The sequence below is a fragment of the Amblyomma mixtum genome, chromosome 7 (genome assembly GCF_055824585.1).
Source record: "Amblyomma mixtum isolate Tamu chromosome 7, ASM5582458v1, whole genome shotgun sequence".
NCBI lineage: Eukaryota > Metazoa > Arthropoda > Arachnida > Ixodida > Ixodidae > Amblyomma > Amblyomma mixtum.
Genome location: NC_143018.1, coordinates 104,618,047 through 104,689,300, shown reverse-complemented (window position 1 = coordinate 104,689,300; position 71,254 = coordinate 104,618,047). Strand labels below are relative to the sequence as shown.

Below are 71,254 nucleotides of genomic sequence, written 5' to 3'. Positions count from 1 at the left end.
CCTCAGAGTTGCTACTGTATGCGTTGAAAAAAATGTTCCAAAATGACGGAGCCCTCACAGCATTTTTCTTCATCGGTTCTGCAATTAATGGAGGAGTTCTTCCTCAACCAATGGGCTGAAAGCCTGGCGCCCTGTGTGGCCCGATTTATCACCCCTGGATTTCTTTCCCTACGGATACGCTAAAAAAGTGGTAGGGGCTTAACGTAGCTATACCGAGTAGACGTGCAAAAGCTTGTATTTACTGGTTGGCTCACGGTTTTGCTTTGCTGGGTGATCGGCACGTCTGGCGACGATATCCATCATCATCACCATCAGCCTGACTACTCCCACTGCAGGGCAAAGGCCTCTCCCATATCTTTCCATTTAACCCTGTCTTTTGCCAGTTGCGGCCACCGTATTCCCGCAAACTTCTTAATCTCATCCGCCCACCTAACTTCCTGCCGCCTCCTGCTACGCTTGCCTTCTCTAGGGATCCACTCCGTTACCCTTAAGGACCTGCGGTTCTCTTGCCTTCGCTCTACATGCCCAGCTGCCCAAGCCCATTTCTTCCTCTTGATTTCGACTAGGATGTCATTAACCCGCGTTTCTTCCCTCAACCACTCCACCCGCTTACGATGTCTTAACGTTACACCTCGTACGTTAAACACATTAATTTCCTCTGCACTACATTAGATTCAGGCTAAACTTTGATCGACGTTAAGCTGATCTCACCTGTTCGCGCCGCAGAAGAAAGTTGGCAAAGACGACAATGTGCAATGCACAGCGCGAGTGTATGTTGCAGTTTAACATAGCCTTCCTTGCCTCTGCAACAGACGTTCATGTCCTATATCATTCCCTCCAGGCTTACATCAGTGCACAAAATTAATTTGGTATTCAATGTGCAGAAAATTTGCGTGTTAGATTTCTAATCCAAAACTGTGCTTTTACATATCTCGTTACACTATCGCTCGGACAACATACCACAGGTGGAATCTTTGAGGTATCTAAGCGTTATTTATGATGCCGGTATGTATTGGCGGCTCCACATCAAGACTAACGTTGAGAAAGGTGAGTGTGCACTCGGAAGGCTACTACGTATAAGTAATAGGAAATTAAGCATGCACCGAGACACGCTCCTACTTCTTTCAGAAGCCTATGTCAGACCCATTCTGGAATTTGGCTGCATACTCTTTTCTGGTTCCCTTAAAGGGAAACTGCATAGGTTTTAGAAATCAACGAGCTTAAGAGGGTCGAATGTGTGAAACCTGCAGGTAAAGCATGCGAAGTCGTTTTGGGCTAGCACTTGAAACAGTGAAGTAATCGCCGATTAAAATCCGGACGCCATTCCAGCTTCTCCGCAGCGCACAACGCCAAGTGGGGGGCGCATGATGACGTCAACGAAGGTATGGGTACATTTCCAACGTACAAACGCGTGCTTTGAAGGAAAAAAACCAACGCCACCGAAGGCGAACCCTGCCGAGAGTTGTTTGGCAGCGTCTAACGCGTCAGGGCAGGGTGTGGCTGACGACAGTGGTAATTTGAAATCATACCTTCCATGACGTCACGCTGAGTTTCCCTGCACTTCTCTGGTGCATTGAGGAGAAGCGCAAAATTCAATCGTCGATTACGTCACTATTTTAAATGCTAGTGAAAAAACACTTGGCATGCTTTACCTACAGCATATAAAGATCTGTATCCTTGAATGTCGCGAAATTCTCAAAAAAGTGCTGCAGTTGCCCTTTAAATGCATGCTTCATCCGTTGCTGCTGTTCCTGCGCGTCTGCCTAGTCCTCCCTCAACTAGTTTCCACCGCAGTTTTGTATCTGGATGCTCGTATTCCCGACCTTAACTCTCGTTTTCAGCTATTAACTGTCAGAACTTTCTTTCGGGCATTTGAGTCTGCTCCTGGTGGGGCTACACCTATTTTTGTCTCCCACCCGGCTCTCTTTCTCACTCATCATTGGCCATGGTTGTGCCTCCCTCAAGTTGTTTTTACTGAGAACCTTTTATCGAACATTGGTGTAGAGCTGAGTTTTGTGCTTAGAGTAGATTATGCAACGCCCCCTGTGGATATTGCTTTTGATTACATTTTCCCTCCTAATGTGAAACATCTGCCTTACAGGGCGCTAACTTGGCTGCTCTTTTATCATCTTAATAATTTCCCACACCACACTGACTGTGATTGCTCCAGATGCGTCCGGGGCTAGGGGTTAGTATTAACGCGAAAGCCTTTAATGCCTCATCGTTGTCGACAGAAGGTTGTCAGCAGAAGGTTGTCACGCTTTTTCTAGTCAGACCAGAAAAAAACCTCTGTGCACGATGGGATCCGGACCGCCATCATTCCGTTCCGCAGCCGAGCGTGCTAATGGCTACGCTACTTCCTGCCAACGCATATATAGTTCTCTTTGCCTAGGACGCTATGGAGTGTTTGCAGAAATGCGTCGAATCAGACGGATGCCTCCCAAACGTCCTCCAGTGCCTCCGGCATTTAAGATTCACAAACAAATCTGTACTTAATTAACATCTTAACCACACATAGTGACACAAGCAGCAACACCGCGCTTAAGGCTTTCGCCTAACCGCACTTTAGGTCAACAAAGTGCCCCCATGAATTTTTTTTTTCAGAGTCTCTCTCTTGGAGTTTTTCGGTTCGAGTCCCGGATTATACACCCTTATCTCTTGCGGAGTTTATGGCTCTTAGGCTGGCTGCTTTGAAGGTTTTACAGGTGACCTTCCTCTCACACTGTCTCTCTGTTTTGCTAGCGCAGTAGTCTAAACGGGACGCTCTTTTGAGCCGCTCACTAAAGTCTTTCATTCCTGGATGGGTGAAAGAGGTGTGCTTCCAGGTCACTGCGGTATTTTTCAAAACGATGCACACTCTAAACACAAATACACCTATATGGGTGTAAAAAGGGAGTAAAGTTGTCCTCTAGCGCACACCCTTTGAAGAAGGGTGTGCGCTAGAGGACAACTTTACTCCCTTTTTACTCCTTTCTGTTTACAGTGCAGCAGAGTTCTTTGCAAAATCAGCTCTCAATGCACCTGTCACCTAGCTGTATAGCGTCCCTAATCTCACCCTTTTCGGAATGTCTCGTTTTCAGCATTTTCAGTACATAACCGGCGTGTGCAACGATCCCAAGCTCTCTACCGTTGAATACGAACGTCTCATCTACCCATGGAAGGTCCGTGCGTGTAAATCCAGGCAATATGAGGTAGCAATGACTCTCATGCGGTGCAGGATCCCCCGCTAAAATCTTTACTTACGCAGATGCGGTTTCAGTCCCTCAAACCTTTGCGCGGCTTGTGGAGACGTAGAAACACGTACTGGAGCATTTCCTACTCGCTTGCCGGAGGATCGCACGCCAGAGAAGGACGTATCTAGAATTCCCCACTACTAAGTTGTGACTCACGTTGTCGGTCCCGCTTCTTCTCTCCTTCGGTGCTAGCGCCAGAGGTTTTGCATTGCATCAAGTTTGCGAGTACGTCCACAATTAGATAATAGCTACCGGCAGGTTCCTTTGCTGATGGTATCCAAAATTTCCACCTTTAAAAAGATCTTTCAGCAATTTTCATGAATTGTACTCTCCAATCTTCTCACCCGTTTGTTTTTTTTCATTATTATTATTACTATTATTATTATTTTTATTTTCCACTACAATTTCTCTGATTTCTTACCCAAAGCAAAACCATTAGCTTGGCACCAATTTACCCTCTTCTTTTGGCTCTCCTCACTGAACCCTGGCCATGTAATTAAGCTAACAACAACAACAACCACAACAACCACAACAACCACAACAACCACCACAACAGCACGAAGTGTGATCGGCTTCGGCAGTAGCGCAGTGCCCTCATGCAGTGGCCAGAGAAGCTGATCACCGCGAGTACAAAAAACCGAGTCGCTGCCATATTTATTTTTCTGCATGGGCTCTTGCAATGCTATAGGATTCGCCAAGGTCACCTTCAAGGCCAAGCTTTACACAAACTCTTCAGCTGGTTGGACGTCGTGAAGTAGTGCTTTCGGACTTTAAAGACAGAGCCGGCCATCCTCGAAGAAAGACCTGAAGCAACGTGTAAGAATACCACTTGAAAGTAATCCTAGACAAACGCTTTTATCTGCTGTGACAGAAAGCGATTTGAGCACATCATGTATACATTGTAGGCTGTCCCAAATGGCATTTTTTTTTCGTGGAGCGCCCGAATGAGGCTGAAAACAACTGATACATCGAAATATAAATATTCCGTCAATTAATATATTTGTTACACATAACACTCGAAAGTGCTAAGCCTCTGAGGTCAAGATTTCCCAATCAAACACTACCACTTCTTACAACTGAGTGAGAGAGAGAGGGAGAAAACTTTAATTAGCATAGATTAGTTCGTAGGAGCCGGGTGGTCGGGGCCCCTAGTCCAGGGCTCCGCTGGTGGCAGCTGACTTGCGGACTAGCTGGACGATCCAGGCTTGCTGGTCCAGGTTGTCCCTGGTCAGGGCCTCCTCCCCCGCTACTCGTGTGTCGGGTATGGCACAATTAACGTATTGTCCGGTTTGTCCTGGCATTCACAAGTTGTATGCTAGAGCGTGGGGCTTGCTCCGCACCAAGGACAGTAAGTTGGGTATTGTGTGGGTCTGATCTTGTGTAAAATGGGAAGACTTGGATATGTATTTGTTATTTTCTCCTTCAGTCAATGACATCCGAGGAGGACGGCAGTTTGTGTGGCGGTGAGAAATGTCTTCTTTGTATCGTAAGGTGTTCTAGCCTGTCACCATACGATGCTAGGAGGAGGGTGTGGTAATGATGGGGATCCGCCGGGCCCTCATCCCACCCGGGGATGCACCCGGGAATCTCTCGCACGCGGGAAAGAAATTGAAGCAGCTGGTTGGAAGCAACTTCGCGATACATTAATGCCAAAGAGTTTTCAGAAACAGAGTAATTCTAATTTATTTTAGCTGTCAAGCAGATGCAACGCTAAAGAGAAATCCGCACGCTGTCACAGCAGCATGGCTTTATTCTTTTAACCTCTTCCGGCCCAAACCAAAACTATTCAATATAAAAAAAAAAAAACGTGATACCTACTTGTAGGAGGAGGATGGTTCTCAAAGATCAGAAACTCAACTTTCCGTAGGTTCTTCGTAAGTTTTTTTTTGTGTGCGATTCCAAATGGAATCACTGGGACTTGGTGCGAAATGCTTAGTTTTATAATGTTGTGGCAAATTAAATAAATAACAACTGGTTACTGTCCTTGGTGTGGAGTAGGCCTGACGCTCTGCCATACATTCTGGGAATGCCGCGACAAACCGGACAGAAAGTGAAAAGTGCCATACCCGACACATGGGCAGTGGAAGGAAGCCCTGAACAGCGACAACCTGGACCAGCAAGCCTGGATCATCCAGCTAGTCCGCGTCAGCTGCCGCCAGCGGAGCCCTGGACTAGGGGTCCCGACCAACTGGCTCTTACGAATTAATCTATGCTAATTAAAAGTTTTCTCTCTCTCTGCTCAAGTAGAGGGCCCTACAGTTTCTAATAATGCGCGAGAATGACATGACACAAAGCTTCTACCAGAAAAAGGAATTGAAAATTGATTTTGAAGAAAGGAAATACCGCAGTAACTGTCTCACGTATCTCGGGGGACACCCGACCCGCGCCGTAAGGATGGGATAAGGGAGGCAGTGAAAGAGGAAAGAGAAAAAGAGGTGCCATAGTGGAGGGCTTCTGAATAATGTCGACCACCTGGGAATCTTGAATGTGCACTGACATCGCACCGCACAAGGGCGCCTTTTGTAGCGAAAGCTACATTGGCCACGAACTTGGGATATCGCTGTGGCGGTGCTCCGAGGAAGCACAGAGGCCAACCTTGAGCCGTTGCCTAGCAACCACCGCAGCTGGCGGACGCCGCGTTCTCGCCGCGCTATCTGGCATGATATCACACCGCGCGCCTCGCCGCGGAGCCGCCGCCGCCATTTGGTATGACGTCACACAGCTTGCCTCGTCGATGCGCTCGCCTCCGCTCGCTTCGCCAGCTGCGTCGCATGCCTGATAACATGTCGGAGGATTGAAACAACAACATAGCTAGGCAACCAGACTAACCTGGCAATCAAGATTAACCACGGCTAACCAAGCTAAGCCTTGGCGACAAGTACAAATAAACAGCGCTAAAGCTACGCCTTACCTTTCGCTACGCATATCCACGCATGGCCGAGCTAGGCTACTGCCGCAGAGCCCGTGCGAAGGCACTCCATCGAGCGTACGGCCCCCAGCCGGACGCCGTATGGGTGGACGCTGCCTGCACGGGTGATGAAGCGACAGCAGCTGCGGTGGACTCCTCTTCATCCACCCTCCTCACACTACCTCTCCCTCCAGATACGTCCCCAGAGGCTGCAGAGGAAGCCGCCATTGCACTTGCTATAACCCGCACGGAAGCCCGGTATATTTTAACTGACTCTAAAACTGCGATTCTAAATTTTGCTCGAGGCCGAGTTCATGTCCCTGCTTTTCGCATACTGGACTCGCCCGATGCACCCCCGCCCCGCCAAGTGGAGCTGATACGGGTGCCTGCGCACTCCGGGAATCCCGGAAACGAGGCCGCCAACCTTTTAGCCCGAGGTTCTTTAAACCGGGCTCAGGTGGCCTCGGATCAGGGATTCACGAAGGATCGCATGCACTCATTCAGTGAGCTGACCCAGGCATACAGAGCCTCTCGCCAGCTCTACCCCCCGCCCCACCCCTCCCTAGATAACAGACACGCAACACTCTGGCGCAGATTACAAACACATACTCTCCCCTCGCCCCTTACCCTAACCCACTATCATCCCTCCTTCCCCACTCCTGCTTGCGCCCTATGCCCAGAACCCTTCGCTTCTTCCCTCCACATCCTTTCCCTCTGCCCGGCGGACCCTCCCCCGCGGGACCTAGAGAACCTCAAGACCTGGGAGGACTGGGAGACCCTGCTGCATTCGGAGGACCCGGCCGTGCAGACCATCGCCACCGGCCGTGCTGCCAGTGTTATGGACCTCAGGAACATAAACACTTGAGTGCAGTGGGGTCGTGCGGGGACCCTGGGGCGCGCCCCGAATTCCTTTGTAAATAAAGTTTTCTCTCTCTCTCTCTCCATCGGAACGCTCGGTTATTTTTACGCTGTGTGCGAGCCAGCGCGCCATCTTACGCAAAGTGATTTAATTGGTCAATTTGTTTTTGAGGAAAGGAAATGGAGCAGCATCTGTCCCAAATATCTCGGAGGACTCCTGAACTGCGCCGTAAGGGAAGGGAGGTAGGCAGGAGTGAAAGAAGAAAGTGAGAAAGTGATGGTGTAGTGGTGGTCTCCGGAATAACTTCGACCACCCGGGGATCTTTAACGTGCACTGTCATCGCACAGCACACGAACGCCTTGTGCGTTTCTCCTCCATCGAAACGCGGCCGCCGCGGTCCGGTGGTTGTGGTGGAAAAAATTTATTCAGGGATATTTACGAGAGTGGGGACTGGCTTTAATGGCCTGCCCCTTACAAATTCTAGGACTGGTCCCAAGTCCGGGACCCCTGTGGCTTCCGTGGCAGCTCGGGCCCTAGCGGCGAGGGCTCTTTTGCTCTCTAACGTAGAGGAGCCGAGCAGGCAGCCTCCCAGCTCTCTCGGGTAGGTGAGGGGAAAGGGGGGTAAGCGGGGCTAGAGGGGCACGCCCACACCATGTGGTACACGTTCGAGAACGCGCACCCGCAGTGCGGACACTCCCCGTTAAAAGCCGGTCAAGTTCGAACCCGGTTGAAGACAAGCCCTGTTTTTTTTTACGCCAAACAAAGAAGCAAAAGATAACCCCGGTCGAGGACTAAAATAAGCTTCGATGCTTCCTTGATAAGGCGAGTAGCATGAACACGTTACCAGCAGACGGTACGTTTGCCCTACATTTCAGGAGCTCCTTATGCGCGGAGTTTCGGTTCGGTGCGGAAAAAAAAAACTACAGAGAATGTTTACAATGTCCGCCACTCCTCCGCAAAATAGTAAACATTTTCTGTAGTTTTTTTCGCACAAAATCGAAACTCTGCCCATAAGGAGCTCTTGAAATGTAGGGCAAACGCACCGTCTGCTGATAACGTGTTCGTGCTACTCTCCCTAGCAAGGAAGCATATTTTGCGGAGGAGTGGCCAACATGGATCACATAATCAGAAAATGCGAAGAAGCTCCAGGAAAAAGCAAGTACGGAGATGATAGAGTATGGAATGAAGGGGTAAATAAGCCCAGATTCTAGGGAGCAAAAGGAACTGACCTAACTGGCAGCTGCAGCACCACTTAAATTTCAGCGCATGATAACCTTAGATGCTTATGCGCCACTAAACCGAACACAACACATACAACACTTAAATTTAAGTGTTAGTCTAGTAGTAAATAAACCCCCTACTAGTAAATAAACCCCCTCGGCGCACCATGAAAGGAGCCCTCTGAAAGTGCTGGGTGTAGGCGATGTAAATATTGTAGGTTGGGATAGTGGCTCTGGAGACGCCGTAGGAGGCAGGAGTCTTCAGAGGAGAGGATAGAGGCGCCTATTAACGAGAAGCGTTTCCAGCCGGGTGCGGTTTTGTAGGCTTTGCGTAAGGTCACGTCCGCCTGTTGTACCTCCCTCTTGATGGGATTGTAGTAGGGGAGGCTGTATCTCACTCGGCTGTCTAGCAGGCTTCTAACCAGCTTGAGTGTGTCGTCCTGTCGCATGCCATGACGTTTGTGTGAGATGCGCATGATCATGCGGGCCACTTGTAGAGTGGATACTTTGAGTAGGGCGAGGCTGTGGGTGCAGCGTTGGTTTGACTGTATCCACATCCCCAAGATTCTGATTAATGTTTTTTCTGGTATCGACTGCCCCTCGAGGTATACTTTTAACTTTAAGTCGTCGCTGGTGGGGCTGTTTTTTGTTTTCCTCTCTGAACTCTTAGGAGCTCGGATTTCTCGGTGGAGCATGCTAGCCCTCTTGCTGTGCCGTAGTTGTGTACGCAGGTGGCTGCCTTTTGTAATTTCTCTTCTTTCTCTCCGAGCGAGCCTGGGTTGACCCAGTTGGTGATGTCGTCTGCATACATGGCATGGTGTATGCCGTCGATTGCTTTGAACCGTTTTGCTAAGCCAATCACGGCTACGTTGAAGAGCGTAGGGGAGATGACCGATCCTTGAGGTGTTGAGGTGGAGTAAGGAATTTGTCTGATCTGAGCTGCCCCAGGCCAATCGTTGCCGTTCTGTTTTAGAGGTAGGCTTTGACGTAGCCGTAGACTCTCCTCCCGCAGTTCAGGTCGTTCATGCCCGTAATGATAGCCTCGTGACTGACATTGTCAAAAGCCCCCTTTATGTCCAATGCCATTATTATGTTCTCTCCGCTCTTGTTTACGTTCCCGAGTACCTCTTCTTTGATTTGAAGTAGTACATCTTTGGTCGATAGTTTTGATCTGAAACCGAACATGGTGTGGGGATACAGTTCGTTGTCCTCCATGTACTGTTGTAGTCTCAGCGTCACCACTCGTTCGTAAAGTTTTCCTAGGCACGATGTGAGCGAGATCGGTCTGAGGTTCTCAATTTGTAGTTTCTTGCCCGGTTTAGGAATCATGACTACCTCCGCATGCTTCCACTCCTCGGGGACGGTTTCCGCTTCCTAGCCATAGGACTACACAACACTTTCGATGAATTGAGAGAGGCACAACTAGTCTCCCAACTGCGCAGACTACAACAGACTCCATCTGGCAGGAAGCTCCTAAAGAAACTGGGCCGCGCCGATCAAATTCGAGAGATACAGAGGACAGAAACAATCCCGGACGAATATCGCAAAACAATAAAAGTAACGCCCTTACCCAGGAACATGGATCCCAACCTGCACGAAGCACGCAGAGAGGCAAGGGCTGAATACCTACAAAAGACATCAGCACCCCAAGAAACGACGGTATACGTGGACGCAGCCGCATACACCAGAACAGCGGGGCAGCACAACAGTAATGCGGTAACAGTGACTGACTCGACCCTACGCGAGATCACCAGCGCATCACTAGAAGACTGTAAGATAGTCGAGGCTGAAGAAGCGGCTGTCGCTCTAGCGGCAGCGGAGGGCTATCGATCTAAACGGTCTCTAACAATCCTTACAGATTCACAAACAGCATGCCGCAACTACCTACGCGGCAGAATAGGGCACAGATCGCTCCGCATACTCCGCTCTGGGGGCCATATAAAACAACGACAACCAAACGAAGAACCAATCAGGCATACTATAGTACGGACGCCGGGACACGCGGGAATAACAGGGAAACTAGAGGCGGACAGGATAGCTTGAGGGTACACTTATTACCGAGCATCCAACGTAGGCGACCTCGAGGGGAACGAACCTGTACCCCAAGATTATTCGGCGATTCTAAATTATTACAAGGGCTGCAGAAAGCGGTATCCACCACCGGACAACTCCCTTAGCAGAGAGGACTCTGTCGCGTGGAGGCAGCTACAGACGGGCTCCTACCCGAACCCACACGTACTCAACAAAATGTATCCCACACAATACAATGACAAATGCCCTTGGAGCCAATAACCACTCACGCTGTACCACATAACGTGGGCATGCCAGAGGATAAACGTGGTACCCGTTATAACAAACCCGAGTGTGGAACAATGGGAGGGAGTGCTCTCCAGCGATCGCCGAGTCGACCAAGAAGGTCTGATTCGGCGAGCACAACTGGCAGCAGCTTCCAGCGGAGCCCTGGACTAAGGGCAGCCGACCTTTGTACAAGCAGATGGACGAAGTCATCTGACAGCCGCAGAAGAAAAGCAAATCTAGAGCTTAATACAGTTTTTCACTCACTCACACTCCAGCCGGGTGGCAAATTGAGAGGATAGGAGGCATAGAGCAGGAGGGGATGGCCCCGCTCAGTGAGTCTATTCTCGAGCTAAGGTGTTCGTCCTGACGCTGCCATCAAGGCCCTCGTGGCGGGGTCCCAGGTGATGACGTGGACTTGAGGGAGAGTGTGTACCAGGATGCGTAGCGCCTGTCGTGGTACACGGCCGGTTGTGTACGCTCGACAGGCGGCTTGAGAGTCTGTGAATATGTGAGTGCTGTTGGAGTGAGTGTCTCTTGTTTTTATGGAGAGGGCAATGACGATCGCTTCAGTAGCAATTGGGTCCGGAGCTCGGACAGAGGCTGCCAGAAGTGGAGTGTTGATGGCGTCTATGGCAACACAAGCGAATGTCTGTCGGGGGCGCATAGGAGACGATGTCAATGTAGGCAGCTGTGGAATCGTACCCGTACTGTTTTCGCAGACGCCGGGTTGGGGCTTGTCTCCGGGCCTTTCGGAATTCATGGTGCGTGTGTCTGGGGATAGGGTTTTGGGTAAAGGTGGGTGCGGATGGTGAGGGCTAGCATTCCTGTGAGGGCGAGGGTGGCCCATCCCATTGAGGTAGTGAGTGAGTGCGTGTGTTGGCAAGAGAGGACCGCATCTCGGATTTCATCGAAGGTATTGTGGTTGCCCAGACTCACCAGTAGAGATGTTGACGTGCACATGGGGAGTACTAGAGCGCTTTTAAAAGTGTGCAGATTAGGACCTCAGCCTTGTATTGGTTGGGCTATGTGAGGCGGAGGGGAGAAGGCGGCTGATAGGCGGCTGAATACGGCTTGTAGCGAGGACCTTGACGAGTCAGAGAGTGCCCACTCCGCGCATGCCTTTTCTGTGCTCCGCTATATGCGGCGGATCATGCGGGTGATGTTGAGAACCGAGATGCGGATTGTCTGGAGGGTGCGGGAGGGTTTGCCGTCGTGTTGAACCCAGAGGCCAAGGGCTCGGATTAGAAGGCGTTCCTCAATGGGACGATTCGGCGGCAGGTAGGGCCAGGTGACTTGCAGCTGAATCAGGGCGTAACGGAATCAGGGTGCAGAGGAGTCTGATGTGAAAATACTGGAAGATATCTGTGAAGTTCGCTGAACTTTCTGATGTGTCACCCAGCCTCCATCACAGTGCACGGAGTGAGACTTTGACATGTGCACCTGTCCCCGGTTCAATGGTTACCGAATTCATGAAACCGCTGACGCACGACGGAGACGCGGTGGTTGCTCTATTGTTGCTGGCGGCACCGTCGCCGGAACGCTCGTTCTGTCTCCGTCTTGCCTCCCCACCACAGATACTTTCTAGTGCGCAGCTTTCTACAGTGCAGTGTTTGAATGCCTGCAGCCGTCGTGTTTGAGGCCAGTGGATGTTTTTTTTAACCTTCTCGCGTCCCTGCGGATTACTGTGAGGACGCAGGCGTACACGGAACGGTCACTAAGAACGGTCACACGGTCACTAAGAAGACGCCGGTCACACATAGGCTAAGCAAAAAAAAAAGAGTGGATAGTTTTATGGCAAAAATGGCACAATTCTTACGGCACATTAGCGTGCAGAAACAAATGTGCAGAAAGCCCTGCTTCTAAAATATATGTGCTAGTCCGATGTGATGTGGCACGTATATGATGTGGTGAATTATCCGACTAGTCTTTTGTTATTGGAGCTAGTAACGATATTTGTTTCAGAATGCGTACAATGTGAACAAAACATAATGAAGACTGGGTGACAATGAAGGCGTATGCTCTGCTGTTTCACCTTCCTTTGGACGGAAGAGCCACAACTGCGCATTCTTTACCGCATACGCCTAAATACACTGCTTACTCCTGCCCGTTATTTTCTCTATCGTATCCGACACTGTTCCGTATGCCCCGAACGCTTTGAACCCTGCGCTAATTCAGAACATTCCCATTCTCCTACCCCATTGCCATTCTTCTTGGGGGAAAACACAGCGCACTCCTGAGACACGGACAAAGAAAGGCAAGACGACACAGCGCTGTGTCGTCTTGTCTTTCTTTGTCTGCGTCTTAGGAGTGCGCTGTGTTTTTCCCCCAAGATGAACTACCAACTAGCCCACTCTTCCACCCTCCTATTGCCATTCAGTCCTCTCATTTCCTATACCCTTCTCTCCCAACGTGGCGGGTTGGGCTAGGCTCGGATCAGCTGATGAACCGGTTTGTTTTAGTGACCAAGTCCCAAGACCTCCTCGACGCTTAAAATTGTTCTGAAATAATGCTTCTTCTTTCTGATATGCTAATGATGAAAAATTGCAGTCATGTTGGTTCGCTTTGAATTGAAGGCGTTCCTGGTTTTTGCAGCAGTGAAGCCTCGGTCTTTAGGATTTTGAGGTGCAAGGTTAATAGAGTGTATCTCGTGCTGTTGCAGTTGCAGCCGATTCTTTATTATTCGCTTCCAGGCTATTCTCTCCATTTGCTGAGGTCGATATCCGGCAGGTCGCTGCATTTCACTCCATCCGTCCTGTAATGAATCCGACAAGGTAAGCATTATTGATTTTCGAGCCTAGAGTGCATGCAACATGTGAAAACTGTGACCTGTTCGATTCTGAGCAGAATATAAATTCACTTCTTTACAGGAGTACGCACTAGAAAATGTGGTACTACGTAGTAATGCTAAGTTGCGCAACTTGAAGAGCTCAAAACGTAGTAAGAAAGCTGAAAACTTGAGAGCGCTATGCGCATTGATAAAACGTGTTGCCGATTATATCCTATGGGACACTTGCACATCAATATCACGAGAGATCCATGCCAGCGTTCTGTCTTTTCGCATTTTTATAAAGGAACGTTCACAATGCTTCCATCCCCGATTATACTTAGAATAATACTAGATTTGACTTTATTTCTTTTTTTTTTCGTTGAGAGTGCTTATTGTGCGGGCGGCGCACAAGCTTGCAAATTATGATGCTCGAAAAACATCGAAGTGGCTAGTCGAAAGATGCGCTGGTGCCATATAATAAATGCCTGAGGTCACTTCAACATGGCATGTACACGTGCCGTCAGAAGTAAATGGAAGGCAATATTAACGAAAAAATTTAATCAGAACCTCCTGAATTCATGCATTCTTGAACACATATGTGCAGGCTAATTGTGATTGTGCGAATTGCAGTGTGAACCAACAAACATGGACCATTATGCTTTGGATTTAAAGAAATGAAAATTTTTCCATAAAGTCGCCTTCCATTTACTTTTGACGGCGACTGTACAAAAAAATTGAGGAAAAGAAACGGTTCTGACGAGCCGTGGGATCCTTAGGGTGAAAAAATAAAGCCGGAAGATGTACTATCAGCGTCAAATGAAATGCGAACAAAACACCTGAAACGCGAGCACAAAAAATCAACCATATTAGAGGCTGGAGGTGAAATACAGGCGTGGGCTATTAACATTTCAGAAGAGCGGTCTTTTCGGCTTCGATGGGAAAATCAACTGCTCATGTATTTTGCCTCCCTAGTATAATATCTGCGATTTGTGCTGTTCGCGTTTCAATTGGCTTGTTCGCGTTTCAATTGTTGCTGACAGTACCTCTCACATATACGAATGTCATTGAGCAAACTAGCTAGGCTCGTGAGGAAGAATGATACGAAAACCCAGTGTCGAAGATGCAGAGAATAAAAGGAAGAATCACTGAAGAACATTAGCAAGACGAAGAATGATCAATTTTATAAAGATCGGCAGGCACAGTTATGCTAGACAGTTGCTGCCTTGTGACTTTCGTTCAGTTTTCGCCATTATCACATATCACATCGCACAAACAGTCAAAGGGGCAACAGTACACTCAGCGTAAAGAATTCTAGCATCAAGATATGGCTCGAGCAGTGCGCTGCGCTGTCGATGAACGACTTCCAACAAGCAGCGACGTTACTGGTGACCGAATGCTTACCCATTTTGAAGACGCAGGAAAACATCACGATTCAGGGTGGTGCTGTCCAGTCCACGGACGTTCTCGCACAAAATTTTGGCCATTGTTGTTTCCCTAATTGTATCCAGTTGTTCTGAAAGAGTAGCCACAAATGTGTTGCGTTCTGCTCGATGTGTACCTTACATTATCACTGAATTCGCATTGCATCATTATGCCTTTATCACTTTTTAATAAAAGGCACCGTCAGTACTAATGTTCATGAAATAAAAACGAAAACAGAGTATGAACTTGCTAACGCTACAGTATCGCAATAACGATATTGTTTACTGCCTGTATCTTTATAGATTTCCTGCATATTTAACACATCTTATCGCTTTGGATAGGTTGCTCGGAGCCCAAGGTGTTCTTACGTTGAACTTAAGTTCGCAGGATTCCATACCAACCGCGGCGGCCTCATTTCGGTGGAGACGGAATGCAAAAACGTCCATATGAAGCGCGGCGCCATTTGCACTTTAAAAACATAACAAACATTTGCGCTATACTGCGTTATTCGAGATCTCAGCTATAGCTGTTACGTTTTGCTACGTAACGCCCTCTCTCGTGTTCTTTCCACACCGCGCCGTGAGTGTAGCGCCCTCTTGTATTGGGCTCACAAATGTCTCCTTATCTTCTAAAAGAAAGCTTTTCTGGCTTCGACTGTTCAGAATAAATGGCGCCACTCATTGACAGGGAGAGTGTCCTAATAATAATAATAATAATTGGTTTTTCAGGAAAGGAAATGGCGCAGTATCTGTTCCACATGTCTCGGCGGACACCTGAACCGCGCCGTAAGGGAAGGGAGGAAGTTAGGAGTGAAAGAAGAAAGAGAGAAAGAGGTGCCCCAGTGGAGGTGTTCGGAATAATTTCGACCACCTGGGGTTCTTTGACGTGCACTGGCATCGCACAGCAAACGGGCGCCTCTTGCGTTTTGATGGAGGCTAAACGCAAGAGGCGCCCGTGTGCTGTGTGCTGTCAGTGCACGTTATGATGAAAATTAGTTGAGATTGGTATTCCTGCAATGAGCAGAAGACTAAGTAGCTGTCTCACTTAATAGAACAGTATTTTTATTTTAATACAACAGCTATAGATGCTTTGTAGAAAATAGAAAACTGCTGATATAGATGCTTTGTAGACCGATAAACGAACCATTACGAAACTCTGCTTTCGTAGGGAGCGTCACAGTAATTCTATGCAACGGGCTGGGTTGTAGCTAATAGTTGCAGCTGTGTAATAGCGCCCCACCGCAGCTGCCATATTCCTTGCACTGCCCGTAGCGCCTTCTCAGTTCCATGCTGCCCCATCGCTTTTGCCGCCCTAAGCTGTGCCGGTCCAGCCTCGCTTTGTCGCAACTGCTATTAAAGCGAAAGCTCTATTACTACATGCTTCGCAAGTATGGTTGCCAGTCATCCTGGATATTGCGGGATTGACCTTCGCCTTCATGTGAAGTCCCGAGTCCAGACTGGCCCTTGTCGGGACGGCGATATGTCCCGGACTGGAGTCTGAATAGTTCCGTAGCTCATAATGTGATGCGATGAAAGTGGATCGGGCTTTCGGCCCGATCACAGCTTAAACAGCAAACGCGCTGGGGTCGCTGGGCGCGCTGCAGAAGCATTGGGCAGGCCGTGGTGTGATGCAAGTACCATACGCTGTCGTGGGATGGTGCGCCATCCCATGAACCCATCATCATCATCATCATCATCATCATCATCACCATCACTGCAGCGGCGATACGATGATATTACTCTAGCGCTGTGGCGGGCAGTGCCTACATTTCTGTATCTTTAATTTGCATGGTGACAACTCTGTTCGTTCTGTATTTTGTGAAAAACCTTAAACAGAGATGTTTAGTCACCGAGGTACACTGAAACGCTTTGGCGACGGTGATGGTGTGGAAGCTGACTACGAGCTTAAAAGCTCGGTAAGAGGGACAGCATGAAAGGCTAAACGAGTTTGCACGTTCAACAACGAGTGGTTGGGAGATGCGGCGTTCAAGCCGTGGTCATCCCTTGGAGAAAGCTCTGACATGGCAAGATGCAATGTGTGCCTGTCAGAATTCTAGGCTAAAACTGAAGGCATTGGGGCCATCAGTAGGCACATGCAGTCAAGCAAGCACAAGAGATCTTTTTACGCCAGAGAAGACTCAAAGTATTGGGAACTTTCTCGTCACTAGACATTCCCCTGAAGAGAAGTTGACTACAGCTATACTGAGGTCAACTCTGCATGACGTGGAGTTGTTAACCACCATACTTGTTCAGTTGAGCATCGAGTTGTTCACTACCACCACAGTCCATATCCACGGACAGCACGCTGGAGCTGGCAAGCAAGATCTTCGCAGGCTCGAAGCTGAGCGGTAAGATACACTGTGGCCGCACGAAGTGCGAAAAAATTGTGGAAAATGTTCTCGCTCCACATTCCATCGTGGTGCTCTTAGATGACCTTCATGGCCACAAATCGTTTTCCATTGCTACCGACGCTTCAAACAAAGGCAACATGAAAGGTTTTCCTGTCTTGCTGAGAGATATTTCAAAAGAACGTTGTGTGTCGGAGGAACTGTTTGATTTCTACTCTGGTCATGATGAAACAGCTGACGGCATATTCAGCTGACTGAAGTCCGCACTTGTCAAGAGCTCCCTGAGCACCGAGGTCGTTTCTGCATATCCTGCTGCCAATGCGGCATTTAATTACGGAAAAAAATCATTCGGTGTTCGAGAAGCTGAATGTGTCTAAGCCTCGTCTGATCCAGGCTAACTGCAACTGCCACGTCTTGAACAACATGGCCAAGTTCTTGTGCAGGCTTCTAGAACACGATGCAGAAGGCCTTGTCATTACATTCAACGATGAGTTTTCTTAATCAACAAAGAAGGTGGAAGAACTCAAAAGCTGCTCTGAGTTTATAGACGAGGAAGAGCACAGGAGTCTTCTGAGGCATCTTCAAATTCGTTGGTTGTCGCTATTTCCTGCCCTTGACCAGTCAATTAAAAACTGGAAGGCTGTCCGTGTTCACTCTCTTTCACATGGATAGGACGTGACGAATCCCATAATTTGGAAGCTCATCTCCAACCATGAGAATGCGCTCTGTGGAGAGGATCATAGATCTTCCAGAGTGCTATACATGTACTTCTTGCACTATTTCATGCAACTTGTCCTGATGAACATCAAGAGCTGGTCCACTTATTCTAGTGATGTGTATGACATTATAGATTCTATGAGGACAAGCTTGAGGACTCGAGCAAGCGACAAATTCTATGGCTTCAAAGTACACGAGACTTTAAAGAAACTGACAGCACATGAGCAATGTGTATTCACAACAGACGCAGCAAGAGCGTGCGAGCGAAGTCTTCAGTATCTTGAAAAATAGTTCTCATCTGAGAAGTCCCCACTGATGGACCTTTCAGGAAATTGACCAAACAGAATATGGCTACAGAGAAGCAGGAAACTATAACGATAGCCTAAATGAGATCGCATTAATATCTCCATGCCTGCATATACCGCGGCCCTCTGTGCTTTACAACGACCCGCACCATGGTCAAGAAAGTGGTGCCGGAGTTCTGAATCATCGACTATTTAATTTATTGTTCACATCCAGTGGAAAGTTGGTCACCTGCTTCATGCAAAAGAGAGAGACAGATAGACACTAGCCCTTTAGTTAAAATGCAAATAATTTAGCCGGCGTTTAAAAATCACTGGCATGTTACTCTGCGTGGGGAAGTTTGGGAGATGAAGGCGCAAGTAGAGCGGTGCGGAAAGGGTTAAATAAAAAAAGGGGAAAAGATAAAATTTCGGCTAATAAATGTGTACTACGATGCATCGGCTAGTAGTGACGTTAAATATGAAATGATGAAGTGCATAATCCGACATATGAGCTAACTAAGTTCACGGCTTGAAGAATGGTTGAGGCTAATATGCAAGGCGATATCATAGCTTGTCAATATGTCCAATGTCCTTTAAATATGCAAACAAAAAGTTAATTGCATGAAAATTGCATGGAGAAGCTCTCCACAGTGCCTCTGACAACGGACAGTGTTTTAGGTCCCGTAGGCTATCCAAGACAGCAGAGAGATGCTTCGCGCAAACCTTTCTCAAACTCAGTCAGGTGCACGAATCAACCATTGCTAAAGCGTTACCACCAACAGGAACAGTGGAACGACCGTGAGCATTTCACCTTGCAGTAATGAAAGTTCACGCAAAGCTGCACATTTTCTAATTTTTTCTTTTTATACCTGTGAGACCTGCCCATTGCATACAAAGTGCAGCACATCCATGAAAAGTGACTGCCCAATAAAAACATGTCCACCGCGCTAGATGTTTCATTATGAGCCACTTACCATCGCTGAACGATCCTGACTGGTTTGCGTGCTCGTAGTAGAACCTGTCGGCGTACTTGAGTATGCGGAACTGTTTCCCCACACCGCAGGCAAAGGTGGCCCCAAGCTCTGCTCCTTCGATTCGCACCTCGGATATTCCTCCAGAAAAGAGGTCTATGTCTCGGACATCCCTGCAAGAATCGTAGTAAGAGTGAAACTCACCCACGTGAAAGCCGTCGCTAGGTCGATGTGCAGTGGAGCGGCATTTGGTTTACTGAGACAGCTGTCATTTCCAGGCAGTGCGCCAATAGATTATAATCCCACTTAAAACTTCGGTGTAGAGGGATAGGGGAGATGATTCTGCCGTGCAGTGGGTGTAGTAATGCGGATGATGATGAATATTTAGTATTATGGTACGTGATGATATACTCTTACTGAAGGCCTTCCTGTACGAAAGAGTTATTTCATTAAGCTGACACCGTACGCTCTGTCAGAAAGAGCAATGAGAAAAGTCTAGGGAACACTAGGGCTTAGTTGTGAGTGGTGAAGGCGCCCAGCTATACGGCTCAAAAGCAAGCCCTGTTGCCTGAAGACATTTGACTTAGGATATGTGCGCACGGATATGCGTACATACATCACATGCGCGCTCACCTTTACCAGGGGTAAGCTTGGAAATGGAACCGGGATCGATGCCTTCGCGTCTTCCCTTTGCGAGAGAGAGCGAGAGAGAGAAGCCTTTTAGTGAAAAAGCAGAGAATTTAGCCGGCGTCTAAAAATCGCTGCCATGCTACGCTGCGTGGGGAAGGAAATTTGGGAGATAAAGGTGGAAGGAGAGTGGCGCGGAAAAGGTAAAATGAAAAAAGGGAAAAGATGAAAAGCGGCCATCAAATGCATACTACGATGCATGGGCGAGTAGTGATGTCACATATAAAATGATGAAGTGCAGAGTCCGATATATGAGCTATCAAACTTCACTGCGCGAAGAATGAGTGAGGCTAACGTGCAAGGTGATATCATAGCTTGTCAAGATGTGCAATGTCCTTTAAATATGCAAATAAAAAGTTCATTGCACGCCTCGGTTGCCTAGGGCAAGCTAAGGGACCTAAAACATTGTTCATTGCTAGAGCCATTGGGAAGAGCTTCTCCATGAAATGTTTACAGTACGCACACTTGTCAACATATGCAGGGCACTCAAGCAGTATATGTTCCACGGTTTCGATTGAGCCGCAGTTGTCACAAAGCGGACTCTTCATTTGACCGAAGCGGTGTCACAAGTTGTTTGTAAATGCAGCGTTCAGGCGAAGTCGGTGATGGAGTGTTTCCAGATGGCGAGGAATTGTGGGTGGAATTCTTTGCCTGAGGTGTGTTGGAACTACAGGCAGCAGACAAATGGAGAGTAGCTCCTGGGTACCAAGCCACCGCCCGCTCTGCTTCTCTCTGCGGCTTCGCCGCTATCTGAACCGTGAATACCACCGCCATCGAGGGTCGATTTGGGTCGTAGTGTTAGACGACGGGCTTTCGCCCAACCCCGCTCTTTGTTTGCTTTACTTCAGTGTTCCGATTCTCTCGCTTCGGAATGGTTGTGGTTATAATTGGCGGAAGTGATCATTTGTTGAACTCTACTCATTCCATATATTAGGTGCTTTTTAAATGATGTTCTTCCGCCTGCTTGTGCGATTGCCACTGAATGCGTGTTCTTTCTCTTTTAACCCTTTCACCCTCAATCTTCTTCTACAACCATTGACGTTTTGTTCACTTATTTAGCTTCTATAACATCCATGCAACCGAAAAAGGATAATGCATGGGTGTTGAATAATGGTGCCGTGCCCTGATATGAGGACGCTGGTGCTGAGTGGTTAGAATGGGCTTGAATTAGGCGCACGATCTTTTATCCATGCCTCCTAAGGGACTACTGTTTTCGTTCGACAGAAATGACCTCTTGATTAACACGAGCGTAACTGAATTTGTGGGCAACCATTCGCGCACGCGAAAATTAAGCCTCAAAGCAATTGTTTTTTCAGCTGCTGAAGCATGAATTTTCAAACCCTCCCTTCCAATACATTCTCACGGTTTTGGTACAACTTTTAGCTTTCAACACATCTGAAACTTGGCCCGAAATAGGCAACGGGCGACTTGGGGTCATACAAAACATTCTCGACCGTTGACCGCCCAAAAAAGCTTTTTCTTTCGCTTTGGTACAATGGGAAATATGGTCACTTTCAGCTACCTCTAAGTTGGCAAGTACTGGCAACTGTTCCCAATGCTGCCTCTGTATTCCCGTTGAATGTGAGCAAGGCGAGGTTTCTACTTTTTCTTTTCTGCTCTTTCTTCCAGGCAGTGCATCTTCCCTTCCAGCTATCAATAGCCAGTTTAGTCAGTTTAATGTTTAGTCAGTTAAATGGAGAATTTGCAGGGGGACTTCAGACGTACTATTATATATTAACCATCATCATCATCATCATCATCATCATCATCATCATCATCATCATCAGCCTGATTACGGCCACTGCAGGACAAAGGCCTCTCCTATGTCTCTCCAATTAACCCTGTCCTTCGGAAGTTGCGCCAACGTATTCCTGCAAATTTCTTAAATCTCTTCTGCCCACCTAACTTTCTGCCGCCCCCTGCTACGCTTGCCTTCCCTTGGAATCCAATCTATTACCCTTAAGGACCAGCGGTTATCTTGCCTTCGCATTACATGCCCTGCCCAAGCCCATTTCTTCCTCTTGATTTCTAATAGGATGTCATTAACCCGCGTTTGTTCCCTCACCCACTCTGTCCGCTTCCGATCTCTTAATGTTACACCTATCATTTTGGTTTCCATAGCACGGTGCGTTGTCGTTAACTTAAGCTGAACCCTCTTTGTTAGCCTCCACGTTTCTGCCCCATACGTGAGTACCGGTTAGATACAGCTGTTGTATACTTTTCTCTTGAGGGATATTGGTAAACTACCATTCATGGTCTGAGAGAACCTGCCATATGCGCTCCACCTCATTCTTATTGCAACTAGGTGACTAAGGCCGCCATGTGCCAAACGCAAGAGTCTGCATTGAGGGAACGAAAAGGTTTTGCTGACTGCCTGCTTATCTTAAAAACGTACAAAATGGGAAACGTCATGAAGTGTTTTTTTTTCCTCCCAGGAGTAGTCTAGAGTGTAACGGAATGTGTTCATCATAGAATTGTGGAAATTGGTGTTTTTAGTCTCTCGAGTTTAGGGCACCAGTATAAAAGGAGGTTTGTGGGGACCGCATCTACGCACAGTTCACATGTTTCTCCTCCTCTGTCTGGATAAAGTTGTGTGTAAGGTACGTGTGCCGAATACGAAGATAACGTATCACTTAAATGAAGAGTTCATGATATGTACACGACTTCGATTCTCTCAAGATGTGTTTTACCAATTGCAGCTCATTATTTACTTCATTACATCAAGTAGACTGCCGTGTATCGCAGTTTACAGTGTACTAACTTCATGTAATTTCTACGGGGCATGCTTATTTTCATAACTTCGTTGTAGCGAGCTTGTGAAGTGCACATGCCCACTCTCTCGTTGCCATTAATCAGACCTTACTCTAGCCCCAGAAAACAATTACGCCATATTGTTGTGTTCTGAAGTTTTTATACTGCGTGTTACACCATCAAGTAACGGCATGACTGCTTTTCTGGCATGTAGTGTTGTGAGTATGTTGACGGAATCGACGTAGATAATACTTTCCTCGATTCTGTCATTTATGATTTTTGTACAGCGTTCAGCACAGCATTCAGCAATGCCTAACAAAGCATAACATTTGGCTGTAAATATTGAGGCGCCCTGAAGAGGTCCTGCTATTTTCCCGTTTCCCCTTCTCTAGTGCCCTCCTAACGTAAACTGCAGTTTTCGAATCATTTGTGAAATCTCAACGTAGCAGTCATATTTTCTTCTACTCTGAGATATTCTTGAATGATATGTTCTGATGGTGTTTTTTCTTACGCAACTGTGTAAGAGTGAGATCGTAGGCATTTGTAAAACTAGACCATGAAGTTAGTGAGTCACTTCTCTGGACAATGCTAGGGAACATCTCCAGTATGCCGAGAATCTAGCACATTTCGTTATAGATGAACAACTGATCTGTTTCGGCAGATATTTCACTTTGGGAAGATGAACACAAGTGCGGTTTTTATAATTATAATTTCTAGTGGGGTTCACTTGTTTTTATCGGGGCGTTTAAACAAGGAGAAAAAGATCTGAAGTGATATTTCACAGCTTTAAATAGAATTAAAGCGAGTTTATGGAGAGCGGATTCCTAGCTTCACTTCCGATACACGCTAATCACCATGGCCTGAAAATAATGGTACACTGCAGTTATCGTTCTTGTTGGTACTAAAATAGTTTCGTTGAATTGTGGTCCTCATTAAAGTTGAAAAATATACAAAACTATCAGCATGGCCAAGTAAGCATTGAATATATAAAAAAAGCGTCAAAACATGCACATCCCATGACATGCTTTATCCGTGTAGTGCGCCATATTTCTCACCGTTTTTAACTATAGCGAAAAAGAATGAAAGTAGCAGAAAAGTGTGAAAAGTAGAGCGCATAGAGCTCATGCCAATACCTCCTCCGTGAAAGCCGGGCTTTGCAGCAAATCCGTTTGGTCGGGAAAATTCACGACGGAAAATTTTGAGCAAACTATGATCCATGAACAGTGCTCCCGTAGTGGGGTCGTACGCCTTTTGTTTGGGGAATTGGTCAGTGGGGAACACTTTTGAGTGAATTTTCCTTTTTATTCTAACGATTTATATGAATATAAAGCTTGAGGAAATTAGTCTGCCGATCCTCATTACAGGACTCCAGCGCCGAAAGGGATAAAAACAACTGAGCACTTAGTTCTTTCTTTTTCAAAATGACTCAGCTTTACTCCTAGCTAAGCTGACCGGCTTTGCCGGACACACCAAACGCCAAATCCGGTTGTCCCTTGTCAACCCCTTCTGGACAGATATACTGAGGATTTGACGGATTTGCTCTCTAAAGAGGTGAATGTTCTCTGTAAGCCTGCTTCCTTCCTAGGCGAACTTTGCATTTGGGCTAGATTTGAAAGACTATGCAAAGCTCCACTAAACCTTTGTATTTGCTTCCGCCAGTTCCAGCAAGAGCTGTCTGGTGTACACAGCGTGTGTAAGGTACAGCACAGAACGGCGCTAGCGAACTGAGGGCGAGGTAACGCGTCCGTGCGGCTCGTATGCCTGTATGGCTGCTTGAGACACGACCATTGCCTTAGCTGCAGAATGATGCCTCTCTCTCTTTTGTTCCGATGAGGAACAGGTGCAGCACTTTAGCTCTACTTGTAGTTACCGAGATCGATCGCGGTTTCGGAGGGCCGGGCCAGTAGTTGCTTACTCGTAGACTTTAGCGTACAGTATGGCCGTCTCCTCAGGCATGACTTTTCTCAGGTCACTGAAGTCGGCAATGGTGATGTTTTGGCAGAGGCGGACCCAGTCCACGTAGGGGCGAAGGCCGTGGTCGCGTCCCCTCTGGATATCCACGGCAAAAAGATCATCACCATACTCTTCCCATGGATTGCGGAACAGGTAGTGCGTCACGGCATGGTCACCGAACCTGCGATGAGTGAGAAGTTTAAGTAGCGGTTGAGCTACGAACATGTTTCCAAGCACTCATACGGACATGAGTGGGTTAAGCGATAAGCCTCCTTGTCCGAGGTGCTCGACGATTATACGACGAGGTGCCCTGTGATTATAGAGTGTTCCACCCATTCAACTTGAAAAAAAAAAAAAAAAACAGCGCGACAGGACGAGCAGAAGCGAACAAGATAGCGCCGTTTGCATCTCGGATGCGGTTTCCCTCAGCAACGCAGATTAATATAGTTGACCACTATTACGTGAAAGCTAGGCAGGCTTACGGAAATAGCTGTTTTTGAATATAGGCCAATAGTATCTTACAGATAAAGTATCGCTTGAAACTGTGGTATGCAAAAGTTTCTTGCCTTGCGAAATATGAAAAGAAAACTCCCTATGAAAACTGGGGTTATCTTCTTTAAAAACGCTCTCCGCACAGTGATCGTGGTTTCACGTGCGCCGAGCGAGGAAGCTGAGGCGCTATGTTCGGTCCCAGCGGCGCAGCACGGTTGCTAAATACGGAGCCGTCATAAACTCCATGAGGCCTAAAAAAAAAGGAGAGACTTGTGCACCTTAGCGCACCAGGCAGCCTCCAACTTCTCCATTTTTCCCAGATCTGTTTCTGGCTCATGTAATCGAAATACAAATCCTGTGGCAGAGAACGCGAACATTGATTGATTCGTGTTCGCATCTCCTTGTGGTCAGTATTGATTCAGAGGAAAAGGTGTTCGTACGCTGGATTCAGGCAGGGTAACCTCTGACTCAATCTGTCTGTTATCGGTGGGAGGCAAGCCTTTGCCGAAGACCAAGACCGACATGATAGACATGTCCGCACCGTAGCGTGTTGCCAGACATTCGTGATGCGCGGCAACCCTTGCTGGCACGCCCAGCGATGGCTTTAATGCACGTGCACTTCCTCCGGTGTTGGGCCTGCGGTTGAGCTGCAAATAAAATTTTTCAATGTGGATACTGGGCCACCACGATACAGAATCTTCCTGCAGGTTCTCTGCAAAACCAGACTTCGTTGTTATAAATTTCAGTCTTTCATCCTCATGTCCGCCTCTTAACATGGGCTGGGGGGCATGCGTGTTAAATAAAAAAAAGAGAGGGCCAATTTTAACGCCTGGTTACGTGCTCTCAGGTTTTCAGTGAAATGTTCCTCGACTATGATATGCGTTGACCGCTCTTTGGCTCGTTCCGCTTAAGCTGGTGTTCTTTGTAGCTTTCACCCTCATTCACTCTACTGTCGCCTCTGGACCGGCTGCATCCACCTACTGTCTGGTGAATGTGCGCCTTCGTAAAGACAAGAGACAACAGTCGTCCCTGTTGTTACATGCCGCGTCTTGTTCTATACCACAGTTGGCTCAACTACCAGCGCCCCAATTTGCCAGTCAGCTTCGTAGTTCTTCTCAGAGCATGGCCATCGCCAGGAAGAAACACTCCTTAATATCCCTCCGTGCGGTGAGTTTGAAACTCTTCAGGCTGCAAGACAGAGAGAGCAGGTTCAACCGCTGTACCGTAGTGTATTATTGCCCTTTTCAGCATGCTGCGGATGGCTTCTGTGGTCTCAGTCATCTTAGTTAAAGGTGGTAGTGGTGAACTTAACTCACTGAAGAGGTCTGTGGTCCCCGAACTGGGAGGAACCCTTAGCCTAGGACTCCTACAGCTTTAGCTGTTTGTTACGTCCGCTGAAGCCGCTTTTGTCCTCTAGGTCTTAGCTAAACACAGCGGCCTGCATGCGTTGCCAAGCGCATGCAGTGTGATACAGTGTTTCGTGTCCTTCTCATGTGCCCAGTTATACATCAGCATTGCGTTGGTCATTGCTGAATGCTTACCGGTAAGAATAAATTATTCTTTCCAGGCAATGAAGGCATCGACGCAGTGTGCGATCGGGCGTGAAAGCAGAATGCAAATTAACTATTCAGTTGAGCAAAAACTGGTTAGGAAGAAATGGTGCACGCCTTAGAGGCAGATTGCCTATCTTTCCATGTGATTTACCTGTTGAATGGTTTCATTGGCTGGAGGACAGATCCGCGAAGCACGCTGTCTATGGGTCTGAAGGTGGCATTCATCGGAAGAAAGTAGGCGTCCTTCAGCTCGAGCATGGTGTGGTTTACACCTTCCTTGTCAATCCTGAAAAAGAGGGGCATCAGATTTCAGATTATTCAGAGCAGTGCGGAATGTTCGCCGTAATGTTGGTGTACAGTAGCGAGCAAAAAATATTAGCACAGATCTTTGGCGACCAGAATTGGGATATCTCATCACGCGGCGCTGCGGTTCGCAGACCTGCCTATCGGGCCGTTTCCATGTTTGCAGCCTAGGGGCGGACGGCAGGAAGTAAGCTTTATTAAGCGTGCACCGCCCGAGCGTCGAAGTGTCCACACTACGTGACTGCGCATGCGGCATTTATTTTGGCTCGGTTATCATGAGCAAAGATGACTTCTTTTTATTACTGTTTTTTTTTTATGCTCGCGATGGTTTCTCAAAAGGAGCTCGCGGGAACAATAGAAGATAGCGCTGCTTTTAACCAGTAATTTTGGTGGTCCGTGACAGTCCCCCCTGATACTGTAGAATGGGAACGGCCTGGCACTCTCGTTATCAGCCTCTTCGCCACCCGCAGCGCCATGCGCTGCCATTCCGGCGCTCCGGTGTTCCGTCATGTGTGCTAATCTTTTTTACTCGCGACTGTACTTCCGTGTTTTAACATAGGCCTTTACATTTTTCTGCTACAAGTTAACTTCTGTTTTTATTATGCTTAGTTGTGCCGAAGCGTAACTGTGATTTATTTCAAGGTTTAACTCTATTCTTGATAAATGCTCTTTGCGTGGTGTCACTACGGGCCCAGCAACGGGTACTTTTGATGTGTAAAACGTTTTTCTGTTCAATACATGACAGCTCATCTCAGCTTTGCTTGTCCGAGTTTTTCTTTTTGGAACAACACTTCGAACACCGCGACCGCGGTGGCTCAGTGGTCATGGCGCTCGGCTGCTGACCCGAAAGACGCGGGTTCGATCCCGGCAGCGGCGGTCGCATTTCGATGGAGGTGAAATTGTAGAGGCCCGTGTACTGCGCGATGCCTGTGCACGTTGAAGAACCCCAGGTGGTTGAAATTTCCGGAGACCTTCACTATGGCATCGATTATAGCCCGAGTTGCTTTCGGACGTTAAACCCCCCTAATCCCTAAACCAATACTTCACACAGTGGGTTTGGAAATGTTTAGACGAAGCGCTATGATCATGCACCAACAAGCCCAAAAAGCCACGCTTTTGAAGACGAAGCGTCGGTTGAGTCCCGAAGTGGGGGAAGGAAATACAGGGTGTGAGTTAAGCTTACAAATACAACCACAGGCTGAAAAATGTTAAATCTGATACATGCGCGTAAATTAAATGTGTACTGCTATGCTTGTTATTGGCAGCTTGTGTACAAGCGGTGTGTGGCAAGGTCGGCATACTAGTGCGGTTTGGCTTTCGATGAGGTGCCTCGCCACTGGCAGTATTTGCTTTTTAAGTTCTGTAGAGGCGTCGAGAACGACTGCACCTTAAAATATGTCAATGATTATTAGCCCTGAATGTTTATGTGTATTAGCTGTACGTACAAACAGACAGTATTTCATGTATACGAATGTATTATCGCAACTGGCATGCGTTTTTGTAGGGACCCTCGGCATAAGCGCCAGGCTTTGTCTTCGGGAAGTCGGGGTCACGGGGAAAACAGTTGTTGACCGTAGGAGGAACGTCGAGAACGTCGGGTTCACCGACACAGCTGTTCAGCGCAGAGATAGGTGTCCGTCAAGATGTTCGCTTACTTGCAAACAACGGGGGCCCACGCACATCGGCTAGCTGGATATGGAACAACAGCTGATTAAGCCTGTACGCGTGAAGCCGAGGAATTGTGCACTCGTCTGCAGATGACTAGAAGACTGTGCCGTCCGCAAGTGAGGCGGGACGCCCAATGAGAATTCTGAAAGCAAACCTTTGCTATGAGCAAACACGGCCACCCGGAGGCCGCCAAAAGGTCGTGGGCTCAGCGTGGCCGGAGCGAGGCGTTGGAGGTCCGGTGGCAGAGTGCCGAGCATTACCTCACATTGGATTACTTGGTAGTTTGGTTGGTTTATGGGGCTTAACGTCCCAAAGTGACAGAAGCTATGAGGGACGCCGTAGCGAAGGACTCCGCATAATTTGGACCACCTGGGGTTCTTTAACGTGCCCTCACATCGCACAGTATACTGTCCTCTAGTATTCTTCCTTCATTAAAATGCGACTGCCGTGGCCGGGATCGAACCTTTGTCTTTCGGGTCGGCAGCCGAACGCCATGATCACTCAGTGACCACGGCGTCGGATTCCTGGAGAGTGATGCAATTCATCGCCTGCGGAGCTACGAAGCTGCGGAAGCAGATGCCGTTAGCACGCTACTGGAGCGTATCGAACCATGATTTTATGACTAATGCCATCCTGGAGAACCACCGGGAAAAAATGCTGCTCTTCCGAACGAAGGGTATACTGCCAAACCATATAACGTAGGAGCATTTGAGCTGACAGTGCATCGAAGTAGCGACACGGGACGTTTTTTGTTTCAAAACTTCTCAGAATGCTACCTAAAAGGTAACAAACATCCAGGGCAAATGATAAATAGCTTGGTTACTGTTGAGTGTTGGTTTTTAGACACACAAAAATAGAAGTTCTATTCTAAGAAGGGGATTCGAACAGCCGTCTTACATTGCTGTCTTACACGGTGCTTGCGGGGAACCACCCAACTCTCATCATCCTGGTCATCATGTTTCAGAACCGTGCGCAGCCGACGGAAGGATGGATATATCCATCCTTCCGTCGGCGGCGGGTTCCTGGTCCACGTCGCCCACCTGTACCCCAGCCTGCCAGACCCGAACTGATCTCGCCATTGCTCCCCCGCCCCATACACCGCCCCGACCACATGACACGACGAACTGGAACCGATGCAATGACCAGACCTGCCGACCCCATCGACCCGAGACACCGCCCACAAGTGAAGACAGTGTCCCCCTGCCCATGCCGTTCGGCGCGCACAGGGGCCTAGGCCGTCGGCTCCTGGCGACTTGCGGCCCCGAAGCTTCGTGGACCAGAACTGATTTGATCATCGGTTTCAATGGGGTGGGCTGCACTTCACCACTTTGTCATTACTCTTCTACAACCCTCTAAAGCCCATCACCATTTCGCATGTCTCTGTCAACGACCGGGACGATCACTCGATGGCCCCGGAGTGTCACGAAGAAGACGAAGCTGGAAGTGGTGTGGGACGGAGCGCTTGCGCTACGCCGGCGGTCATTAAATCATTGTTCATTGCGTCCCATTCTTCGCCTGGCTGCCATGTAACAACATGTATGCTGTACATAGGGTATAAAATTAGGTTTCAAGGCGCCCGCGTGCATTTCCTAAATGATGCTTAAAGAAGTGTGCAAAGGCTTTGGCCCCATGCGCCTGTACACCTCGTCCGTGTTTTTATTAGATGGCTCACGAATAAACTTAATGAAGGCGTCGTGTGGTAAAAGATTTCTTCCACAAATGACAAACGCCGCGAGGACTAGCTTAGCCGGCATATTCTCACTGCGTGCCACATTCGTGATGATGGGTGAGCGATGACAACGCCTAAGTTACGGAAGTGGCTGAATTCGCTTGGTAGCTTGAAGCTCTTCAAAACTGTTCTGCCATAACATAGCTAGCTCCAGCCTAAATTCCGGCTGAGATCGGATTTCGGAGTAGAGTTTGTGCTGCTTCATGTCTGGCTTTTATGTCTGGTCTCAGGAATGCGTCAGTACCACACAAGCGATGGTTCCAAAATGCATCGCGAGGAACGCAGGAGTGAAGTGCACCTCCAGTATCCCTGGACTGTGTTGGGATGTGAGTAGCGGAAGTGTCCTGCCGAGAACTCGTTGCTCAGAGTGGCGTCCAGGCTGCCGTCGTACGAGGTGCGGCCGGTCTCCTTGACAGAGAGATCGTACTCGTCCATGGCCTTTGACCCCAGCTGCCCCGGAAGCCACTCGGAGTAGACGATGTGCTGGTAGCGGCCCTCCTGGATGCGCCTGGGAAGAAAATACATGGAATGGGGAGCGTTTCACTCGCGCAAGGTTCGAAAGATGCGGCGCAGATCGCTAGTGACGTCCAGCAACGGGTGGAGTGACCACACACAGAGGATCGTGCCCAAACTTGTGAAATCTGTCTACATATGAATAGGGTATAAACACGCCAGTAAAGCCTAGTTAAATTTGAATAATTCAGAATTCAGTTTCTGAGTGAAGTTGCTCCAATGGTACCTGATTAACGGCTATTTGCTGGCACGAGTGCCCGCTCACGCGTTTATCATGGTTGTATGTTATAGAAAATTTTTCAGTAAAGAGTCAGTGGCAGCTTCATCTGCGCTTTATTTTGTCTGTCGTCTTTTCAGGGCTGTTTTCTTCATCACTGTACGGCCAGTTAACAAGCTGAGGTTGCAGTTTTCCTACACAAGGAGTTCCATATGTCGACCAGACTTAGCTGTGTGCTTGATCTGCATGCCCTATAAGGGCAGATGGGTACAACCGGAGTCGTATGCTATGGCAGAAAAGCGTTGTTAAAATTATTAGGCAGAATAATTTTTTTCACGTTTACAACTAACTGTGAGTAAAGGCTTCTAGCGTCGTCCAGTTAGGAAGGTGCGCATGAGCACTTTGAAAGGTTTCTCGCCAGTTTTGGGCATCTAAAATAAACAAGCTCATTACGTAGATAAATGTTTTTTAGTCTCTTTTTAGGCAAAGGCTATCTCGTCGTCATTTCCGCTAACTCACTAAGGCGGGGCTGAGAAATCATTGCAGTAAATATTTCATTGATCCCTCGTTTTGGTTCCCAGGCGATTGCAAGGCAGTTGCTCTTGCCGTTCATTTTCGGAACAAAAAGAACTGATTTTAATTTTTTTGTCCGATACCCGAAGTAACTGTGAGGTATGGGTACTCTGCCATGCGTTCGTCGTTAACATCGCTGACTACTTTTTATTATACCGTGCCAGCTGGTGCACCATTTAGGGAGAAAGCTGCATACGCGTTTCTGCGCTGCCGTGCCCCAGTTCTAAAAATTGTGTTTCACACATACCAACCCGTCTTGAGATGACAGGTTCACTCTAGCAAGGTCATAGGTGCGCCACTGTAAATACTCCGAGGAGAAAAAAGTGAGAAAAAAACTTGGTGAGGCGGCTATAACCATGACCTGTGAAGTGCCCCTTCCTCCACATAAAAATTGAGGAGAAAGGAAAATTTCGCTTGCGAAGGTTTATTGCCAGGAAGGGTGGAGGAAACCGACTCAGTGAGAGCACGGCACAGAGAAGTCTGGCGAAGTCGCTGAATTGGGACTGCTTTAACTGTACTGTTAATGATATCTTTAAAGCATTCTTGCGGCCAAGCGTTCCAGATACGATGCGTAGCAACCGCTGGATTACAGGAAATTTTTTGACCAGAGGGCGCTCAGGTGCTAGTATTAAAAACTATCCGCTGCGAAGTATTTCTCCGCGTGTCTTCTTTCAAACGGTTTACAGTACATGTATGTTGAACGTCTCTGACAACGCACAAGACAGCCTTCTTGAGGCATTGAATGACTAGGTGCGATTACTGCGCAAGGGTAATTTCTGAGCGTCATGCATTAAAATAAGCCAAGGTACTGGAGCAGAGAGGCAGCGGGTGGTATTATATGTGGTGCCATTAGCCTTGGTCGCGATAAACGGGATGAGCTGACAGGCGTCACGATGTGAGAATTGTGCGTGTTTGTAGAAGTCCTAACGCATCTTCATAGTAAGACTTTAAATTTTAACTGACAGCTCACGAATAAAATTAGTCTATTGCACAGAACTTTCGGCGCTTTTTCAGCCATTGATAAAAGCAAGTAGGTTAGATAAGCATTGAGGTCAAGTGTCTCGCAGTTATAACTAAAATCAGTCAGCGTTTATCGCTACATCATGTTCTACCAGGTAGGGTAGTAAATATGCCACGAAAGTCGCCTGCGTTGGTTAAAAACTTGACGTCAGGCAGTTTGTGCGAGCACCGTGCAGGTTCATTGAGGTGAATTTTAAAACTTGAAGAAAATGTTACTGAGCCTTGAGGAAGGGATCTGGGCTTAGGAAGAAAAACAGAGGTCCCCTCTCACAGAGGACGAGGGTCAAACAAGACAGCATGTTGACCCATTTTGCTAAATTTCAGATAAAACACAGAAGATGACAAAAGTCTCACGTTAAACGTATGCTTTTAATCAGCCAAGTTTTTAAACATAGTCCTGTCTGGTTCCATGCATATACCACTTCGGTTCTTGAGAATATGCTGTATGTTAAAATCAACCTTGGGCATTTTTGCAGGACTGACAACTAGTACACAACTTGCGCTTTCCGTTTGTTGGCTGTCGTGTTTTTCGCGCTGTTCAACACCTAAAGCAATGCAAAACGAACAAGCCGAGGTTGCAGCTTTAGTACATGTGACACGCAAGAACACATGCGGAGCCAAAACACCATCCTGAAGCTAAAGCAGCTGGAAAGATAGGATGCCTCCAGGTACGCATAATTCACTAATAAGGCCGGAGGGGACAGTGGGTCACCTACAAGCAAGAAACACAAATAATGCTTTTGCTTGAATATTTCATTATATACTGAAATCTGTGTACCAAATTGGGTAGTATATGTGCATGGAGTTAAGCAACAGTACTGATACCTCTTTAGGAACTTGGAAAAAAATCACAACAGTGCAGGTAGAGAGAACGTGATTCGACAGTCTTTTGGAATGTACTAATTGTTGACACTGTAGGTTGCAAAAGAATTTAGACGATGCTTAAAGGGCAAGTGCATAGATTTTAGAAATCGACAAGCTTAAAAGGGTCGAATGTGTGAAACCTCCAGGTGAAGCATGCAAAGACCTTTTGGCCTAGCTTTTGAAACGGTGACGTAATCACAATTAAAATTGCGACGGCCTTCAGGCTTCTCCGCAGAGCACAACGCTAAGTGGGGGACGCATGACGACGTCATCGAAGGTATCGGCACATTTCGAAGGCATAAACGCCTGCTTGGAAGGAAAAAAAAAACCAGCGCCACCGAAGGCAAAGCCCGCCGAACGTTGTTTGACAGCTTCCAATTAGGGGTGTGCGAATATTCGAAATTTTCGAATATAATTCGAATATTATATTTTTAGTATTCGTATTCGATTGGAAATCCAAGTATTCGTGTTGTTTCGAATATTTGACCCGACGCGAATATTCGTATCTAGCCGAATATTCTATTGCGAGCACCGGCGTTCATTTCGGTCCGCAAGTGGTATCGACAGAGACATAACAACATGGCGGCGCCCAGAGCAATGCGTAACGTTGGGCCATGCAGTAGCTGACTGAGCTGGTGAGCTTCTTTGTGGCTATACCTTCGAAGCTAGTATAGTCAGAGTTGTGCACGAAATACCTCGCAATACCTGCCGCTTCAGTGCCAAGTGAGAGGGCATTTTCTGTGGCTGGAGAAGCCGTTTCGGCTAGAAGGGAACTTCTTCTGCCTGACCATGTGCAGCAGCCGGTTTTCCTTCACGACAACCTTTTATGTTCATCCCAGCAACGTGCTTTTGTGCTTATGGCAAGCTAGCCTTAATCAATGCTGTGTACTAGCCATCTTCTCTGATATTTACACACTGCTAAGAATAATGTTCGAGACTTTGATACTTTTTGTGCAGCCACACACACCTTTTGTGTTCATTTCATCACTGATAGTTGAACTGTTATGTTCTTGGGTGCTCAAATAATGTTTTGTAGTGGTTAAATGCGTCTGTCTTTGATTATTCGATATTCGATTCGATATTCGGAACCAAGTATTCGTATTCGATTCGTATTCGAGAAATTTGATATTCGCACACCCCTACTTCCAATGATGCACGGCAGGGCATGGCGGACGGCAGCGGTAATTTGAAACCATACCTTCCAAGACGTCACACTAAACTTCTCCGCACTTCTTTGGTGCTTTGAGGAGAAGTGCAAAACTTAATAATCGATTGCGTCACCATTTTAAATGGTAGTGCGAAAAACTTGGCATGCTTTACCTACAGTAAATTTTTCAAATTTTTCAAAAATTTTTCAACAAGTGGCGCAGTTGCCCTTTAAGACCGTAAACGCCATTGCGGGAAAACGAAATTAAGCAACACTATAAATGGTTTTGCCAGAGAAATGCCGTACATTTCCTCCCATCAGCCAAAGAGAGTGCACTCACGGCAAAAAGTGTGACTGCCCACGCACAAAGACGCCAGCGAAATGCGTGCGTGCATAAGTTCGTGCGTTTACAGATGCTGCAAGCTGGACGTGAAGGCGCATAGGTAAAGCTGTGCGAATAAACTGCCGTCGGACCTGCAGAACAAAGGAAGCCACTCTAACATTGTGCCTGCTTTTAAATCGCAGAATATAATTGCGTTTATTATTATCTAATAAGTAATACTGTTCGAATGCGACAAATTCACGAGGCCGTCCTTCAGCACTCTTTCAATGTACAGTCTGGGACAAAAGTCTCTGGACCACGTGCTCCTTAAAAGAAAGCTAATAGCTCTAATTATGGGCGGCGGATGGAGACCACACTTGTGGAGGTGGAAATCATAATCCTGTTCTTTCACCTCCACAAGTGTGGTGGTCAACCAGCGGCTGATAACAGAGCTATCGGCTTCGTTAACGGAACACACGGAGAAGAGACTTTTGTCCCCGACTGTACGTAGAGCCTTTATCAAATTGAAGGGCTCATGTGATTAGCCTCTAAACCGTCCTCACTGTAAGTGCTGACTGTGGAGAGGTAAGGTTCAACTTCAACTGAATTTAAACGATGGCGATGCTTAATAAGCCACACCGCATGACTCGGAAGAAAAAACCTCGGAGTCTATTTTTTACGTGGGGTGTTCATAAAACGGGAAGTGCAGCTACGTGCACCACGTGCTGGTGTGCCCAACTGACCTCCTTGGATGTCGTTCTCTGGTGACCTTATATGCGCAACAGAAGCGCGTTTGGGACTATGGTGTCGTATCTCGTCTTATGCTTGCATGCTGAGGGCGCCCGTACTGTAAGTCATGGGACAGACCCCTACTTTCATGGAAGCCCTTTACCGATCTAGCTTTAATCACTTTGAATTACACATTTCGAGCTAATTGGTTGCTTCGTGTTAATCAGTTCACTGCAGCGCACGCTGAATGGTCGAAGCCAGCCGTCTTTTTTCCGCATGAAATGGCGCTCAGTTTAAAATGATGGCAGCAATGTACGCGCTTATGATTAATTTTCGTCCAGTGCCTTTTTGGTTTTGCGATGACGCTTCATTTGCTTGCAGCCTTTACCAAACTTTTCTGAGCGGTTTTACTGTGGCGTAATATACATTTACGATATTAATATACATTGACGAATAGACGATACATTGTTCCTCGGTAATGCCTCGGTAAGGCTTTCAGATAACCACTACATTAACTTTACACCATTATCATCTACAAGAAGTCATCACGAGCTAAATATGATACCGTATTTTGCGCATGCTAATTTGTTCAAATTAATTTTTTCCCCGTTCAATAGAAGCCTGGAATTCTCTACCTGGTTCCATTCGTTCATGTCCATTTCAAAGTTTTGTAACTGCCATTGAAGACGCATAATAGCTGAATATTCCTACCCTGTCTTTAACAGTTCCTTTCTAGTTTGATATTTCTTTTGTGATTTGAACCTTATTATAGTGCTCACTTTGTACATTTTGCTGTATTTTGATACCTTGTTGCGTATTTTGCATTTTGTGGTTTCCCACTCCTACCATAGCGCATATAATTGCGGTGCAGTATGTATAAATAAATAAAATAAATAAACACTTAAGCTTATACACGTATTCAGCCATCACATTCAGCTGAATGAACAGAAATAGGAAACACGATGTCGCGTTATGGCAGCAGGCTAAGGTCATCACCGGGAAAAATATCGAAAAGTGTCCCGCCGTGAATGTTGTACTACGCTACAGTGAATCAGCTTAGAAATGTCTTCCCCTCAATATGGGGCAATATTTCCAGTACGAAACGCCCTCAACTCACTTGGTCACTTGAAACAGCGTCTCGTCCTCCCAGTGCGGGTTGATGGCCGCCAGTCGGCGAGCGATGCGATTGTGCTCCCGCACCCACAGCGTGTGCATGGACAGTAGGCCCGGGTGCTGGTTGGCGCGTGTGTCCCCTGGGAGTAGGTTGGTTTGGTTTATGGGGTTTAACGTCCCAAAGCGACTCAGGCTATGAGGGATGCCGTAGTGAAGGGCTCCGGAAATTTCGACCACATGGGGTTCTTTAACGTGCACTGACATCGCACAGCACACGGGCCTCTTGAAATTCTCCTCCAAAGAAATTCAACCGCCGCGGCCGGGATCGAACCCGTGTCTTTCGGGTCAGCAGCCGAGCACCATAACCATTGAGCTACCGCAGCGGGTCCCCTGGGAGTAGACGGGACATTACTGCAGTACAGGGAGCGCTGTACGCGCAGAAAAAAAAAAAAACAATCGCTGGCGGTTTATCTTGCTTGGCCAAACACGAAGGATGTGCGCTAGCCTGTCGCCTTTCATTTTACCTTCGTTTCTAGGCTAGGCTTACAATGTCAGGCTTCATAAGGTATAAAACTTTGGGACCACTGAACGCACCTTAAAGGGAGCAACGCGACAGCGGTGTGCTTTGGAACAACTGCGGACGGATGAAAGTTGACGAGGACGACTACGCGAAATGCAGTGCTAGAGTGTGGCAGGTAAACACGAGGCGTGATCGATTGCGGCGATAGCAGTCTGCATTGCCTGTTTTATGGCTTACGGAGATTTAACGTCCCAAAGCGGCTCGTGTTATGGGGGACGCCGTAGTGAACGGCTCCGAAATTTTCGACCACCTGGGGTTCTTTAAAGTGCGCTGACATCGCACAGCACACGGGCCTCTAGAATTTCGCCTCCATCAAAATTAGGCCGCCGCGGCCGGGATTTAACCCGCGTCTCTCGAGTCAGCAGCCGAGCAGCCTGTTTTGTCGTGCTTGATTGCTTAGGTGGGACGTGTTATGGATCGTGCTAATTTGCAAGTGTCACTCTTTTCGTGATGTTTGTACATAGTTCATGTGCATAAAACATAGCAGCACTTTAATAAATACCATGTTAAAAAAGTGGCGATAGCCTATAGTGCCCTCGTGCAGTGGCCAGCGAAGCTGGTCTATTCACGCCACCGCGGGTTCGAAACCCAGTCGCGGCAGTATTTGTTTTATTCTGAAAGTCTAGATGGCTTTAGAAAAACAGTTTTTTCGAGATTGGAAGCTCTAGTGCTGGTGCGCTAAAACATACCAGCCCTGCGTCCGTATTCTGCCTTCCTTGTCGTGAGACATTTTTTGAAAGCCGGCGCTCTCCGGTGTTTGTTTCAAAGCACCGCTTTTAACGGGCGCTGCATGTTGTAATTGGACAGCGAGCTGACTGTTCGAAAGAAAAGTTTTCTGTAGGATATCGGGCACTAAGTGCCTCAATGCGGCATTCTGCATGTTGTGGGCTGTGGATTATGGAAACTTACTTTCGCAGCAGGTTTCAAAATCTTCTGATATACTTAACCGTGATGAAAAAATTATCAAAAACGGCTTCAAATCGGCTGGTTAAATACACGCAGTAGGTCCGATTCCGTTACGTTAAGCATGGGAGAATTGCTTCGGTGGGGTACATACCATAAGTCTAGCGATTACCTCTGGTAAAATGTAGCTAGTGTTTGCTGACGATGGTGCTTATTATGCCCTCTGATATCATCACACGCTCAAACATATTGTCACTCTTGAACCCCATTGGACATACAACATACAAGACATCCTCCACAATGCTCAGTGGAGAAACTTCAGACTGTAGCAATAAAACACCGACAAAGTTGATGACATAGTCTCTTACTGGCCATACAGTCAACTCTAGTGATCCTTGATAGTAATCGCTCAGCGTTTCTGTGTCATGCCTCGGGAGTAGTTGGTTACTCTGGACAACAGAAGGCAAAAATACCGCGGTAAAAATTCCGGAAAAGAATGAGCCCACCCTACGCACCTGCTTGCGCGCAGTAAGCGTTCTGCTCGGGTATGCTGCAGTTGTCCACATAAGGGAAGATGCTGTTGGGTAGGTACTCGACGCCGCCCACCTCTTGGCTCAGCATCAGACCTGTTCGGGATGGGATTAGTGTCGAAAATTAAGCGCTTGCTTCCGAAGCTGCCAGAATAATTTTTTGCCGCGTGGTTTACACATTTAGCTACAAGCGCGTTAACCGCCAGGGTGTTACTGCTACCGCCGTTTGTAAAAATTACACTAGTTACTCAGGACGCTCAGGACTGACTGTCACGTGAGACCGGAAGTTCACGCACCGCCCCGGTATTTTCGCAGGGGTTTTATCATCTGCTCATTGTGTCCGTACACTTGAGAAAGGTCCACGTAAGAAGTCTGCTCGTTCTCCTGGTAGATGGGTCCTGGAAACGGTGAGAAGAAATTTCATATATTATATTTTGAAGATAAAGAAACCAAATCTATTGGCTCAATTGGACAGCATTCACGCAGTGACGGGAGTGCAGTCATATGCTACATGCGATAGGCAGTGCCACAAGTGATCTGATTTGCCACTTATATCGAATCGATGAATGAGAAATGCAAATAACTTCAACCACTTTAAATGTTGCACACATGAGACCACTACTCACAGAGTTGTAAGCTTCATATGTCAACTCGCGTGGTCCCTTGAGCTGTGCTGGACTTGTCTGATTCTCAGTGTACGTTTAGTGCGATAGCAATGTTCCGATGCGTCAACACCGAGCAATAGATATTTGCATGCTTGTAATGTTTGTGGGTTTGCGCCAAGTGAAAGTATTGAACAAAAAGAAATGAAATGAATATCCGCGACTGGGAGTCGAACCCGCGGCGGTGCGAATAATCAGCTTCACACGGCGCAGCGCGGTGGCCCTAACCTATCGCCTTTTTTCTGAACGTGGTATTTATTACAGTGAAGCATTGTTCTATGTTCATAAACTATGTACAAACCATGAAGAAAAAAGTCGTCCCTCCTAGTGCTCTGCTCTTTATTGTCTTCTTTCTAGTGAGTCGTTGGTTAGGTGTGTCGTATTATGTAGTGCTATGCCCTGTGTCGCGTCTTTTCTCGGGCTTGTTTCTTTAAGGATTATGGTTTATGGGTGTCTAGCGTCCCAAAGCGACTCAGGCTGTGAGGGACGCCGTAGTGAAGGGCTCCGGAAATTTCGACCACCTGGATTTTTTTAACGTGCATTGACATCGCATGGTACACGGGCCTCTAGAATTCCGCCTCCATCGAAATTCAGCCGCTGCGGCCGGGATCGAGCCCGCGTCTTTCGGGTCAGCAGCCGAGTGCCATAACCACTGAGCCACCGCGACGGCTGCTTGGTTGTTTAGGTGTGTCGCAATATGCATTGTGTTAACTAGGCTTTCGCCGTAGCCAAACACGCCACGTGTTAAGCTGCAACGCGCTCTCGCACTCTCATGCTGTGCATTGCATATCGTCTTTTTAGTCTACTAACAATACAATCAAACTAACATTCGCGTTTTCAGCTGCATCCTTTGGCGCGGACAACGCTGTGGCAGAAACACGGCACTCGGGTAATACACGTTGGCACATACAACACTGCTGCAGAAACGTGGCACTGCAGCATAGGCTGCCGGCGTACAGTACGAGAATTGACATTAACGCTTTCAGGTACGTGGCAGTGGTGTCCTACTGGGAAAAGTGTGCTTTCGCACCATATTTCGTCCTTAGAAATGCTGAATTCTGCTAACCGCAGGAAATTTTTTCAGCGCTTACGAAGACTGCACAGCCGGCCCATTTTCAGGGCTTAGAAAGACGACCCAGTGTTGCCTGTGTCAATTTGTGTGCGCTAAAAGTTACTCCGAGAATTGTCGAACTAGTCTCAGAATGCATGCTACTGTTCTGAAATATGATTAGGCTTAGTTAATTCGACCACACATTCGGCTTTATTAGAAGTTAGACCTTTCAATTCTGTATTATTTTTTCTTTCTACCTGTTACAATTTTCCGTGCGTTCATGAAGGTGGGTTTTAATTTGGAGACCGAATTGGGGAGCCTGCTTTTTAAAGGGATAGTTTTTGCATTATCAGAGAGTCCTTGCTATTAATACAGTTGTCTGGTCAACTATGTTACAGATGATTTTAGTCGCGCCAGACATGTTTCGCTATTGTAAGTGGGTGTCATGCTGTGCTTGTTCCTTAACTTGGTTTAAATGTTTTCGTACATGTCATTATTAAAGAGGTGTTAATTTATGTGAATTCATCATTTAGCTGGCGGCGCGTTCTTTCAAAGAAATTTGTGTTCCAGTAGACATGGGTGGATACATCTGTGCGCAGGTGATACTGTGCACTAACTTGCTATTTTTTTCGGTGAAGGCAGCTATTAAGAAAGAAAAGCACAATAATTTTCAGTAGCATGCAAGTGGTGTATCAATATTACTGGCAGTCGCGGCTGGATTGTAACTTGGAGGCTTACAGAAAAGTTTTAAAATTAATTCTGTTCAATGCGGGAGTCTATGGAAAGCAAATTACAGGTGTTTGAAAGAAAGAGACCAAAGGAAATTAGAAAACACAGTCAAGCTAATGATATCCTGGTGGAAAATAATAGATGTAATTATATTTTGGCGTAGCTTGTTCTGAAAAGAATGATTAATCGATGATTTTCTAGGATAAGAGACTGGGCCGTAAAGAAAAAGAGGTAGTGCAGGAGGCACCGTAGAGATAGAGGAGGGACAAAGGTCACGAAATGAGCTGAGATTAGGCTGGCGCCTCTGTAGTTATTAGGGCTAATTGGAAATTAGTAGTATGGAAATTAGTAGTAAAAATGTATCTAGTGAGCTAAACCTGAATGATGACGCCGAAAGTAAGATTGGGAGTGGTGTCTGTGCTGGAGTGAGCTTAACTTCAATGATGACATTGACGAGCAACGATATGAGAGGCATTTTGAAAGTTTTGTGAAAGTTTCATTCTGTCCCGGACTTTCCATCACCAACCAAGCTGACAAGGGCGGGTGGCAGATTATTTCTTTGTTTATTCGACGGCCTGGCATGCTAGTGATTTGGCCCGAGCAGATGGCACGACGAAGTCAAAGTATACAATTAAAACCGTGAGAGTTAGTTAAGAGCGCTCGACTTCCAAGACAGCAGTAGATTATAAATAGAATAACAGCTACCAGCATCTTCTGCCAAATTTTTTTATACAGAGTTGTAGCCTAAATTTCGCATTAATGTGACTGTTAGCGCGTATAATGGGCGACCAGCAACACCTTATGCTCAAAAACAACCACTGTTCAAATGGTTACATCGAGTTATGAGAGGTCTACACCAGTTATCCACAGGCCAATCAAATTGCTGTATTGGCGCTAGAGGAATTCGATACTTTCACGGCGAAAAGGATTTCGCAGGTAGACATCTTCAATAGATTAACTACGAAAACCAGCAATCGCTGATGACCAACAAAACGGAAGTCATATATGTTGCGGTGAGTGAAACCTAAGGTGAAACCATAACTTGGAGAAGTAAAAGGGACAGCGCGCCCTGTAAGGACGCCTTCTTTACACTGACAACAGCCTATAGTTGTCTTCCCTGTTTGCGTCTTTCATACGTTTTTACAAGCACCAGCAAAAAGGCGGTTTAGTGAATGTTTTCATAGACCTTAGAGTGCTGTAGACATGTTCAGAGTACCGGACAGCGTCAACATAAATTATGAGGCATATTATTGTGAACCGCAAGCTATAAGACAGAAACAGTCGAAAAAAAAAGAAGCGTGCACTAAGCAGGCAGCCGAGAAAAATTTAGATCACCAGCACATACTTTTAAGACACGACTTTAAACGGCTGCACGCTTTTATAGCTGAGGCGCTATGGTCATCATTAAAACTTGGGACAAAAAAACATCAAAACATCAAGCTCATAATTTGAACTCTGCAGGGACATATTTTCTGCACCTGCAGAGAATAACCCTTCTGCGTTGTATAAAACTACACAGATCTTCCTTGCACCATCGCATTAGAATAGATCATCACCATCAAACATATGTATACGTATGTGCGTATTTCATGTGTATACATCGATATACATCGATATATCGATGTATATCGATGTATATTTTCTATATATAATCAAATATGTATATTTTGATTCCACTACATCATCGGTCATTGATGTTTCATCAGGCGTCGCACATGGCTCTGTTGTGGTCGATTTCATGAATATATCAATGATCTGCCCCGCCATTTATTGAAAAACATTCGCCTTTACATTGATGACTGCGTGCCTTATTATACAAATTAAGCACCTGAGCATCACGATCTTCTTAACAAGTCTTCGTTAAACTCAAAATACCTAATTCCTTGTTCACATATTTGTAGAAAGATAGTCGTTCAAAGAAAAAAAGTGCTGAAACAAAGATTTTTTTTTATAAAATTCAGGTTATGTGGTTACCTAACCACATTGATCTGATTTCCAGTAGAGCTCTTGAAAGGCCCCGAAACTTATCCAGCAATTTTCCTGTTGCTCCACTAAATGCCATGTTACATACAAAGCCCTGGTCTGCCTTATTCTTGAATACGGCTGCGTCATTTGGAATCTGCTAAGCTTGTGGCTATCAACAAATTTCAATCGGTTCCAAATAGGCTGTGGGCTTTTGGTAAAACATTTTTGCCTCCTAGTCTGTATGATCAAAGGCGGACTCCACTATGCCCTCGGCGTTGCACTAAATGCTCAACGTTCTTGAATAGGTTAATGCCCCTTTCTAATTAGCCGATTTGTTTATTTATTTTATTTAGAAGATACTCGGAAGATCGAGCAGGAGGGAGAGTACAGATACATATTACAATCTATATTAATGCTTTGGAGAATATACGAGTGCTTGGTTCAAGTATATGCCCATGACGCCTCTCTTTCCCACATCCCTCGCTGTCATCCGGTTATTCACACTGACTGGCATGCTTTTCGCACTAATCTCGCCCCCGACTCCTTTCAATCCTACGACGACTGGACGTCGCGCATCTCTGCAGCGCTCACGTCCAGCAGCCGTCGCGTTCGCTCTCGTTACCCAATCCAAGACCCAGATCCTCACGTTCTCCGTTTATGGCGTCGCCGTAAACGTCTTCAACGCTCCTTTCGCTCCCAACCACACAATGCCCAACTTTCCTCCCGGATCACTGCTCTGCGGGCCGAGATCGTCGCCCACTGCGCCTCCCTCGAGCACTCTCGTTGGAGTGCTCTTTGTGATGGCCTTGATTCTTCTTTCCACTCGCGATCCGCATGGTCTCTCTTTAAATCCCTCCTTGGCACTAAGCCTGCCCTTGCTCCCACTCTAGCTAAAGCCCTCACTCAGGGGACTCCCTCCGAAGTTTTTGATCAACTCGCCTCTCTCTACCTCCCGCCCCCTCTGGCACCCTCCTACCCGGTGTATTCAGGTGGACCTAACCCCGATCTGGACCAATGCTTCACTCTCCGGGAGCTCGAATCTGCTCTGGCTGCTAATGCTACACGCTCGGCTCCCGGTGAGGATGCCATTACATACACCACACTTCGTAACCTTCCTGATTGCGCCAAAGAATTCCTCCTCCAAACCTACAATGAGGCCTGGCAGAGCGGCTGCTTGCCGAGCTCCTGGACATCCTCCCTTATTTCTATGATTCCAAAGGCGGGCAAACCTCCCTCTCTCTCTAACCTCCGCCCAATCTCCCTGACGTCGTGCGTTGGTAAGACCCTTGAGCGAATGGCTCTGACTCGCCTCTCTGATTTTCTTGAGGCACGGGAGTTCTTCCCCCATTCTCTCATTGGCTTCCGACGCCGCGTCTGTGCACAGGACATGTTTCTGATTCTCCAGCAAACGTTTCTGTCCCCTACACCCACTCAAATTTACGCACTTGTGACCGTCGATGTTCGCAAGGCCTTTGACGGTGTTTGCCACGATCACATCCTTTCTCAACTCGCCTCTTTGGATTGTGGCTCCCGCATGTACTCCTATATCCGCTCATTCCTCTCTAACCGTGTGGCTCGCTTTCGAGTAGATACCCACTTGTCTAACCCACACCACCTCACCCGTGGCACTCCTCAAGGTGCTGTTCTCTCTCCTACCCTTTTCAATCTCGCTATGGCCCCTCTCGCCTCCCAGCTAGCTGAAATTCCCGACCTGCATCATATATTTTACGCCGATGACATCACACTCTGGTGTTCATCTGGCTCTCCCGGTCACGTACAGGACACCCTGCAACGTGGCCTAGATCTCATCGACTCCTTTCTCACCACCGCTGGCCTCTCTCCTGCTCCTGAGAAATCCGAGCTTCTCCTTCTCAACCATTCCTCCTACCAGCGCTCACACAACCACTTCGTCTCTATCCACCTTTCTGGCTCTCCCATTCCTGTCGTCACACAGTGCAAAGTTCTTGGCTTCCCTTTGCATGCGGCTAAGAATGTGCAAGCCCTCCACCGCGCTGTCACCACCTGCCACTCTGTAACTCACCTCCTGCGGCGCGTGGTCACTCGACGCTCAGGTCTCCACGAGGCTCACGCGTGCCGAGTTGCCCACGCGCTGGCCCTCAACAAGGTCTTGTACTTTGCACCCTACGCTTCCTTCACTCAGACTCAACTTAACGCTCTCGAGACTGCCCTTGTGGGCCTCTACAAGGCAGCTCTCAACCTCCCTATCACTACCTCTACCACTAAGCTCTTTGCCACAGGCCTGTTCCATCCTCTTCGTTCTCTTCTCAGTCTCCATCGTGACTCGCAGCTTGCCCGGCTTTCCCTTACCCGTCAGGGTCAGTGGTTATTGACTCAAGCGGGTATCTCGCCCATTCCAATCTCCCCGTTTACCTCTCCTATTCCCACCCCCGCTCCCAATCTTCGTATCCTTCCCCTCCCGACCAACATGTCCCCCGTCCTGCACGCCGGACGTCGTCATGCGGCCGCACAGCACCATTCCCCTCTCTTTGATTCCCAGGGTGTAGCTTACACGGATGCCTCTTTCGTGGCTCCTCGAGGTTCCTGCGGCTACGCCCTGTACCATCCACACCTCCCTGCTCCTGAAACCCACACCAGCGGACCGTATCTACACCCTCCAGACGCATTGTCCCTCGAGGTTCTCGCCATTGCGCATGCCCTCCAGTCATTTGCCCTCCTTCCCTCTCTCCAAGAGTACACAGTCTATTCAGACTCCCAAGCCGCTATACACAACATACAGAAACGCACCCTGACCCCTTCTCTCCAACAGGAGGTCGAACGAGCGGTCTCCGCACTGCAGCCTTCCATCGTTTTCCTCCGCTGGGTCCCTGGGCATTCAGGGATTGACGGCAATGAGCTGGCCCATCAGCTCGCCCTCGACACACTTTTCCGGGCACCGTTGATCCCCTGGCCCAAGCCCTCGGAGGACGGTGGGAGACTCACCCTTCGCCGCACCATAAAAGAGGTCTACCTTGAGCTCCGCCTCGACAAACGCCTTTACCCTCCCCCTCATCCATCACTCACGGTGCCGGAGTCTCGCCTTCTTCGGCACATTCAGATGAATGCAGTTATCACCCCGTCCCGCCTCTTCCTCTATCGCTATCGATCGGACCCTTCCTGTCCCAACTGCCCCTGTATCTATGCGGACCTGGCCCATTGCCTCTTCTATTGCCCGGCTGCTCAGTAGTCGGGTTCCTTCCCCCCACCCTCTCTATCCATCACCACCTGGCTCGACTGGCTTGGCGCTGAAGGGGAAGAAGAACAGCGGCTTCTGGTCGCCCAGGCGGTCGAAATGCTCGGCCTATAAATTTTGGTCGAATAAAAGTCTTTTACTACTACTACTACTACTACTACTACTACTATGCCCATGAAATGTTTTCTACTTGATTTCAGCCTTGCTGTTCCCTTGTTGTTCGCTTGTTCCTTGACCAATTCTTCTTTCCTCACACTTAACGTTACGCCTTTTATTTTCCTTTCGACAGGTCGCTGGACTGTTCTCGATTTAATCACAACAGCCCCCTTCCCCCCGTTAGAGTCTATGACTCTAGCAACACGTGAATGTGTAAGTTTTGCAAGCTGCAACTATTATGCGAGCTGTTCCTGCGAAGATGTACCACAATTTCTTAAAATAGGCTCTTTCAGTTAGCATTGTAACATCACCTTTGGCGGAGAAAGAAAACAGGTGAATCATGTTCATTGAACTGGTTACTAATATCTAGTAATTAACTTTTTAACTCTTGCGGATGGGCGGCTGTTTTAAATTAGATATTTTTTGCACGCCGAGATTGATAGTCGTTTCACTTTTTAGAATTTAGACGACGCGATTAACTCGGGCTCTCGGGCCTTGACGTGGGCGACGCAACGACACCTGTTGACTGAACCACATGGCACAGGTGTCACGTGAACTTCGCTCTGCCGTCTACCCTGGAGAAGAGAGCATAGGCTAGAAACGCTGGTGATTAGCATCGCAAGCGGAGGCTGGAAAAAGAACGTCATGTGGAACGTGGTTCACGGAGTGAAGTCTATTTGAGGGCGTATCAGCGCATGTACCAAGAATGCATGAAACTAAATGCGCGCGCGAAGGCCATAACTTGAGTTACAGCACCGAACGGAATTGAGTTTTCTAAATTCTAAAAAGTGGAATGGATATTGCTGACTGTGAGCTACATATTTCTAATTTAAACCAGGTGTCCAACTGTAGTAGGAAAAAGTTAACTATTAAAATAGTTTAGTTTACCGCCTTACTAGTTAGAAAGAATCGCATGTTTTCGGATGTTCCCAACACTTGCACTCAGACGCGACCTCTAAACCTCAAAATGCCTATCTTAAAAAATTCTGGTTCACCTTCGCTGAAGCAGCCTGTAAACTTAAACTTTCTTTCTGAGGGATACTTGTGAGCTGCTAACAACGTGAGATTACCTGCTAAAAGCGCTCATACGTAGTCTTATTCTTCGAACTGCGTCCCGCGCTCAAGATCTGCGGTAACTACTTGCCTTGGATAGATTTTTTCCATTACCGCTTTCAGTACCTCAGTGGTTTCTGAAACTGGAGTATCATTTTATACTGTTGAATATCACTTGTACTTGATATCGATGTTTAGTTCTATCGTTCTACGTTAAGTGTTTAATTATTTGCGTCCCTATCGATCGCTGCAATTCCACTTGGCTGTATGACGGTGATATGGGCGCACAGTATGAAGTGTGCTTTATTTTTATTCTGACTATTCAGGCTCTTTTATGTCCGAGAGCGTTTCTCGCTATTACGAACGACATTAAAAATGATTGCTTTATTCTGCAAATTTTACAAATTATTCAACTTGTCTTGTCTAGGCGCCTATGCCATAATTTTCTGCAACCGGCTCGCTTGCCCGTTGCGTCACTCTTGCACTCAGTTAGCCAGGAAGCGCAGCGTACAGGGCTTTCATTCTGCTCAGTTCAAGCCTTCCACCACATTTCGTCATTTTGAATAGATGTCGATGCACAAGGCTAGAAAATCTTCATCTTGTGTTCCTTATTAGGCTTATTTACGAGTACTGCCACCCTCTCATTAATGTTGGCGGATTCGTCGTTTGCTTGCTATTTTCTTGCCCAAGGAGAATACCATACATAATTCTGGCTTTCCCGGTGAATAATAATAACAGAATACGTACCCGCCCGAAGCAGTGTATAGCTTGCTTATTCTTATGATACTTGAAATGACATGAAAGGTTTTTTTTTGCGCAAAAGAGATCACACATAGAAAAACAAGATGACAGGACGAACGAGTATGAAATCAACTATCCCGACAGCCACTAGTTATTTATCTAGTTAGTTATCTAGTTATTAATAACATTCGCTTTGAGTACATGTGTGTATTGCGATTTTTTTTGCATGTGTGTTCGCGCTAAGTGCGGATCTGTATCGCCTACCCATGGCATTACGAATTGATGTGAATGATGTGACCCTCGCCTTCTTTCTGTACTACCGCTATCTCAAGGAGTCGGGACCTTCAGTCAAACTGTTACCACAGCTTTTAGTTCCGGCTCCTCCTGTGTAAGAAAGGAAAACAAACTTGAACTTGAACTCTTGCCAATGCTATCCTCATCATGTGCCATTACATAGACAACAGTTCCTCAAACAGCGTGGCTAGCCAAGCCTCACCCGATAACGAACTTGAACCGAGGCCAGTTGTTTCGGAGGCGCTCAGGACTGAAGCTCAGGTATTGTATTACATTACCGCAGGAGTTGCCATCCAGGCCAGTATATCATTGCAATTAGCTCCCTTTCAGGTAAATGGGCGCATTTCTTCGTTTCTCCTCAGGTCAGACTTTACAGCGTTCTTTAGCATTAAATAGCATGGCTTCATTAGCCCCTGGACCAGTTCTTTGTGTTCAGGGCCCACCGCAGGCGTAGTTGTGCAGTTGGTCTCGCTGACCCCCATGACTAGTTTTTTTTTTTGTGGGTGGTTCGAAACCCGGATCGGCGAGATTTCTTCCACGAAATGCCGGGTTTTGAACGACGTTGGCCACTTCGTCTGGCTGGCCACATGACTCGTTTTTTTTTCTGGGGTGGTTCCCGGGTTTCGAACCACGGAAACCAGATACATATGCTCTATTTCAACTGCATTGCATGCATGCACGAGGGTGGGAAGGAAGGAAAATGGTCATAAATACCATCTCCGCACTGGCTGCACGTCACGGTCCGCATCATGCCTATTCGTGTGACGTTGTATTGTGCGTAAAAGTCATCGTTTTCCGGCACCTCGATGGGCAAGCACGAGGGCCCCTGCAGGCACGTCGGGTTCGGTCCGCGTCCTGGTAAGAACAAAAAAAAAAAAGAAAGGCAAAGTCTGCTTATCACGGCAGCCTCGCCCTGCGTTAACGCTGAGTTGCAATAAAAAGCACATTGTGAACGGTCAATACACGGTTCAGTGATCGAAGGACGTCAAAGTGCGAAGGCTGATAGCTGGAGCGGAAGTTGCTGCCACTGGTAGGCCGGTGGTCCTATCCCACGACGTCACAGAGTATTCAGCTACTCGGGCCAAATAATCCCCAAGAGATATAGACTTGGAGAGTAGTCTCATTGCTTTACTATGTAGCACAGGGTACTGTCGCGAGACGTTGTGGACGATGTCAGTATAACTGATTCGTTGCCAAGTGCTGCAGTTTGCAGGTTAGAGCCGCATTGGGGCATAGACACATTGTGGTAGGGTGACGTACTTGCTGACTGTTTCTGTCTCGCCTTCTAACTCACGCGAGATGATGGAGAAAAGAAGGAAATGATATATGTCTTAAACGTCGGAGTATCAGTGTTGCTTCTGCCTCACTTTTCCAAGCATATCATCGATTAGGAACCCCTGAAAGAGATATATGAGTTTAAACTGCGGCTCTCCTCCCAAAAGCGTCCAATTAACGTTTGCTACAGAGCCCGAAACCCAGACTCAGGATTGCCCCCCAAATTTAACAGCCTATTTATCCTGATTGGTAGAAAGAGCCAATTATTCTCTTTGGAGAATGTAGTTTTCCAAATACTGACCGGCTAGACTTAGGGCGACTAACTGCGGGCAGTTGAGAAGGAAAAAAGGTGAAATATGTATGTTTCAACTTTTGCCTGAAGCAAGCTGGGCTTAAACCGATTCGCATTTCTGCCAGAACTTCAACTATTCTGAATATAATACTATCCAAAAACTCCGAATGCTCATCATTATTTACTCAGCTGTGTGAAATTAGTGATAAGGCTATTCACGTCACGGTGAAGTTTTCGCCCACATCTCCCAAACATTTGAGTAAACATTCAGCTTGTACGACAAAATAAATTATAATGCAATCAAGAAATAAGTGCAAGCGTTTTTGCCCTTTTATGACCATCGGTCGATTTTGCGAAATTCCGGGGAACGAATTTAAAAACAAACTGATTCCAAATGCAAGTTTTCGTACAAACCGTCTAAACCATGAGTCCTGAAGAGTTCCAGAAAGTTTAAACAAAAAGAAACGAAAAACGACTTTATTTTGCAGCAGAACAGAAAATAAGGTCGAAGCTTACGATCCATGCCAAGCTGATGAGGACATGTATATACCTAGATGAAATGCGATTTATTGACCAAGAATTGTTTTAACAGCTCTACCTAAAACCTTTATCAAGAGCCCGAGAGTTTCTGGGCAGTAGTCACCCTTCTAGTAAACATTTGCGAACGCTGCATAATTACGAAAGGCACAGGTTAAAAACAGGCACAAAGATGGCGGGAAACACGGTTAAGTGCACTGTGTTGTCTGTCCTCTTTCTGTTCCTTCTTTGCCTGTATGTGTCGCCACTATGCCGCGTCCGCAAATGCTGCCATAGGTACACCACGACCGCTCCATCTCTGGCGCTGCTGAACACCTCTCTTTCATTTAGGTGTTCTTTCGAAGGGCCTTTAAAAGGAATTAAAAGGGGGCCTATTTCCGAATCTCGAAAAACCAATACTCATGCTTGCTTGTATTTTGATAGATCTTCGTTGGCAAGCCATAGCTATCACGGCGTTTATGCAGCTTCCGGAAAGACGCCCTGGTGCAGGTACGGCTGTGTATACCTTCGCTATGGAATAACATGCTATTGCATGGAATAGAAGCACATTGGAGCCAAGTATGCTGATCGCCTTCCCTCTCGTTATTTGTGACAGAATTAAGGGTGTCCAGCGGTCGTAAGCTATATGAAATCCGTACAACACCAACAATGATGTTTTTTTAGGTTTTCAAGTATGTCTTAAATTAATTATTTTCCACCCTAGGCCCATTCGACATAGTACAGGTGTGGGTGAATTGTACAGTTTTCACACCCGGATCAAATACGAACCGTCTCTAAACAGATAGAAGTAAAAAAAAACGGCTTTTTTTTCTGTCAAAGGACTCCCTTCTAGCGAATGATGTCGACAGATTCTCATGAACCTGCTAGCGAAAGAACGCATGCAGTGGCAAATGAAAAAGGATAGTCCCCTCTGTACGTTGTCCTACTACTCACGCTATTAGGTTCAAAAGAATCAGCCGATCCTATTGGCTAGAACGGGACCTTTTGACAGGAAAAAAGCTGCCTTTCTCTGACTTGTGTCCGACTACAGCGTTGCTACCAAATTGAATACGAACTGAATAGTCGTTGTGATTGTTCGCTACCTGTGCGAATATTCTTACAAAATGAATATTCATGTGAAACAACGAAGCACTTGCGGCGACGCCCGAAAAAAATTAATTAAAGATGTATATCTGTTCAAAAACGCAACCCTGATCTACACTGCGGGACCAGCAAAACGAAGTCAATGTATTAACCCTTTGTCCATCGTGCCATACGAACAGGGAAATAGAATTTTGTTACAGATGACAACAGAGAAGAAACTGCAGCCAATCTGACATGAGAGGGGCGACAGTTTGAGAAACGGCCTCCAATGTCAAGCATGAAGCCAGGGTTGGCTAAAACTAGATGGACCATGCAACCTGAATCAGATTTAAACACCATTGTGCGATATCTTCGCGTGTGCTAATAGGGCATTCTTCATGGCAGCGCTTGATGATGATGATATATTCCTCGCGTTTAATGGCGCATACCCATGGCGGGGGATTGGCCAGGGTGCATAGTGGATACGAACCCAAACAAGGAGTGGAGTATTTGGATAATTTAGGGACTGGTCCTGCGGTGTATGTTTCTTCGGTGTCGTCGTTGTTTCCTCTGGGCTGCCATTTTTCATCTTAACACCCTTATGTGCGGGGAATATGAAACCGTCCCACGAATGAAACGCGTCACGGCATTGAAGTAAGCCTTCTTTTCTCGCAAACTGATCGCGGCAGCGTTTTTGTGCGGTGTTGGAGTAGGCCCTGATGTTGAAAAATTCACCGGAAACAACAACGGCATGCCCCATTAAAATATCGAGCCAATTTTTCGAAGGCTATTCGAAAACTGGTTAACGAATTCCATTTGGTCTCAATAATTTCAATCATGCTCTAACCCGATGGAGGCGAAATTTTAGAGGCCAGTGTACTGTGCGATGTCAGTGCTATTTAAGGAACCACAGGTGGTCGAAATTTCTGGAGCCCTCCACTATGGTGTCCTCAAAGCCTTAGTCGCTTTGGGACTTTAAACCCTATAAACTAAAGCTATTTGATTTGTTAAGTGAATCGAATAGAAGAATACTAAAAAGTTCAAATACTCGCCCGTCTCTAGAAAAGTCCTCTTATTCAGGTAGCCACGTTGTCATTCCCGGTAATTTTCTAAATGAGCTTACCGTAATTGGTCGGCAGGGTGTGCGGAAGCGCAGGGGCTGCGAACGATATGTCATGCGTGAGCAGCTGGCCGAACAGCACCCCAAGGTTGGTGAGGTGCCTGTCGTCGGTGCGCCTCTGCGGATGGATGATCATGGATACCAGGCGGGCGCTGGGCAGAGGACGACCGCTCACGGACAGTCGCACAGAGGATACGCCTGCAAGGGTACCACTGATGTCATCGCCGGAGTCCATCCGGCCTTAGCTCTGGCCACACTGGGCAGTCGCGTCCTCTGGCAGCGATTTCGTATAACGGCGTTGCGCATGTCACCAGCAAAGGTGCGCTTCCTGTATTCTGAGCAGTATTTTCACAAAAGGCCAGACAAGAGTTGCAGGGGTTAAGAGAGAATGAAGGGGGCGGATGAGATTAGTAAGTCTGCGAGGAGAACGCGGCCGCAGCTGGCATAGGACGGGGTTATTAACAGGGATACGGATGAAGTCTTTGTACGGCAGTGGACGGAATTAGACAAAGGATAATGTTGCGGCCTTCATTGCGGTACGCTACAGATACAGTACATTTTTACCCATGTTACGGCCTTTTGGACTGTTGAAGCAGGGGGCGTAAATGAGTTGGGTCAGTAGGCAGACTTATGGCGCTGCCGCACGGTACTCCGCAAAGACCTTTCTTGTAACGGCGTCGCAATGAGTCCAACGAGCAAAACTTCAAATAAACAGCGACGTAGCTACACGGCGCAGCTCAAAGTAGGATCAATCGTTGAAGCCGCAGTGCTACTCTCTATGCATAAGTGTTGGCAATGAGAGTTCCAAAACAGAACGCGAACATTTTCATTTGTTCAGCATAAAAATTAGACCAGTCTCTCAAGTGGTGGTTAGTGAGGCAAATGGCTTATTTACAGAACGCCACGACATCGCATCGAAAGATGCGTTGCGTTCCGCATTGGCAAAGAGAAAGAAAAAAATTGACAGACGCTTAGATGGCCTGAAGCGATGAACTACGGAAAGTTTGGTTTGGTTTATGGGGTTTAACGTCCCAAAGCGACTCAGGCTATGAGAGACGCCGTAGTGGAGGGCTCCGGAAATTTCGACCACCTGGGGTTCTTTAACGTGCACTGACATCGCACAGTGCACGGGCCTCGAATTTCTCCTCCAAAGAAATTCAACCGCCGCGGCCGGGATCGAACCCGCGTCTTTCGGGCCAGCAGCCGAGCACCATAGCCACTGAGCCACCGCGGCGGTGAACTACGGAAGGTGAAAGCGCGATTAGGATGATGCACTTTACTTTAATGCTTTTTCATTTTTGCAGCATCCCATTTCTTTAAAGTTGCGCCAAGTAATTTGACGTTATTTGGTTGGGTTCTATGGATCGCAAAGCATTTTTTTATGCTTTTACATTTCTTGAATTGCGCAAATTTCGCCTTGCTTAGGGAACCGCGTTGCATTAGCTGATGACGTGTGTTTGATTTCGGCGCCGCTTTCCGTCTCTTCTCGTTGTAGCTGCGTTATATCTTTCCTGTGGGACTGCAAAATAGAGCCACCTCCGGGTGATCTAGTTACAGCTCCTTCTCTCGAGCGGTGGGAGACCGTGCTGTCTAGCTCTGACCCCAGAACGCAAGTTTTGGCGGTGGAGTGGGCTGACAAAGTCGTCGAGGGCTATGTACTCTCGACCACTTAACGCGACCTCTTGCCAAGCTCTTCCCGGCGAATAAAATGTTTTACAATCAATTATATCTTTAAATCTTTATATAATTTATATCTTATAGGCGTTTATTGCAAGTATATGCAAGCATAGAAATATTAAGTTCCTTTCGGGAACAATTTATTTGTTGATGAATCTGAACCAATAAAGAAATTGGTGACATCCTCTGCGGGTACTATAAAGCCGGTAGACAAAGGCGGCGCTATAGTAATTGTTTCTTGATGGCACACTGTCTCTTGGCAACAACAAACAAGGAACCTGCCTTTATAACAACTGCAGCCATGTAAAACACTGTAAAACTATCATCCGCTACAGTGAGGCCATCCGCTTTAAAAGAATATGCTGGGCGCCATCAGCTTTTTACAAGTATGGCGCACAACTTCGCATTGTTCTCAAAAAACAGCAAAGATAAGTGACGACGCTGTGAAACGCGCAGACGCGCGTGGCCGCCGTCATTACTGTGGGAAGCAAAACAACCTATCTTGAAAAAACCAAACAACTTAGTCCTGACCTACTCGGCCTCTGACCCTAATGTATCAGGCAATCTAAGAAGAAAGCATAATATTATGACGCAAAGTGACCGTTTAAAGGTCGTTTTTAAGGGAACACAGCGAGCTGTATTCCGACGTGCTAAAAATTTGAGTGATCTTTCAGTTTTTTCTGCAGTCACCCGTCCAGTGTTTTCCAGCTGCGCAACATACACTAAATATCGCTGTAAAATATGCCTACATGTACCTGTTAGCACTGTTTCTAGCTAGATTGTAAGAATTAGAGGTAAGTTCACCCGCTACTGTGAAAATGCAATTTATGCATTATATTGTGCCGCCTGCCAGCTGCAGTGTGCAGGTCAAACTGCGACGTATTTTAGATTGCGCTTACAACCATAAGGCTCAAAGTGTAAGTCTAACGAAACTGCCGGGTGTGCAAATGTTTCGGGTCACTCATTTGATAAATTACAAGCCACCATCTTGAATCGGCGTGTCGATCACGCTACGTCCGAAGAGTCGGAGAATCATTTTTAATTCGAAAGTTTAAAGCCGTCTCGTCAGGCATGAACCTAAAGGATGCGTAAGTAAATTTGCCTTTCTTAATCGCCTCGTTTTTTGTGACCAGCTTTTTGAGAACAGCTAACTTTACTGGTATCTTTTATTCTGCTTATTAAAAGCGGTATATACATCAACTGACAAGACTTCTCTATAGTGATTGCAGGAAACTGTGAGTCATACCCTTTCGCGTGGTTTTATACAGTTAACGGATGTGTACATATTTGAGGCTACATATTATCGTCCAGGATGTAGCTTCGCCCCATGTCCTTTTTGGCTATTTTTTTTAACCGCACCCTTTTACGCATGTGTGTGCTCCGCATTATTCTGCACCTTATTTGTTGGCCATGTGTCTATTTTCTCTTGGTTGTTTTAGACGACCTCTAATACACAACTTTAGCGCCTGAAGGGATATCTACGTCTTGCCAGAGTCAAACATGTTCAGAAAGCATGAAATGTTGGCATCACGTGTTTCTTTCTTGTGAGCAAACACCCAGACGTAGCGAGCAGCGTGGTCGATGGTCGGGTTGATAAAATTCTAGGGTGAGCCGCACTCAGCAAAGCCACCGATTTATCCATTGCTAAAAGGTTGAAAGGCTTTTCAGCCAGAGGTAGCAACACAAGAGAGCCATACGTTTTGGTTTTGGCTCGCGATTTTGTGAAGTGTCACAGTGCCGATGGAGATGGCGGCATCGTTGGTTATGAAAGGTCAGTAGTATTGGCGAGAAAATATGAGGAGCGCCTTGTTTGTGCCAGTGTCCGTAACCCTCGTGAGCTCTTTGAAGAACGGTCGGTCGAAGTACTCAGGGAACATTAACTTCTCGTATTCCATTCTTTGTAAAGAGAGCGGTATCGTTCTGTATTGCGCATTTCTCTTGACGATGGTCAGCATGATGAGCTTCAAGATCTGCCATTTTGATTGATTCAATCATCAGAGCTAGGGACAGCGCGTCTGCTTCGGTTTTGGAACTGTCTGCAGGTCTTTAATATTGATACACACAGAGTGAATTTCAGCGCGCATCGAAATAAATTGCCGTGAAGATTTTTGATGGTGTTCACGCATTGAATCTTCGTTTGGCCTGTGATTACAGGCAAAGGGCCCCCTGCAATCAGCAATGCCACCAAACCACAGCATCATCAACCGAGAGACACTCTCGCTCTGTGATGGCATAGCTAGTTTCATGCTTCAGAAGTGTGCACCGTCTTCATCTGGCTGTTTGAGGGCGGTGCCAATGCCTTTAATTGATACATCACTGCAGATAATGTATGGCTTGCTGGGATAGAAAATTTGAAGATCGACTCCTCAGCCAGTAATTTTTCCAGTCCTGCAAATGCACGCCCGCATCCTGGCAACCACAACAATTCTGTGACCTTTTTAAATAACTTTGTCAGTAGAAGACAAAGAGTTCTGAATTGGAGAATGTTCTCCTATAAACGCTGACGATGGCCAAAAATTGTTAGAGGTTCTTTTTTCACGGAGGTGTGGGGAAACACGGCATCGATGTTGCCTGGTTTCGACATAGCGAAGCCCGCAGAAATCTTTTCGCCTAAGTATTCAACAGAAGACTGAGAAAAAGGGGTCTTCTTGTGCGTGAGCTTGATATGCCCGGCGCGAAAGGCTTTTGAATAGTGCTTCGGGATGTCCTGTGTGATTCATGAACGTGTGCAAGTTAATAATGACATCATCAAAGTAGTTCGCTATATGCTGGAGACAGTGCTTTCTGATGATTCCTTTCATCGTTCGGCATCACTAATCATTCAAAATGGCCGCTAGGAGTGAGAAAGGCGTTCCGTGCACATCATCAGGGAGAATTCCGATATGCCAGTGCTCTCTCGTGATGCCCAGCGTAGAAATGCCTGAGGTGGTATGAAACAAGGCAAATTCGAGGAACTGATTGGTAGTCAGGCATGACGGTGGCGTTCAGTAGGTGGTAAGCAATGCACAGGCGTGTGCATCGTGTACCTTTTTTTTCTGGTAGGATGACCGGAGCTGCGTAGATGGATAGAGGAGGAATCACGAAGCCTTGAGCAAGGAGGGTATCCCCTTGCGTGTCCATTTATACTCGATATTTTTGCGAACATCTGTGCGGAGGGCCATAAGTTGGAGTATTATCAGCGGCAGTGACTTTGTGCCGCTCGGCTGTTATGCATCGATGTCTGTTTGGGATTTGGAAAAAAACGGCTTCTTGTTTTGTTAGTTGTTCTAGCAGGACATGTTGATGTTGCGTTGGGGCAGCACAGAATGATTTATCTGCATCTCATAATGTGCTGATAAATGATGGTTCTCGGAATTGTCGAGATTGTCGAATTCTGGACGAAATTCTCGTGCCTTGCATGCCTTGCAGAACAGAGGCTTTCCTACAGTCACAATTTTGTCGCTAAAATTCACTACTTTTGTTAAAGTAAAACGCGTTACACAGGCGAAGAAGTGAATCAGCCTCTGTTTGCAGTTCGTGTAGTTGAGCGTCCTCTTCTTGCTGCCAACCTGTAGGTCAACATAGACGCGAACCAGAAAACTTGAGGTGAATGTAACTTGCTTAACACTGAAGGAAGAGTCTCTTATGATTGGAGTCGTAATTTTTTGTAAACAGTCTCGTTGACACAGGACATTGTTGCTAACGTATCAAGAGTTTCAGTAACAGCTCTCCCTTTCATCGACGCCGCAGGCGCATTAGTGGAGGTCTGTGTCGCCGTGCACCATTTTTTGCTCGATATCAAGAGCAGACTAGACACATTAGCGTGGCGTGGACATTTGTTGTGCCTATGCATCCGGCGTGGAAAGCCAACGGCTGAACAACGTCTGATCAGTGCCGGCACTCGTAGATGAGGAGAAGTCGTCTCCTAGTTAAAGGCACTGACTGCGATGGAGGGATGCGGTCGTTTGTCGCATTGTTAGATTAGGCCGCAAAAAAACAAAACAAAGATACGTTCACCTGACTCAGAGATGACTGGACTAGCTGCATCGCGGTGGTTGACTGCGACGGGTACTGATGGTCATTCCCGCGAGGGCAAGGTTCATGTCAAAGGTACACCATCACTGAGGCCGGAGTTGATGTAATAGTCCTTGAGATCAGTGAACAAGCCTAGTCATCTTTTCATCGTAGTAACGTTTCACTGTCTGGTCCTTAGACCAGCGTGAATGGATGAACAAGTGAAAGTAGCCTTCGCCGGCAGCAGCAAAACGATCCAGCTTTGGAGTCTTGAGGTTGTCCCATGGCTCCACGTTTTCGCCAATGTACGTAACGTATCAGCAGATTTCGTCCCCGTCCAGCTGCTCACCCATGTGTACCAGCATGTCGCATTCCACTCAAGAACTAGTCGCTGCCTTGACTTCGAAAAGGCGATGCCAATTTTCGACTGGCAGCCGTCCGGCGCTGCGTAATACATGGGGAGGTTGAGTGGCTTCTTTCAAGTGCACATGATGTGGTGTGGTCCTGTCGACTTGTGTGACAAGTGCTGAGGTGGTGCTGCTAGGACGCAATGTTTATTCCCATTCTTCGCCCCCCCCCCCCCCCCCACCTACCTCCATAAAAACACACATGCGCACACACGCAGCGTACGCTTTCAAAGATATGAAATTTTTCTTAGGTCATTCAAATCCAAATTTTTACATAGGGCCACTCAGCAGTGTTGGTACCAAGTGCGCGCTTCCCCACGGTGGAATTTTGTCTCTTCATCTTTATATTCTTTTCAACAAACCTGTATACCATGGTTAACCGGTTCTAATGCTTCCTGCACGGCCAAGTGTCCAGTGTGCGGTATAGACAGTCTGTATGCAGAATACCGTTTTATATTCGCGATTGTTCTTTACTGCTATTCGTTTGGCCGTCGACCTGGATCCCTATCAGGCCTAGGAGAATAGACGCATTATTGGTAATTACCTGGAATTTTAGCAGTAAATTGCAGTTCTGCATTACAAATCAACTTCCCCGTTTTTATTCCCATGGAGACTGACTGTTCTGGCCTTGAAAATGCTTAAAGAAAATGCGACCCTTTTTTATGTATTTTGCACAACCCAATCCAAGTAAGGCCTAACGCATAGCGGACACAGATGCCGCGTACAGTACTGTCTGCGTGAGAACTGACATTAGACTTCGGGACAGTTTCTACTAATACGTACGCCATGAAAGGTTTGAGACCGCAGCTATTCCCGAAAGATTTTAAGCTGCGTGAACAAACTTTCAATCAGATGTTTAAAGTGCTGTGATATTTGCGCCGAGTGGCCGTGGTAGTATCTGCTTCAAAGGATCGGGCCTATTGCTTACACCTAAATTAAAACACCTGCTTCATTTTCTGCCTTCGACACCGGGATGGCTTACTGGCTACGGCGTTCGGCTACTGATTCCAAGGTCACGAGGTGGAATATTGACCGGGGCGGCGCCATTTTGATGAAGTTCAAATGCAAAAACAACCGTGTGATGTGTGACTGCTGTATACGTAAACGAATTCTGGTTGAAATGAATGCGGAGGTTTCCATCACGGAGTCTCCCACAATTCATGCCCAGCTACGGTACGTGAAACCCCACATACCAAACCAACATGTTCTGACTTACAGTCGTCATACGCTGGTGGCAGTTCCCTTCGCATACAGGAGCCAGAGCTGCCCCAGTCCGGGTGGGCCAGATTGTTACAGGTGCCGTTGAGTTCCCGAAACCGTTTATTGGGATCGCACTTGACAGCTGTCCCGCAAGTCTTTGATGAATTCAGTGCGTCGACAAGAACTTGACGACGAACATCCGCGGTCTTCATGCTTTCATTTCCGAGGAAGGCATCAGAAAAAGGAAATAAGTATCAATAAGCAGAGCGAATTTCTTATACGGGTTAGGAAAGCGTATTTACAACGCCAGAATGGCATACATCATCTTACTTCCGCAATAGCTGCATAAATTCACCTGCCCATTTTTTACGGACAGGGAATTGATATTGCGTAAGTACAACCAATAACAGAAGCAAAGGGACTTTGGGTCTATATTACATAAAAACATTTGTGACATTTTTTACATCTTTTTTGACAAGCACTTTTAACAGAACTAACGAGTGACCCACTGAACAAGTGAGCTCTGGCTACTCTATCCGGCTGGCTGTAGGGATAACACAAGTCGCGCATGCATGCGGGCTGACAGATGCAGTTGCAGTGATAACGCCATGCAGGTACATAACATTCTTTTTTTGTCTAAAGGCAAGATATGCAAGCGTATGTATACAGTTCAGAAACCCCATGTACTAACTCATATGAAAAAAAAAAAAACAACTGGCAGTGGCTTAGCTCTGCTATGCCAGGATATTCGTAGTGTGAGGTGAGGGCGAGGTGTCTACATATCAGTGGACACCTGAACCAGAGGAAAGGCGCATAATTGTCCTCTTGAAACAGTAGACACCTCAACCGCGCTTTCAGCTAAGTGGCGGTAGTGACAGGAGTGCGCTGCATGCGTTGGCATTGACAACGTTGTGCCAGAAACGCGGCGCTGAAGCCATAGGCCGTCTGCTACCCTATGGAACGCGCGCCGGCGTGTCTGCCAGGTCTATGACGCCATGGGTCTGGAATCCAAAGCTGGCGGGTCTCCCTCGCGCAGTGGCGGCGGCGGCTCCGGCGCACCAGTTGCGCAGCTGTGACCTCACTCGCTGCTCGCGCATGTGCAGCTTGGCTAATCCACTCACGCGAAACTGCTCATCTACGGCCAGTGCAGATCACGCTACAAAAAAAAAAAATACTTATACGACCTCAATGCGCCCGCACGCTAATTATGAAATTACATGTTTTCCGAATTCTTGGAACAGGGTGAAATGCTTGGGAAATGGGTCTTCGGCCTAACCTTGCGTTAGACGAAGCCACCTTGTGCTATGGCGCTTTGCGGCCGCAGATGTCCTTGCGCTGTAAAAATGCATCTTTTTCGTGAAGTGTCGCAAGCGCCCGCTTCTCGCAGCTGCTACTAAAATCACATGTTTATTGGGATCAAAAATATGCTTTAGCGGTTGGTGGTCTCTCGAACGCACAGCCATAAATGTATCTGTATATGTTTCATTTCTGTACGACAAACAGAAACACCAATTCTACATTTCTATATGTGAGTACTTCCTCTCAGAGGTACTTCTCGTTCAAGGTGCGCATGCTACTGCTTTTTCTTCCCCGCAGACCCCATAAGAAATGGCCGCAGCAACCCCGTAGGACGAGGCGGCGCACAGCAGCTTCAATGACTTCGCTTAGAAATTTAAACAGGCTTCTTACAATACAAAAGCGAATAATTCGCCTTATTGCAAACATGGAACCAATGGCCACTACAGCAAGTACCTTCAGATCATTTGAAATACTTCGTGCTGAGGATATTTATGAATTCCGCCTAATGAAAACATTTTACTCTTCCTCCCTTACAGCAATCAACCAACTAATGTCATTAGCATCTCTGTAGCGCCGTGACACTAACGTACCCACAAGAAATGGAGATTTGTGGGAAATCCCAAGGTTCCGAACATTTTATAAATATCAAGCCCTGTCACATAACCTCCCATTTATATTAAACAAAAATACACACACTCTAGGATTGAGTAGAAGAGGTTTGAGGTCTGTTTTCTTGTAATTGCCATGTTCCGGTAATACTTTTGATTTGTTACACTTTATTATGTTTTCTTTTTTCTTTCTTTCTGTTCTTGTACTTTATTTCCACTAATTGTTTGTACACTGCTGTTGCCACGTTCTTGAAATGTGTTTTCTGACATATGTTGTTTCACTTATGTTGTTTACCTGCTATAATTTCAGTGCTAAGGATCTTGTATAAAATCTTTAATTATTGTTGCAAATTAGACGTAACATGTCTGTTTCAAACATAATATGATGTTACTGATACTGCTTTGTAACGGTCTTCCTGGCCTTAGTCAAGCTGCATGAGCGGCTTTTAGCCAAGAAGACCCTTCAGGCACTTTCTGGCAAAATAAACATCGAATTGAAATTGAATTGAAATAGCTTAAACACAGCACTGCTCAAAAGTTTCTTTACAGTCTAGTGGCCAAATCCAAGGGTATCTTTTTCTGCGCAATCTTTGCATTGGTTCATGCTTTCACCTTAAATGCAGCAACTTAGCATAAACGTTCAATGAACAAAAGAAAGCCTTGTGTTCTTTCTTTGATTGGGAATCAATCAACCAAGTGTGAATTGTTAACAGTTAAAACTTCGAGCAGTTCCTCCCTGAGCACTAGTTGCAGGTAAACTATCGACATGCTGAAGGTGTTGAAAACTGTTCCTCCTGGTGTTGCTGCAAAACTGTGTTCAGTGAAGGGAAGCATACAGTGATACATGCTTAACTGCGGATGGAATGTCACGAGGTAATCCTCACAAAGTCTGAAAACCAGCGGCGTTTCCCGATCGCTATGCTCTCTTTGTAGATTACATGGCTTGCTGCAAATGTCTTTCGCATTTTTTTAATCGCTTTCTCGAAAACCGTAAGAAAGAGGCTTCGCTTAGCAAAACATTGGCTGAGACCTGTCGTTACGAAGCACGCTTTCTTTGAAGCACTTTCTGTGATTGCGCCTAATTCCTTCCCGAACACATCATTGTACACTTGTTTCCAACACGCTTCTGACCTTACTGTGTTGACTGGCTCTAACTGTTGCCACCCTAAACAAGATAGTAATGACTGCGACTTCTAGCTTCGTGCGATAATCTCAGGTAAAGTTTGCGCTTTTTCATAATGCATTACTTGCCGTTGCCATACATATGTTGAATCGTCCTTTTACTGAAACAAGGCTTCCACTGGAGGATTTTAACCTTACATAACCCTTTTCGCAGCTGTTGCTGCTAACCTTCCTACGAAATTCCGAAATGATAGACAGTGCACACCGAGTCCCTGCTCGTATTTCAACCGGTTTCCTGTTGATTATGATGCTTACACAGGTGGCATTGGCCTTTAGCATCGACAGCACGCCGAGCAAGACAAGCATTCTATCTTTGCAGTCGGCGGAAAGAGTGACTGTGTTATTTCGGCATGAATGATTTTGTATGTCTTTCGCGTATTCACGTAGTCACTCAGGATGCACCGCCCGGTCTCCCCGATTTAAAACCCGCTGCGTGACAGTTCAATCTTACAAAAAACACCAAAACAATAGCTGACAAATTCCTTTCGGTGTTTCTTCTGCCACGTCTTCTTTCTAATTTCTTGGTTCACTCTCTTGCACAGCCTTCTCAACTTATTCCTGGCGGAAAAAACAAGCTTCATGCCGGCTTTGCTCACAATATTTTTCACGTGGTGCGATACTTCGTGAACGTATGGTATGCACGCGACGTTCGTGTTATTTAGCCCTTTCGCTGTCGGGTGTTTCTGCCCGTGACGCACCCCCAGTGTCGCACGCTTCCGGGATGATGGTCCCGCTGTTTCAACATCAGAATCTGACGATGCGGAACTCGCCTCTTCCTCGGATGAGACGCTGTCCGATCCGCCTCTTCCTCGGATGAGACGCTGTCCGAATCCGAGCTCGGCTCGTATTCAGAATTGGAAGAGCCACCGCTCCAATGCGCAGAGGAAGGTCCCGCGGCGCGGTCAGCCATATCCGAAAGTAACCGCGCGCAGCGGGGGTATGCTTTCAGTGGCCCGCAAAACGGAGAGAAATGGGACGCTGTGTAATAAAGATGAGAGAGGGAGATGGAAAAAGGCTAAAACAAAGTTAGAGGAGCTTTACGTTTGCTGCTGCCAGCCGCCGAGGGTGCGACGAGAGAGCGAAGCGAAAGCAGCGATCCAGTCATGTGTCGGTTTCTTTGACTCTCGGAGTGGCAACGGCGCGCGCCCTTGAACTTGAAGCGCCGTAGCTCACATGCCGACAGAAGAAAAATAAAAACCTGCAAAACAGCGGCAGATGGCAGAACAACCCTTGGACCCATTACCACACAGGCGCGCGTCATGATCCGGCAAACGCAGAGCGACCGCGCCACTCAGCAAAGAGAGAGGGGTGGGATGGCAGACGCTCCGTACTCTTCACTACACGTACCAAAACAGTAAGGGGAGAAAATACAAACTTGTAGAAAGATTCAACAGATGGCGCGGGTAGTCCAAGAGCGTCAGCTTTGCGCTCAAGCGCGAAATTTTGAACGCACATAGAGAACGTACCGGTACGTCAGTGACACTGTGGGGGGGGAAGCGCGAAAACGTACCGGTACGTCCGTGACAGCGAAAGGGTTAGTTTGCGTGCAACCTTCTGAACTGTGCTTTCAGCTAGTATTTACTCTGCTACGCATCATAAGATCTTCAGGGGGTAGCCTGTCGTCGTAAGGCTGGTGAACAGCGTATCAAGGCTGGCTTTGGTTTTACGTACGCGGAACCTATATAGGGCGGCTCTCACGTGGCTTGTAAGCAGGAATTTATATTGGTTATCGGATTAGTTTGCGTGTAATGGATCGTGATAGAATCTTTTTGTGGCTTTGAAATATTTTTCTGGAAAAATTCGCTGATCACTTATTTCTAGTCACATACAAGAATTGGGTAAATATGTGCCGTGAACCAGCCACCCATTGCACCATCGTATTGAAATCGACCGAGCGCAACTTCATTTTCGAGGCATCCTCTCACTTTCTTTGTGTTTGTGTTTATGTGACGCTATTGCTCCCCGAAGAGGAACACATACCAACTAGCTCAGCTTTCTGCCTTGTTGTAAATGCTTTCTCAGACACCTCGTAGCTTTGCCAAGGTAGCGTGAAACTAAATCTCGCAACGCCCATTGAACGTGGCGACGAGAAGAGCTGAAGACGGCGGAAAAATACTTAACACCATTGTTACGATAATAGTCAAGGTACAAAGGCTCAATAACATGGAAAATCTTGGCTCTTTATCTGCTCTGGCCTCTGGAAGAACATTTTTGCAGAGTTGAGGCTGGAGTAATAAAGTGCACTCGAGTCACTGCTATTGCGTTTCGATAAATCTCGGACCTCGGTTCATAGAGGGACTTTATGTGACATTCCATTGTGGTCATGTTTCTTCCCTATGAAACCAAGGGCCGAGGAATCACAGGATGAAAGCAGATGCAAATGATCTCATAATTCCAACCTAGCCGTAAAAGCAGGGCCGAAAAAGCAGCATGATTTTCTGTCAACATGCACTTGACAGCAGCAACCCTACAGGCACCGGCCGAAAGGAACCATGCGAATGGTGCTCATTCTGCTCAACTAATACAAATAATTTTGCTTTTAGTGAAAACATATTACGTGTCTTGCGCCTTTGGTGGGGACCACATTGTGACTATTTTTTGGAGATGTACAAGGGGTTAGAATTCAGCCCTGCATGTTGAGTAAACCGACCGACAGGCCGCAATATTTAAGATGTATCGTGCAGGAGATCATTAGAAGGTGACATATTGACAAGCAACTTTTAGGGGACCAAGCTAAGCTCGTAACTGGCGACCATAACAGTGAGCATATGGGAGAAGTGCCCGAACAGAAGGCCTCAGGTTCTCCAACTATAAGCGCCATCCACATAGGAAGGTAACAGGAGCTTCGTCCTGTTACCTTCCTATGTGTCTCGTCTGTTTTTTGCGCCTAAAACCTATTCAAATATGAACCAAAACCAACTAGCCCAGACGCAAGTGCTCTTAGACTATGTTTCTAGTACAGTGGGCCCTTCCTTTTGTGTGTCATCTCCACTTTTCATTGATGATTGTATCACATGTGTCGTCGCCAACACCTGTAGTGCAAGGACAGTCGCCTTTTTCATCAAGAACGGCTTGGTACCGGTTGAAGTAAGTGCGTTTTTCCGTCCAGTGTTTCCTTCGTGGGGTCACGTAAAAAGAATTAGCAAGATCCTCAGGTCGGAGTTATGGCGCCAGAATCGCCTTTTTTATGACCTTCTGCGTGTTGCCTGCTTTGCACAAAGTCCTGCATGTGTCGCTGAGAACACTTTTCACCAAGTTGGCCTCAAAGATGACTGAGCAACAGTGGACGTGCATGCTGAACTGTTTGCTGAGGGAAGCAAGAAAGGACAAGAAGAAGAAAGGTGGGGAAGGATTGGTGATAATGGGTGATGTACATCTGCCAGAGAAGATGAAATCTGTTTCTGAAAAAGGACCGAAGTGCGCAGTGGAGCCAAAAGTGCCGTCTCGAAATCTATTAGCCATCAACCGACAAATTGCAAGAAAAGCAACAGCGGAGAGGCGAGAAAAATGCCTGCTGGAAGGCGTTGCATCCCTTCTAAAGTCAGGTTATCCGAACACCACAAGAAACATGGGAATGTCGACGGAAGCCATTGTGTCGTATTGCAGAAGGAATCAACTGCGTCTGCTACAAGCTGATAAGGAGGGCGGATTTGTAGTCCTCTCGGATGATAACTTCTCAGCGAGAGAAACTCAGGCGGTTAGAAAGAATTTTTTCCAATTTTTAAAAAATCTACAAAAGTGAAATCGGCCGCGATGGCCTTATGTGATCGTCTGGGGTTGAACACCCTTACTAACCAGATTAGAGATAGCAAAAAGAGCGCGCTCAAAGTTTTATTTTCTGTCAAAACTCACAAGCAAAGTATGCCGTTTAGAACTATTAAAAAAAATGGCGCTTCGTCCTGTTACCTTCCTATGTGTCTCGTCTGTTTTTTGCGCCTAAAACCTATTCAGGTTTAAAGTCTATCTGTAAGTACACTTCCGTCAGATGAACAAATATTTGGCAGAAACGTCATTTTGTCGAACAACTGATTGCTCAACTTCTCACGATCACTCATCATGCGTCCTTTATGTGCCATCAGGCAAAGTGCTTTCATGGCAACTACAGCGTAAGACATCCTCCACTACAGCAGAGCTTACGAAATAAAAGTTTTTGTTTGTTGACTGGGGTGGTGAAGAGCCCAGATATGGCAAAAAAAAATCCAGAATTGCACACAAACATTCCGAGCTGACAGTGGTAACTGGCGATATTACCCCACAAGAATACCAAGACTTCGGTGTTGGCGGCCCCAACCTCGAGTTCGTTGTGCTTTTCGCCCGGCAGGGTTAACTCATGCCTGCAGTTGCATACATGCAGAGAGAATGATCAGCAGTTTTTACCTCGCTAGAAGGTCTTCATATTTTACCAGCACCTTCTGGATTTCTTTTTCTTCTTGGCGCTCGCCGGGGCCCTTCCAAGCGTAAGGACACCTTGAAAAGGACGCCACTTGATGACTTGCAACGTCTGTATAGAAAAAGGAAGAGTACAGCGAAACGATTACAAGTTAAGCGAATTTTATGGTGAGGACAGTCATTTCCAATACTTGATATCTAGTGCCTTTGTCAGCGCGGTTGTTAGAGTTGATGTGGTTAGGCCGGTTTTCTTGCACGTTTGAGTAAAATTAGCTGGTCCACCAATGCTATGGCTACAGTCACCCACACAGCTGCGAAGCCAGGGCGAGATTTGCATATTTGACGGAGTGGAGCTATCCCTATAGGAGACCAGCTGCCCTAATATTTCACTTCATTTGTTCCACTGCATACTTCTCCATAGCTGTTGACAAGCATGCTCTTGTCTGTACAGGTGGTTCGCCTCCTTACCTGTGTCTTCACTGGAGCCAGAATTTCGTCGCATTCGCTGCTTGTTCATGGAATTGCTGTTCAGACAGGCACAATGTGACGCCATTGAAAGCAACACCAGTGCTATCAATCTCGATGCCCTGCATTCAACAGGAAGAATCAGGTCTTACATTGTCACAGTCGAAAAAGATAGGTCAACTTCTTTCAACTAGCTTCGATTTTAAAGGACAGTATTATTAAGAAAAAACGAAACACGCAGTGTGAATCGCTAGAAGTTTGCATTCACAGCGCTATCGCTTATCAATATAGTTCACGTTGAGTTTATGTTCGCTTTTTTTCATCGCTCAGTTCATATATGATGCCGCTTGGCATCGTCTGAGTTCCGTTGTGTTCTTCGCTCGATTCTTAAGTAACCTCAGTTTCGTGATTGCCGTTTCAACGAGCGGCACACATTGCCGCAGTAGAGCTACTTCGGGGCTGTGCAAACAATGGCATGATGCTCTTCTGATGTCGCAGCCAACATATCAGACAAGGACATAGAACAAAGCACAAAGCAGAAATGCTAGTGGCATGCTCAAAAGAAAGCCTGTTGGCGCAGGGTGTCCATTTAAGCATTGCATAAAAGCCTCTTTTTTTCTGCCATCGACATTTTAGGCGAGCTCTAGGATGATACGGTGAGCCAACAGTGAGCATGCGCGTGCTGCGAAGACAAGGAAAAACGTTTAGTGACCGAAGAATAAGTTTTGATTAAGCTGGTTGTTGGAGGCTTTACTCCAGGACCCGAAGGGCCCCAGGGACGTTGGCCGACGAGAATACCAGTTGGATGAGGGCTCGCTGCATCTTCCAGGAAAAGTTGGTTAGTTGCACCTCGCACTGCCCGGCTGACGTGCCTGGTGTCTCTAAATGTTGTGGTTTAGCTTAGCACACTCATTATATAAGAAAGAGTGTTGGACTAGCGCTGTACCAACGGCAGGCTTTTTAGTATTAGGTGGGATTAATCTTGTGGAATGTTGAATGGCTTGGAAAGATATCTGTTTCAATTTTCGCCAGGCGTAGTATTCCACTGCGGAGAGGGGCCTATGTTGTAGTCGATAAATCCGGCGGTCGAGCCGCTGTGTCTCAAGGCGTTCTGAATGCCGGAAGGTATGGGACCGGGGGGCAGGCAGCTCGGCCTTGTTGGTAAGGTCGCGAGCTAAACTGCTAACCTTCTCTTTCCCCTCGAGTCCTTCGTGGCCTTCGATCGACGTAGCATGATTATGTTCGGAGAGGCGGGAACCCAAGCCGCTCGAGTGGGTCCTGTAATCGGGGCCACTTTGGTGAGAGCCGGTGACGATGTGCGTAGGGGCACCGATGTTGTATGTGTTTGATACCCACTGCCATTGCAGTGACCGCTGTTGTGACTGAGCTCTCGGCTCGTATAAAGGCCGGTAGAACAGGGCTAAAAGTGTGGTCCAGGGTCGCCACCGTGGAAGCGTCATTTTCCGAGTAGGCTTTCGTTTCCGCATACGCTGCTTCGGCGTCTCGAGCTTTTAGCGTAGGCGCCGAACCGAGGCCAGGTGGCGGCCTGCGTGCAGCTCATGGTGCATGCGCTTTGGTATTGGGGACATCTGAATGGTGTGTCGGATCGCTTGCGACATTGGCTGTCTGGATAACAGTGTTCAATGGCCTTCCAGGGTGCCCACCCGTCTGAGGATCTCTCTGTCCTCCAAGAGGGGTCTGGAGCCTGGTCTTTTGTGATTTGAGGACAGCGCCACGCGATTCGTCGAAACTAGTATGTAGTCCGACAGCTTAAAGCCTTTCATTTGAAGTATTGGTAAGGAGGCCTAAGGCCGTCCGGTAAGCAGTGCGAATGAATGAATATATCTGCTTCTCCTCGCTTTTTTTGTAAAGTTTATAGGGGAGGCCGTAGGTGATCCGGCTGATTATGAGGGCGTTCTCTACCCAAAGTGTGTCCTCTTCTCTTATCCCTTCTCGGTGCTTGGTGATGCGCTTGATCATGCGAGTTATTTGATTCATCGTTGAATGTATAAGAACCCCACCCATTGCGCTGTATCCGCAAAACCCATGATGCGGGCAGTATTCATGATTTTGTGAACCTATATATAGGAGTCAAATGAACTTGGGGACGGGTGCCCCGTGGACTAGAATAATTTTGGATGTGTCTGGAGAGCAACGTTTACCGCTAGGCTGGGCGAAACGTTCGACCATCCACGCGGCGGCCTGTAGCGGGGTTTCTGGGCGAGGGAATCCTTGGTTGTACAGATTGTTTTACCATCGGCATGGGCTGTATAACCGATGCCGGATACGATGTGGAGTTCTCGGGCCAGGGAGTGCATAGCGATGTTGAATATCAGAGCGGAGATAATGGCTTCCTGCGGGGTATACTTGTGTTTGCGGACGGGGTCCGAGCGGGTGGTCCTGATTTAGAATATGGTAGTTCGGTGAGATAGGAAAGACTTCATGTACGGATATATGTTCCTTCCCCGCAATTGAGGGTAGTGAGGCCGGAAAGCGGGGCCTCGTCAGAAATTTCATCGAATCGCCATTCTTGATCGACGGCCACAAAAAGGTATTCTCTATAACGCGATATCTGGATTAAGGCTTCTTCCTTCTTCTGCACAAGGTTCCACAGTATGCGCAGAAATAACTGTGTCCTGGAAGGATGACTAGACGGACAGTAACTTACCAAAATTCATCGTAGTTTGCGACACATAAAGCATTAGACATGGTCTACCCACAGCAGGACCATCATGAGCTTAGTGCGGGCAACCGAAATTGCCCATAATTCTCCGACAGAGGACCTACAAGGAAACGTCTGGTTGGCCCCCTACGTAGAGCCAATATGTGACAGAAATGCAGCATAATGTGACGCAAAATGTTCTGCGTTCTGGATCCTACGCGGGCAATCTGGCCTAAGGTTGCCCCTCATTTACACCCCGCCGCGGTGGCTCAGTGGTTACGGCGTTCGGCTGCTGACCCGAAAGACGCGGGTTCGATCCCGGCCGCGGCGGCTGAATTTCTTGAAGGCGAAATTCTAGAGGCCCGTGTACTCTGCGATGTCAGTGCACGTTAAAGAACCCCAGGTGGTCGAAATTTCCGGAGCCCTTCACTACGGCGTGTCTCATAGCCTCAGTCTCTTTGGGACGTTAAACCCCAATAAAACAAATCAAACTAGCCCCTCATTTAACTACGTCGGGCCCCGTAGGGAGCGTGTGGGTGAGACCATGTTTG

The 71,254-nt window shown here is 47.0% G+C and overlaps 1 protein-coding gene across 1 annotated transcript; it reads right to left on the bottom strand.

The window, feature by feature from the left end:
* Window positions 1–13,209: 13,209 nt before the first annotated feature.
* Window positions 13,210–60,310, bottom strand: LOC149337080 (salivary peroxidase/catechol oxidase-like). The gene is made up of 12 exons (XM_089554319.1): window positions 60,115–60,310; window positions 52,825–53,019; window positions 49,250–49,390; window positions 38,970–39,071; window positions 38,659–38,769; window positions 36,665–36,800; window positions 30,461–30,670; window positions 26,614–26,748; window positions 24,380–24,598; window positions 19,030–19,199; window positions 14,687–14,798; window positions 13,210–13,270 (listed from the first exon to the last, which is right to left on the bottom strand). Exons 1-12 carry the CDS (start codon window positions 60,308–60,310, stop codon window positions 13,210–13,212), a joined length of 1,788 nt encoding a protein of 595 aa, XP_089410445.1.
* Between the last annotated feature and the right edge of the window lie 10,944 nt (window positions 60,311–71,254).

Excerpts from the sequence above, each read along its gene's own strand:
- LOC149337080 (XM_089554319.1), bottom strand. The coding sequence starts at position 60,310 with ATGAAGACCGCGGATGTTCGTCGTCAAGTTCTTGTCGACGCACTGAAT. Across the intron at positions 19,200-24,379 it reads CTGTACGCTAAAGTCTACGA|GGATGTCCGAGACATAGACC; the intron begins GTAAGCAACTAC and ends CGATTCTTGCAG. Across the intron at positions 14,799-19,029 it reads GTCAGGATCGTTCAGCGATG|AACAACTGGATACAATTAGG; the intron begins GTAAGTGGCTCA and ends CTACTCTTTCAG.